The sequence below is a fragment of the Ruditapes philippinarum genome, unplaced genomic scaffold, assembly GCF_026571515.1.
Source record: "Ruditapes philippinarum isolate M1 unplaced genomic scaffold, ASM2657151v2 ctg1976_1_1_1_1, whole genome shotgun sequence".
Lineage (NCBI taxonomy): Eukaryota > Metazoa > Mollusca > Bivalvia > Venerida > Veneridae > Ruditapes > Ruditapes philippinarum.
The window spans coordinates 507-72,595 of record NW_026862719.1 but is presented as its reverse complement, the minus strand read 5'-3'; the positions used below and the strand labels follow the sequence as shown (position 1 = coordinate 72,595).

The following is a 72,089-nucleotide window of genomic DNA, read 5'->3' as shown; positions in this document are numbered from 1 at the left end:
GTTTTATTTATGTACTGATTTGTCATGTGCCCGATTTTCATGTACTGCAACTTCACAATAAGCTACAAAAAGTCGACATGCCTCGCCCGTCACCTCGACATATTTTTGGGCTGAAATGAACCCTGTGGCTTGATTATGTATGCATGATACATATTTAATATATTCATATACATATCATCTTCGGACAATGGCAGTATATTGTCAAAAATAAATGTAAAATTCATTAAACAACCTACTTTCGGTTTTGCAGCGACACGGGCTACCTCTCTTCATTAACACAGGTACCCACTCATTTTTGAACACATAGGTACCCTCAAACCACGACATATGCTTTTATTTGCGTTAATCGCTAAGTATATAATATTTTAATAAAAGTAAGAAATATTACATACATACGTTGTTGGAATAAAGTGAACATTTTATTTGGAAATAATAAAATGATACTGGTTCCGTAAGTAATAATTAAAACATTTTTACTGTTATTTTGACTGTTTTCATTTCAATGAACCTCTATTTTTAATTCTATGCCGTAGTGACGATATACATGTGCGTGTACGGAAAAAACATGATGCATAAATATTGATTTGTAGGAGGAGTAAACTTCAAGATCTCTGCACATGCGTATATTGCACTTTAGCGCTCTTCGAAACTTAGCTCCGCCCACTTGCGTTTTATAATATAAAACGTCCAGTTTATATAAAATCTGTTCTATTAAGATTTGAAACCTGAAAATTTGAAAAATCCTCGTCGGTGATTGGCTTTAAAAAAATGGCGAGTTATTACAATGTTTAAAAAGTAATAATATACATATACAATGGTTTCGGTAAGTATATGTCGATTCCAAGTATAGGTTAGAGTGCATATTGGGTGTTCTTCGTAAATAAGAAAGCTAAAAAGGAGCAGAGCTTGCGAAGCGACTGTAGCTTTCTAATTTACGAAGAACATCCAATATGCACTCTAACCGGCTTAGTGCTCCGCCCATTTTTTTCCGCCAAGAGGTAGCGGTACACATTTTCGGGTCACGTGTTTCCGCATTCTGTCTAGGTAAATCAGACAATATCACGGTGCATATCCATATCGGTACCCTCTTTGCGAAATATTCTCAAACGGTACCCTCTTTGAACATACACAGGTCATTCTCTGCTAAAAACAAACCAGCGATGGATAACAATGCAGTAAAAATTCATTGTAATAAGGAAAGGAGGTATGACACGTAGAAAAGATGTATACCACGGAACACTTGAATGTTTTATTTATGTGCTGATTTGTCATGTGCCCGATTTTCATGTACTGCAACTTCACAATAAGCTACAAAAAATCGCCCGTCACCTCGACATTTTTTTTCGGGCTGAAATGAACCTGTAGCTTGATTATATATGCATCATACATATTTATTATGTTCATATACATATCATCTTCGGACGGATGGCAGTATATTGTCAAATATAAATGTACAATTAATAAAAACACCCTACTTTCGGTTTTGCGGCGGCACGGGCTGTCGGCACGGGCTGTAATATTTACATAAAAAAGTAATGAATTTATATAGTTACAAACTGTGTTGGTATAAGTGAACTTTTTATTTGGAAATTATAAAATGATACTGGTTCCGTAAGTAATAAAACATTTTTACTGTTATTTTGCCTGTTTTCATTTCAAGGGACCTCTTTTTTTAATTATATGCCGTAGTGACGATATACATGTGCGTGTACGGAAAAAACATGATGCATAAATATTGATTAGTAGGCCTGGAGTAAACTTCAAGATCTCTGCACATGCGTATATTTCACTTTAGCGCTCTTCGAAACTTAGCTCCGCCCACTTGCGTTTTATAATATAAAACGTCCAGTTTATATAAAATCTGTTCTATTAAGATTTGAAACCTGAAAATTTGAAAAATCCTCGTCGGTGATTGGCTGAAAAAAATTGGCGAGCACTAATTGTATTTAGTTTCTGTTATAAGCCCAATGAAAATATAAATGTCAACAAGATATTTGCTGTTTAATTTTTATTGGTTTTGCTGTCAGAATGTAAAAATATACCTTAATTTTGGTTATAAATAACCAGATTCTATGCCTTTTTCATTTTTATTCATACAATTTGTATGGTAGGTTTCTTTCAAAATTGCATCCGAATGTCAAACAATTTAAGTAACATTTATTCGTTTCAGAGGCATAATGTGCTTTAAATAATCTCTACAGTGCAGATATGCGTGCGTACATGTGTGTTTTCATGTATCAATGTATTGTCGGACGCACGGATAAATGGATTAGTGGATTAATGGATGGATGGACGGACGGATGGACAGATAGACAGACGGATTGATAGATGGATGGAAAATACTCTAAGAAACGAGGGAAACAATACAATTGAAACAAAGTGGAATGTAATGTTAGATTTTTCCAAAAGAGAAGCATGAAAACAAGGAAGTTTGAAAACCAAAATTGATAGCCTAAAGCACAGTCATCTAGCTGTGTGATCATCGATTGGCTTTGCATAATTTAACAGATTGTGTTTTTTTTAATTAATAATGGAGAAATTGGAGTTTCTTGGTAATTAAAAGTTAAAGTTCTTTTCGGAAGTTTTTATATGAATTATGCTTATTTACTGTTTGGAAACGAAACAATATTTACCTTCTATGATGTCTTTCAAAAAGTAGTTTAAATGAAATAAATTACAAACACATATAACATACATATACTACATTAGCACTGTATGATTTATGCAGTAGCTTGTTGTTCATTTTATACAAATATTTCACCTCGCAAATGTTAAAAATGAATTATTATATAATCAATATTAATCACATGAAAGTCCTTCGATAAATTTGTCTTAATCAAATTGCCGACACCATTCTAGATAGTTGATGAACTTCAATGTAATTGGTATCCATTGTATTCAGAATCTTTCTAATGTATTACTAACATAAAACATCTCTTACGCTGCAGATAGAACATTAAAACAATGTCACGGACGAACGAAATGTTTCGTAATTAGATTAATGTCTAAGTTTAGAAAACCTTTTAAATGTCACATCACTATTTTGTATAAATAATTTGTATTTTATGGCCGCTAGGTTTGTTATATCCATTACCTAAGCGGATACATAACATTTCTACGCAGTAATTTGTCCGCTTCCTAATACAAATCACAAGTGCAATGGTTCTAGACATATACAATAATATTTGCATTATTTTCAACTTTAGATATGTTTATAAGAAAGCGCATGAATATAGATAATTTGTTTGACCTAAAATAAACGGTGACGTAAGTATCAATATTATACGTATTATAACAATGCCAATAAATGTCTCGAATCTGATTGGCTCACACGCTTAAATATTACGTTGTTTATACCGTGAAAAAACCGAAGCACGAACAAATAACAATGTATGACTAAATCGTACATGGTAAATAACGTGTGTGCAAAATGCGTTTATTATTATTATTATTATTATTATCATCATTATTATTATTATTATTATTATTACTATGTCTCGATTCAAATGTCATTAATTAAAAAAAATAGTTACAAATTGCAACTCATTGATGACTTTAAATAGATCTTTGAAATGTATTTTTGGCAGAGCGAACTGTGTTTTTGACGTTGTTTTTTTCCGTAAAGGCATGGAAAGAGTAAGTAACAATGTCCAATATAGAAATATGTAGCAATAACAGGACGAATATTTATATTGTCAATACATTGATTAACAAATGCTTTCTGTTTAAAGTACAATCACAAAGCCAGTGGTATGAAAACTGAGCATGTATCAGCAACTAGCCTTTTTACGGAATATATGTTAATGCATAATTTTCGTACAAGTATCCGTATTTTAAATCAAATCAACAAAAAGGGAAAAGAAACGATAATGCATAACTACCGTTAAAGTTAAATGTTTGCTCAAAGACGAGCAAATACATAATGAAGTGGATAAAAGATATAACTAGTATTATGAAATATTAGTTTTCGTGTTTACCAATTATTTTGACGAAGTTGTCAATTATAATATACTTCATCTATATGGAGGGCGTTCGTTGCCAAGTTACATATTATTTGCAGTGCACTGAAACAGTAAAAATGCTAGGCATACACGTTTGCATGTTCAAGAGTAATTTTCAAAAGGAACACTTTACACGCCTGGAATATTGGCAACAAACGAACTCTGTACATCCATAACTTTTCGAAAAGAAATGAGCCAAACATGTTCCCGTCAGCATTATTCGAGTATGTCTTAACACGAGAATGTTGCTGCCTTTATTTAATATCCCTTTCCACAATTATAACATAATAGGAAATTGTGTATGCAATGTACTTCTAGACAACAGGGCGTTTGAAATCAAAGGATTGTCTAGACATTTAAATAATGAAACTTAATTTATTGGCTTCAATGCACTTGTAATAAAAGTGGAGAAAAAGAGGGAAGTTGCAAGATAAAACCTTAAATAATTAACAAGCAATGCGTATTTTAAATAGATTTGCATTATTTAACAGGTTGAGCGTATGTGATTTATTAAAAGTTAATGATTTGTCGAAGCTTAAGCAGTATTTATTAAGTTTGTGTCAACATCGTGACTGTACTGTAGTTAATCCTTATAAATTAAAGATGCTCCTAATCTCGTCATACGGGTTGTTACAATAATTGATATGCTGTCAAATTGATCAAGTTAATGAAAAAACTTTAATAATTGACAGGCAATAAATTGCACCTGCGGTGATTAATAATACTCGTACCACTTTTTTTCCAGAATATTTATAGATTCATCTTGTGATGCAAAAATATGAATACATTTTAATATAGGCGATCTCTAAATTCTCAGTAAAATTGAACCGGAATACAGCCTTTACTTAGAGAAAAAAATTCATATTAATTTGAATGTTTTGTATAACGTTAGTAAATGTTACAAAACAGCATTGCTCTTTTACAATGATTGATGAATAACTTGAAATATTGAACTTGTAATTGTCATTAATAGAGTTCTTATTCATTTATTTATTCATTTATTTATTTTTTTTAATTCAGCATTCGTTGACTAATATTTTGCCGGCACCAAAGAAATAAAAAAAGAAAATATAATTGATTAATTGTATTTGATTAAGCTTTAGGCTTTAGTAAATATTATTTCTAATATGAGCAGTTCAATCAGCTCTCAAACAAAACAAGACTATATATAATAAAGGAATTTGAAGTGCGTGTAAACTATTGAGACCCATATATTAAGACAAAATCACTATTTCAAATATGCCAATAGATACAAAGCTCATGCTATGGTTTCTGTAAAATTGAAGTTGAAACTAAGATTGTATATTTGGTGCTAATAGGCTACCGGGTTATTCATATTATCTACGTGCATGCCATATCCAATCTTACAACTAATAATACAAAATGTAACCAATTTTTGTTCCTGTCGGTTTAAAATAATGACTTGTAAAATAGCATGCACCGTACTTTGAACATATTTTGTTTTGGTTCTTTGTATGTAATTTATAAAATATATAGATTATAAACATATAGTAAATAATCATTTTGGAAAGACTGGTGCTGTTTTTCATTGCTGCTGTTGCTATTGTTGATTGGTAACATTTCAATCTTCGGATATAATAATACTTTTCCAAAGGAACTCCCATTCATATTGTCAGCATTTTCGAAGTTGCATAAGCTTCCTTAAAATAAATGCATTGTTGTGACACATTTACAGATGTATATCATTTCTTATTGATGTATTCGATAAGGCAACTCGTTCTTACACAGTAAATTCTGTATCATGTAATATAAGACTTTTTGTGTCGTTACTATGTATGTATGTATAATTATACAAAAAAGTAGTATGTCTGTGTTTTTGGACGTATTTTCCTTTAGAATACTTATCAAGTAAATTATTATTACCAGTTTTGGTTTATGAATTTTCCTACGATAACACAATTTCTACCTTATTTATACATGTATTTGAAATTGTAATTCATATTAATATGTAAAATCTGAAAACATTAAAAATACACTTTATTCTTATGCTAATACTCAATGATATGTTTAATAAGTTTTTATTAACTTATACTATACAAATGTACTCATCTCAATTTTTTAAAGGTAACATACATTTATTATTTGTTTTGTAAAAATAATCATATTTATTGCCCAAACGTACGCTGACCTTAAGTTCTTAACTAATATTATTTTACATAACTACTTGGTCTTATAGATGGCGTTACACGAAACCCCTGACCTCACATACGATATTCAAACACTGTCATCATTTATACAAAAACAAAACATCTAAAAACCAAGGACGAACGGGCAATTACAATGACAAGAAAATGGATTTTTTAATATTAAACAAGCAGTGTTCCTAGAGTCTGACAAATATTTTTTCTGCCTCCATCTCTTTCTAATGGATTGCATCATAGATCTGCTAAGACAGATACTTCCATTTTCTGAACTTGTCTGATGAATTATATTTTTACGCAGTAGTCTGTCCCGCTCCTTCTAAAGTGATCTTAATACTTATACATGTATATCATAACACTCCTAAAATAGACATTAGCTGCAGTTGAGATATTTCGGACATAATCAATTGGTTTTATTCATTTATTTTGTAAATGGAATTAGATTGTTTGTGGTTTTAAATATATACCGTGCAAAAGTACAAACAGAAGAGACTGCCATAAACTGCTTCTTTAAGTTGTTTTGTTTAACAACAAATAAATTATCATTCTGATATCTAAGATACCTCAATATAATTTTACCTCACTTTATATGCTTTTAGGAACATTAAGCAACAGTAATAAACTTCACGATATAAACCCATCTCTTGATGTGTCACCATCTCTATCTCTGTCAAACCGCCATGATCAAACAGTTCTTCTTCGATGCCGAATTGGACACACACTAAAATTACCCACTCTTATCTCCTCACGAATGACAATGCCCCTTTCTTGGTATCTTGTAATGAAAATTTTACTGTCATGCATTTTCTTCTTGAATGTCATGATTTTTCACAGGCCCGTAATTGATTTTATTGTGTAAATTCACTCAAAGAATTCTTTAATACAATTCCAACAAAAAACATCATCGATTATTTGAAAGAGATAAACTTGTATTCTAGGATCTAATCGGCTCATTTTCATTGTCATTTACAAAGTTTAACAAAACAGTTTAAGCCTATTATAGCATTCGGCACGATATGGCCAGTTATGTGTTGACGTGCCGTAAAATCCAAACAAACAAAAAAGGAATACTTGTTATGTATTTAGTAGTTAACATAAATCATACATACTTACTTTAATTTAATGATATTGATATATTGCTTAAAGAATGAAAATTAACTTAAGTCAAAGATTTTGCATTCATTTTAAAGAATAGAATATTAATATTTTCTTTTCGTAGAATAATTTACATTTTATAATAAATTAAAGTAACAAATGAGAGAACTAAACAAAAATATAGAAGAAGAAAAAAGACATGATGTTTATTCATTAATTATATCTCATATCAAATGGCTTTGATAGGGAATATGTGAGTTATAATAAATGAGCATAGAATGGTATTTTGTGTTTGATAAGTATGTATATCAATGTTAAATATGTAATGCCCTATTTATTATATTTCAAATAACAAGTAAATGTTACTACTAATGTTTAACCTATTGATCTTACACAGTTATAAATTGCAAAAATGTCAAACCAATTGATTTCTGTTAAAACATTTTTGTTTTATTTTACTTTATAAACACACTTGACTTGAGTGTAAGTGTGAAAAGGTCTTAACAAACATTGAAAAAAATTAAGGATGATCGGATTTGTAGAAAGTTAGAAAATGGTACGAAAGAATGTACATGTAATGTATAAGCATCCAAATCCATGAACAATTATCGCATAATTTCGCGAGCATTTATCTTGTTGCATTTAGCTGTACATAATTAAAAGTTGTTTACTTTCTTTCACTGTTTAAGCGAATATGTATACGTCACAAATTGTTTGCGAATATCAAAAAGTGGACTTTTTGCGAAAATACGATTTTTTAATTTTAATACTGTTGTTGTGAAATCATTAATTAAGTAGATATGTGTTAAGATAATGGGTTTGACAAAATTTTACTTAATCACATAGTGAAACAGATAAGGAAATAAGTAATAAGTGTTCACGGAACAACCATCCGTGTTCGATTACCAAATTTTAAAAAAAGTAATGAGAAAAAAATAATTGTAATTGGTTGAAGAACTTTTCTATAAATTTAAAGGATTATAATAAATCCGATCACGACATCATCTTTTCTTTACAAACAGAACATTCTATTAAATTTTCTTTTAACGGTATTTAATGTATATTCAATAATAATGTTCAAATAGCCTGAATATCAAGGGTCCACTTTGATCTGTAGCACACTTTAAAAACAACAATATACTTTATGTAGTATTATTTGTACTTTTGATTGCTGGAATAAGCTAATTTCATAAAAATGCAATAAGTAAAGCGAATAATATTTGTAACGAATAAAATGTCATTTGAACGAAAAGTTGTTGGAATGAATTCTTCAGAACGAGAATCGCCATACTAATGAGAAATACTCGTAGATGTTCATTTGAAACAATAATAATCGCACTGATGAAAGGATACAAAGTATATAACAGTGACACCTAAATACCAAAATGAACACATGCAGTATGACGACTAAAACCGTGATTGCATGATAACAGTGAATGGGGATGTTTTCCAATTTGTAAGTGATAGGTTGATAGCGTGCAGATGTCACAACTGCTCTTCGTACATGCGATATTTCATTGCATAACTAATTATTTTATATTTTTAAATACTGTCTAAAGAGAATATTTTTTCCATGGATGACATGAGTTACAAGTATTATGTGAAACTACTTTTACTGTTGTTATACTTACTCTGCTTATTGTTCGATATTTCTTTATTATGATCACTTTATTTTCTTATCAATGAGGAGTGTAACGACGTGCACACAAATGACTGGTCTCTTGGTTTCTATCAAACATTTGGAAGATCAGGAGAGTATATTTCGATACTTTATATAGTGACGATATAATATGCGGGTGTTTCCCTAACAGTGATAATTACTTGAAAACAAAGACTTTTAAGAATTAAGTATCAAGATAATTTGACTGTGTAGAAAATGAGCAGTTGCGTGCTATTTCTAAGCTGAAACAAAGAAGGTTATAATTATGATGTATCGCATGTTAATGGTCAATTGTTAGATTTGTCCTCGATATTGTATAATTCGGTGCCAAAAGCCTTAGTGAGGTGACATTCATAATTCCTGCCGAAGAAATGTTTTCTTCAGCACTTGTGTCTGTATTTCTTGTCTCTGGTATTATTTTTTTTAAACGTCGTAAAAAATTTGTGTTCTAATTTTGTTATCCGTAACTTCGTAATACTCTTTCTACCGCCGTAATATATTTTCAAAACTTGTATATTTAGGAATATCACCGATGGTGAACATGATAGTAAAATCAATGTTTCAAGAATATAAATAATTCATAATGACAATGGTTTGACCTGAAATGAACTGCACTGTAAAAGTATGCCATATCTTCATAATTTACTGTTTCCATTGCCATATGGCATAATTACTGCCCTACGTTTTCAAAAACAAATTGATAATGTAAAAACACCAAAACATCAATAGACATTGTCTGGTCGAGTTTTATAATACTAAAAATGAGCCTTAGTGCCAATCAGTTAAGACATCTCATTGCGTAATTATCTATAGCAATGACACACATGGTTACAATACTATTGTATAGCGCAGCTCGGCTGCTACTTCTGCGCCGAAAAGAAGAAGTGATTAATTTTATTTCCATGTTTTTGTTATGAAACTATCCGCCTATATGACTGAAATACTGTTGAAAAAGGCGTAAAATGAAACAAACAAACAAACAAACAAAATGTTTTTGTTATGCTTTACAGAATAAAAAGAATTGTCCAAGTAGCTAACGCTTTAGAATTAAGTGAAATATCTGGCTTAGTAAAAGTGAATTTGCTTGCCGTATTTTTCTCGGTGATATGCTATAATGTATGGTGGGGCAATAACACTGAGAGATATTCTTGTTTGAGACTTTTAAGTCAAGTGCATACATGTATATTAGACTGTTAGCGTTCTCGGTATCCTTTAATAAAGCAAAATGAAATGTAAAACAAATATATACATAATATAAAATAAGAGGACCCTTTGATCACACAGTCTCTGTCACTTGTTCACGTGTTTTCTATGAAACAATAAAGGAGGATTTTGTAAATTACAAAAACATAGAACATACACAAAGAACATAAGCACTATTGATTTATGTATAATGATGTTCATTTTATATAATTATTTCACATGGGAAATGCATAAAATTTAATTATTTCATATTCAAAATTAATTACCGAAATTCGGTAAAATCGCCGACAATATTTAAGATAATGAACTTAAAAGTATTTGACATCAATTGCATTTCAAATCTCTCTAACGTATCACTTCATCAAACATTTCCCAAGCTGAAGAAAATCAAAACGAGGACAAGGACAAAAGAAATGTTTCAAAATTAAATTATCTTATTTCAGGAATCCTATCAAAAGTCAATCTGTTTTTCACCGTCGCTTTATTACTAATTATTAGTATTTTATGTCCGCTAATTAAGACATTTCCATTATCTAACATAACATTTCTCCACAGTTGTCTGTCCGCTTTCTTATAACAATCATTATTCAACTGTACTTGACATATCAATAAAATTTGCAGATTGAGATGATTATGGGAACGTGTGATATAATAGATAATTTGTTATGCCCTTAACTTTTACACAATTATTAATATAAAACTTTTTAGATAATTATATTTGATACCTGAACTATTTTTTACCTTATAGTTATGTAAAGCCAATTAAATATAAAATTTAACTGGTTTTTATATTTTTTTGTTAACATTTTACCTATGAACATACTTAAACGAGAAAAAAGAATTTTTTAATAATTTTCTTCATATTTATTAACATGTATTTTTGGCAAAGCAGTTAATGGTCACGACAATGTCGTCCAATTAGCGTCGATTAAATGTATTCTAAACTGTGAAAGTAAAACAAAGATAACCACTTAAATGCAGAATGAAAACGATGTTAAAGCAAAATCTTTTATAAAGATAATGCAGGCAAAAAATATGCAAATCGTCGGAACTATAATAAACTAGCAGTGTGTACATTTTTTGAAATAGAGTTGCATTATTTAACAGGCTTTGTATGATTTCTTGAAAACTTAATAGTGAATAGAGCTTTTTAATCTTGCCTAAGTGTTTACGACTAGATTTTGATATGCTTTGAAGCAGTGTGGAAAAATATAATAGACTAAGTTAAGAAACAATTTGTTTTGCCTGCCATAAATTATGATACAACTAAAATGTTCAATATTTCTATTGATTCTTTTTGTGATGCACAATTGTGATAATATTGTTTAATGACAATAAAGGCGATTTTTCCGGCAAAGGATTGGTTCTTGTACCTCAAGATGCCGTCATATTCTTCAAGACAAGCCTGACAATAAAAATATCCTTTATTTAGAAATTTTCTATTAATATGAAGGTATATACTGCTTATGACACTAGTAGACTTAACTTGATATCATTACTTATTTGCTATAATTTAGGTATTATATTATTGAAATTTCAATAAATGGACTTTAATAAATTAAGTTAATTTAGATTGAGCATTTTGTAAACAACATTAAATTCAATTCCAACATTATGTTTTAGTCAGTCTATTCAAATTAAGTTGTGGTCGTTTATTTATCATTGGTTACACCCCATTTATTGTTTTATTGTTTAGAACTGAATACTGCTTTAGCCAGTGCTAGGAAAGGAGAGTGGCGTTAGACTTTTCAATTGTTTCACATGGACATACTCAAAGAAACCAATATTGAAATTCCGTATTAGTCTCTTCTATTGCTTCCTAGAGATTCCCCTTTTCCAGATATTATTTCTTATTTGAACAATAAAATCAACTATCGATAAAAAACATTTATTTGAACAATAAAATCAACTATCGATAAAAAAACATAATCCATTTTTTGAATATGGTGTCTTTTTATTTTACCATTGAAATCCGTGTAAGGCAAATAACTATACAATTATGCAAATAGATAGACGAGATTCATGTTAAGTTTTCTATAAAATATACTTTGAAACTGAGATTGTCTATTCAAAGACAATCTTTGAAGCATGTACACTCCCGGATTATTCAATGCATTGTCAAATATTTTCAACATGCTTGTCATGTTTAATCTTACAACTAATTATACATATTGTCACAAACTTTTTATTTTTGTCCGTTTTAAACAATAATTTGTAAAATGGCTTGAAACGTGCTTTGAGGAGCCTTTGTTTTTGTTTATTTATAACCTTAAGGAAATATATAAAGTTGATTAGCGCTGTTTTCATTGTAGCAGCTGCATTGTTGTTGATCGGACTTTTTTTTAAAAAAAAAAATATTTTATTTATACTTGCATTTTAAATTGTAATACATATTACGTAAAATCTGAAAACATTAAAGTACACTTTATTCACATTTGATTTTATATTTTCAAAAGTTTTTTTGATAATTCATCATTTAATATATACAATTTGCAAAGATAACATACATTTATTTACACATTTATTGCCCGAAAGTACGCTTACCTAAAGTACTTAAACTAATATTATTTTCTAAAACACATTGTCCTGATAGACGGAATTAAACTAAACCCCTGCCTCAGTTAATGTAATCAAGTAATGTTACAAAAATTGTTGTACTACTGCATTATTTATACAAAAAAAAACATCTTAAAGTTTGTCAAATATCATAATGTTTTTCTCCATCTTTTTTTATTATTTATTACATCATAGTTCTGCTAAGACAGATACTTCCATTATTTGAATTCGTCTGATGAATCATATTTTTACGCAGTATTCTGTCCGCCTCCTTCTAAAGTGATCCTGGTATTTATACATGTATATGATAACAGTACAATAAGAAACATAAAACATTAGCTGCAATTGAGATATTTTGGAAATAAACAATTGGTCTCATGTACGTTTTGTGTTTTGTTTTGTTTTTGTTTTGTTTGTTTTTTTGTTTTTTGTTTTTTTGTGTGTGTGCTTTTTTTTTGTTGTTTCTTTATTTTTATTTTCTATTTTTATGGGGGGGGGGGGGGGTGGGGGTTGGGGAGAGATGTTGTTTTTTTCTGTCAAAGGAATATACTGGTATTGGCAGTGTATTATAAACCACGGCATAAACTGCTTCTTTAAGTTGTTTTGTTTCACAACAAATAAATTATCATTACGATGTCTTAATATCATTTTAAGTCACTTTATGTGCTTTCAAGAACATTTATCGCAGTAAAAGCATTACGTTGTCAGCATAAATCATCTCAGCGTCTACTGCACAATACTTGTTTGAAGTACATACTTACTTTAATTTCATGATATTTATATATTGTCAACAGAAGGAATAGAAAATGTTGTCAAAGACTTTGAATTTGAATCCATTTTAAAGAATAATTAATTTATAGGTGATTCATTTTATAATCTAAACAATAAATGAGACATTTCAATAGAAAATAGACGAAAAAAACAATCAAATACAATGTATATAACGTTTATTTATCAATTATGCACCACATGATTGCATGATGAGTAGGCTGTGAATGATAATAAATGAGCATAGAACGTATGATAAGAAATATTTTGTCTGTGATAATTGTGTAGACTATATCAATTTTAGATATATTTATGCCCAATTTACTAAATTTTAAAATGCTTCGTGAATGTGCCTTTCCTAATGTTCAACCTATCGCAGCTTACCAAGTTACAACTTGCAACAATATCAAAAGTATTCAGTTCTGTTCAACCATTTCTGTTACACGAAACTTTATAAGCAAACTTATTTAAGAAACAAAAATTTGCAACGATTAATGAGAATCGCAACAGTAGAAGGATAATAGAAAATGTTGAAATGTCGAAACATATAATCATACAAATATTTAATACAAAAAATAAGCTCACAATTTCGCAATGTTGTAACTCATTTTATCAAATTAAGATGTATTCCCCTTGAAAACTTCTTTGATGGTTTTACAATTGAAGACGTTGCTCATTAATGTTATGATTATTTCTTTTAAAAGAAAACTTCTGAGCATCCATTAAGATATTGTTAACTTATTGTTTAATACATTTAGAAGCCTATTGATAAACACAGTCGGAGAATCAACGAGATACTTGTTTAAATTAGTGCAAACTTTATATATCTACTTCTAAACGTTCATTTACATTATTTCCCTGGAGTATGAGTAAAATCTTTTAAGGTAATAAATAAGACAAACACAGCAATGTTAATCCAATTGGTTACATTATACAAACTGTATCATCATACATTAATTTTACTCCGCAAAGAAAAACAATTAATTTAAGAAATTTTCCATCAATTTGATTGGTGATAGTAAAAACGATTACGACTTCATCTTTTCTGTCGAACAGAATAAAATATGTATTATGTACATTACAAACTATTCAAAAAATAATGTTCCAAGTATGCTTAATATCAAGGTTCAATTTTAATGTATAGCATGCTTTTATGAAGATGTTTCATTGTGTAATATTGATTGCTACATGTTATTATTTTAATTACTGTCTAGTGGTAAACTGAATAATATATGTAACGAATAAATTTTAATTGAACGAAAAGTTGTTAGAATAAATTCTTCAAATCGAGAATCGTCATCCCCATTAGAAACATATGATGTTCATATGACACAAAATAATACACTGTTGAAATGATACAAATTGTTTAACAGTGACACCTTAATACCAAAATGAGCAAATGTCTTTGCAAAATGGTGCAGTAACCATGACTGCATGATAACAGTGAATGGGGATGTTTTCAATTTGTAAGTGATAGGCTGATAGCGTGCAGATGTCATCACCGGTCTTTGTGCATACGATAATAAATTTTATCAGTAATTATCTCATAACTTTCGTTAATGTCTATGGAGAATATCTTTTCCATTTGCAAGTATTGTGTGAAACTATTTTTATTACAGTTATTTTTATTATTACTTGTTGTTTGATAATTTCTAAAAAGCACTTAAAAAGTTTCTATTCTAAATGATGAATAATAATTCTATAAAGCAAAGGACTTGCCGTTGTTAAGAAGTGATATTTACAATTGTTGCCGATGAAACGCTGTCTTCTTCAATTTCGTATTTACTTCTTGACCGTATAATCAGGGTCTTTGTTATAGATTTTAAAGTTATCATTAAAGTTTTGTGTTCCATCCTTGAAATCATTATGGATGTGGCATGGTCAAACAATTTTGTAATGAATATTTAATGAGCCTTAGTGCCTATCAGTAAGGACATATACATAGTTACATAATAATCTGTACTAATGACACTTTTGTATACCGCAGTTGCCTATGTCTGTGCCGAATAGAAGAAGTAATGTGTCCGATTCCAATGTTCGTGTTTAAAAGACTGTACAGCAGCTTACGCTTTTGAATTATTGTCATATTATCGGACTCTCGGATTTCTTTTTCCGTGATGTGCTATAAGGAGGTTATAGCCAGTAACACTGATATAAATTATTTTGAGAGACTTTAAAGCCTAGATAATATATTGAATTGTGTTCGCAGTATCCATTTATAAAGAAAAATGAAATGTTCAATTAATGAGTACAATCCTATTAAAGTCCTTTGAGAAACGTGCTTTAAGCGTGTTTTACTTTAGTTTCTTTGCAGTTTTAGTAAATATATAGTTTAAGAGCTGATAGGCGATGTTACGCATTGTAGCAGCTGCATTGTTGTTGATATGTAACTTTTCATTTTTTAATCAATTCAACATTAATTTTCTTCGGATTTAATTAAACCTTTTCCCAAGGAACTCACATTCATCTTGTCCGCTTCATGATATTGTTAACTTAGTGTTGTGCTTGTGGTATTTTAGTTCTATATATTCGGCATCTTTCTTGTTGGGTGGTTCCAGTATTCCTCACTTGAATACTGTTCAATCATCATTAGGATATGAGGCCTGCTTTTTAAATTTGTCTTTTGACATTATATCTGTGATATGCAGGCTTCCCTTTAAAAAAAATCCATTTTATTTAGTTCCGCCCATTGTTTTCTCGTTTAGGGCACACGCATTTTTTTACTTGGGTACCATATGCCGCTTTTCATGGAATGGTTCTAACGTGTCACATTGAAGGTTTCATGATAACCGCCATATGAACACATATGCAGATGTTTCAACATTCTAAATTTTACAAGTTCATGTAAAATGTTGAATTCTTCTTAAGCCGGTGTTAGGGGGCGTGGATGGTAGTTTGCACGTAACAGTACCGTCCATGAACAGGCTCAATCAAACCGAGCCTGCAACATTTTTAATTTTGCCGCGTTTGGCTTTCTTTAGGGATTCTTGTTTCACTCTATTTTATTGTTTAACAGATTTATCAGCCTATGATAAACAAAGACAATGGAGAAGCAAATTGCTGCAAAATTTATATATTCACTTCTAAACGTTCATTTACATTATTTCCCTGGAGTATGAGTAAAATCTTTTGAAGTGATTAATAAGACAAACAAAGAAATGTTTTAAACCCAAATTGGTTTACATTATTATTAAATTTGCTTTTATGAATTAATTTATTTTGCTTTCCAAAGACAAAAATTTAATGATTGTTAATATCATCTTTGTTTTGAAAATAGAAAGGCTGAAAGTACATTTTATACTTATGTGAAAAAAACTTTTGTCCAAATCGTTCTTATAGTAAGGTTCAATTTTAACTTATAGCATGCTTTCCTAAAGACAAACTGTTTTATTATGTAATATTGATTGCTGCATGTCGTTTAAATAAATAGTGGCTGAAAGAGTGAATAATATATGTAAAATTTTAATTGAACGAAAATTTGTTGGAATCCATTCTTCAAATCGAGAATTGCCATACCTTAGACCCATCAGACACACATGATGTTCATTTTGTACAAAATAATACACTGTTGAAATGATAAAAAGTATATAACATTGACACTTAAATACCAAATGATCGTTTGCCAGATTTCTATGCAAACCGTGATTGCATGATAACGGTGAATGGGGATATTTTCCAATTTGCAAGTAAAAAGGCCTATAGCGTGCATATGTCACAAGTTCTCTTCGTGCATGCGATATTTCATTTCATCTCTAATTATTTCATAATTTTGTTATTGTCTAAAGATAATATTAATGCTATGGGTGACAGGTGTTGCAAGTATTGTGTGAAACTTCTTTTACTGTTGCTATTTTTATTCACCTTATTGTTTGATTATTCGTAATGGTCAATTTGATTTCTTATCAATGGGGAGTGTAATGTCTGATACACCAAAGGACTTAGCAATGAAATTGAATGTTTTTTGGTACTATTAAACGTCTAGAATATCAAGGAAGACATGTCGAAACTTTACATAATATGTACTGAGCTTTTTCAAGTCTCACAACATTCGTTTTTTAAACATAATTAACGTGACGATAAAATGTTGTGGTGTTTCTCCATTCATTATTAAGCGTTTGAGGGGAATGTAAAGGTAATATTAAAATATGTAGAAAATAAGCAGATGTGTTCTATCTCTCCACTCATGCAAAGAAGGTTGATGATAGCATCTATTTAAAACAAAAGAGTCATGTAGGTTTTGTATTCTAACTTTGTTATCTATGCTATTGTTTTTCTCCGTAAGAAATTTTGAATATTAAGTATTATCTTCCATGGTGAATATGACTCCAATATATTGAATATGACTCCAATATATTAAGAAGAAATAAGGATTTGGTGCGACCCCAATACTCGTGTTACGTTATAGGCCATTAAGTGAATTGTACAAGTAGCTTACGCATTAGAATAATGGCGTAGTTATCGTATGCAGTAAATTAAATTTGTTTGCCTTTTTTCTCGATGATACGCTATTAGGTAGTAAATGGTGTATAAAAATGATAGTTCGTTCGCGTTTTCTGTATCCTTTGTTAAGGAAATGTTCAATAAGTAAAAGCATTACTATTAAAGTCCAGAGTTCTTGATCACACATTTTCTATAAGAGGCTTAAGTGTCTTCTTCTAAACATTAAAGAAGGATTAAATGATGTTATTTATTCAATCCGATAGTAAACATTTATTTGTAATTAAAGGTTTAAGATGTGCCCATAAAGTTTATGTAGTTAGTTCATTTGCTGAAAAATATGTTGTCCGATTGAAAGAATCGAAAGCAAAAGCATTGATATTTTGTTACATTGTTCTAATATTTACAAAAAAAATGTACATAAACTATGTGTGTTCACGATTTCCTTTAGAATAAAATAATATTGACAAGATCGTGCGTTAATTTCTTAGTTACAAGTCTTTGAACCGCTCATATATGCACTGAAATACTCGAACAAATAATATAAGATAGACAAGTGAAGGAATTGTGTGTAATGCATTGTCAGATTTTGTAAAGATTTTTGCAAGAAAACAAGGAAGATAGTTAGTCTTAAACACATTAATCTAGCAGTGGATTGATAAAATAGCTTTGCATAATTTAACACATTGTCTGAACTGGTAATCAATGATGGAGAAAAAATTGAGACTCTAAGGTAACCCTGGGTTCTTTTCAGCATACTTTCTTTTAATGTGTTTTCGAAAAGCTCATATATCTCGCTCTGGTTTAGACACAACTGACTGCTCTTATTGGTATTTGATGCTTTAATATGACAAACTGAAGAAAATTCGGATTTGACCAACATAACAAGCCAATTGTTATCGAAAATTGGGGTTTAATGTCAGACATATTTGTCACTAATATCATCAACGATATAGACTTTATTTAGCTACGGTTGTCAAAGACATGTACAATAAATGTACATACATTTGATAATCGTTAAGTAAAAGTAGCATCGTTTGACTTTGTTCATATTAGTAGAAACGTTTTTATATTATTTTTGTAATACATTTTCTTTCCGAGATGATTTGTGCTTTTTCGGAGAGGTGATTACAGAACACTTTTATTATCGTAATTTGTTAGTTATAGGGCAATATCTGGTCATATCTGGTCTCACAAATTGAAAAACGCAGTGTCGCTGTTTCTGGATGATTTAAATGATAATGTTAAGAGCCGAGAACATGTTTTGCTTTTGTTTCTTTGTCGACTGAAAAAAACGATTATAAGTGCTTTTGTTTTCACTGTTGTAACTGTACTGCTGCTGCTTCTTGAAAACCATTTAACACTTTATCTTTTGATAACATCGTTCTTGTCTGAATGGAAGTGTGTGGAACAATCACCTTGCTTTCACATCAAGTAAATGTATTATCTCCATATATAATAGACGTACATCATCTCTTATTGTTAACATCGATTCACTCGTTTCATTACACACAATTCTATATTAGAAGTTTAGCATCGTCATCATATGTCTAACGGTCTATTACTTTTGAATTCAATTTCCTATATTTTATTGTCAAGTATTATAATTATTATATTTCTTTCTTTTGAAAATGTCAATTGTCCTCTATTTAATTGTCAACTTTTAACATTATTGTATTTTTTCAATTGAAAAGATGATAATAGTTCATTTCATCTTATTATGTCCATCCAAAGAATAATGTTTGGTTTGTAAATTATGCTTTTTTGCCGTATAAAATAAATCATTTACCTGCTTTCATAAATACAAATGGTAATTGAAATGAAATTAATCATAAATCATCAGCACTATTCGATTACGTAGATGTATAATTATTTCACATAACAAATGCATGAAATTGGATTGTTTCTAAATGAGTTTTAATAATCTTGAAATTCTTTCGTTGCGCATTAATTTAAAATATAAATTTGTCTTCAAAATTAATGAAATCACCGACAACATTTAGGTTGGTGATCTTTAATTGTAATTGCCATCCATTGCAATTGAAATATCTACTTAGTAACATAAACATCTCTTTAACTGAAGTTAGAAAATTAAAACAAGGACGAGATGAATGTTTTAAAATTAGATTATCTAAGTTCAGAAAATCTATCAAATGTCAATCTGCTTTTTCTCCATAGATTTATCGTTAATCATTTGTGGCGTGTCCGCTAAGTTTGATATTTCCATTATTTAAACGGATACGTGACATTTCTATGCAGTAGTAAAAACAATAACAATAATACTTAGCATACAATTATTTGCAAGATGAGATGATTATGAGGACGTGTGAATATACTATTATGTAATTTGTTATGACCATAACCTTTACATAAATAACAATATAAAACTTATGAACCTATTATCTGATCATTATGCAAAGTGGTACAAGCCAATTAAATTTCAAATTTAACTTGTGTTTATATCAATGAAAACTTTTTACCCTTGAACGTGTATGATGTACGTATGTGTAAGAGACATCAAATGTCGTAGAAAGTTGTTAATTAATTAATTAACTAATTGATTAATTACTTTTTGATAAAGCAAACAATGATTAACAACGTTGTTCAAAATAGCGTCGATGAAATCTACGGAGAATCCCCTTTGATACTAATATACAATTTGCTTACTAGAAATATGGAACTGAAAAGAAAATAACAGTTTAAATGCAAAATTAAAACGAATCTTAAGTGATTGTTTTATAAAATAATGCAGGAGAAGAACGAAATTGCGAATCGTCAAAACCATAATACACTATCAGTGGACTTTTTTACTAGATTTGCATTATTTAACAGGCTGTGTATAATTTCTTGAAACCTATTGATAGTTGATAGAGTTGTCCCAGTTGAAGAGATAATAACTTTGTGCCAACATTGTTTCTTTGCATTAAAAATGATAATGATGGCGTGCAACTTGCTTTGAGCGTGTTTTTGTTTTTATTTCTTTGCACCTTTAGTTAATATACATCACTAATTGGCGCTGTTTTCATTTATACAGCTCAATTGCTGTTGACCGATAAGTTTTCAATTTTAAATCAATTTAACCTTATTTTTTTTATTTATATTTAAGGAACTCTCATTCATATTGTAGCATATTGAACGTGACATTGACTTCCTCTGAGTAAATGCTTTGTCTTGATGTAATCATTGTAGCAGCCGCTCGTTCTTATACGGAAAATTCTGTATTATGTAATATAAGACGTTTTAGGTCATTAATATACATGAATAAAATACACAAGAGTAGTATGTCTGTGTTTCTGGACGTATGAACGTATCTACATATGTTCTATGATTTAATGAATGTTTTGCTTTTTGTTTAAATACTTCCCTTCTACTACAAAAGGCTTTCAAACTTAACATCATTCCTTCTAAATTTGATTTCCGAAACATTTCAACTGAGATTTTTTTTCATTCAGTGAAACCCTAAAGTTTTCTCACTCAAAGAAATGATATTTTAGGGTATATTTTATAAGGATTGAATAATTTTTCTTAACCCTTTTCTTGTTTGTCTTATCTTTTTTCCTGTACTATATTTGAATATTTATAATGGCAATGTGATAATTTGTGGACATTTGAATCTTGATATTAATCCATCAGAAGATTATGAAAATTACAGTAATAGTTATAACCCTCGAGCAAGACAATGTATTTTACAACTTTTGAACACTTGCAATTATGTAGACATCTGACGTGTTTTAAATGACAATAAAAGAAAAAACACTTGGTGAAGAAATCCGGAATTAGAAAATGATGCGGCACGAAAGCAAGCACGATTAGTTTTTTTGTTTTTTGTTTTTTTGTTCTTGAATTATTTGTTCTGACAGACGGCGTTACGAGAAGCAACTGACTATTGTTAAGGTAGTCAGCCACTGCTAAACGTTTGTTAACTTCTAAAATAATTATAACATAAAATACATTTTAAAGCCGACATACAACTAGCAATTACAATGACAAAACAGTATTTTCAATATTTAAACAGCGGTGCTCTGAAAGCCTGTCAAATATCAAACTGTTTTCCCTCCATCTCCTTTTAATAAATTGTATCATATTTTTGCTAAGACAGATATTGCCATTATCTGAACCGATAAAATTATAGTTTTACGCGGTAGTCTGTCCGCCTCCTTCTGAAATGATCCTATTATTTATGCATAATGGCAATGATATTAGAAACATAAAACATTAATTGCAGCTGAGATGTCTTGGACATAAGAAATATGTTATGACTTAAGATGAACTATTATATGATATTTCACTTACATAAGAATATTTAACGTTGTATCTCATATCACCCTATTAAGATCTGTCTGAACCCCAATTTCTAATATATATGCTAATATGTTCATAGAATAAGCTGGCTCGAATAAAATGATATCTAAATTCAGATTTAACTAACGTTGGCATTAGGCAATACATCAGGGGATTCGTGTCACATGCTGTACGATAAGTGACTATATCGGTACCTTCTTTGCGAAGTCGTCTGAAACGGTATCAAGTTTTGATTCAAATACCATATTCTGCTGAAAAACAAATCAGCGATGGTCATAAATCAAATTAAAGATCATATAAATGCGCTTTAGATGGTTTTTTAATATCTTAAAATGTCGTTTAAATGTGTTACTTTGTTGTATTTGTCAAAGCAATAAGAAAGTTCTGACAATGTGTACCATACAAGCTTGACAAAAGCGCTCATTTACGAGACACATTTAGCAGTAATAGAAAATATATATTTATAATGTGTGTTCAATACATTGACTAATAAATGTATACAATAAAATTGCAAAAGGAAGACAAAGATTTGGCAATTTTTTGCCATAAAAGTTTTCTTTTCGGGGTTTCTTACCTGTTAAACAGCATATAAATTATCGTTCTGATATCTTAATTGCACTTTATTTTCTGTAAAGCAAAATTGCAAACAGTACAAACAATGTATTGAGTAGTCGTTCTATTTCATTTTACTGAAAAGCACTGGAATGAATTAGTTAGTAAGTTTAATGATAGTTAAATATTGCTGAAAGAATCAGGAGAAACTTTTGTTAACGACTTTCAGGGAGAATCAATTTTATAGTTTCTCTATACGATGAGTGTTATAATATACTCAAAACAATTGATAGAGAGACATACAAAGTGGCAAAGTGTTTGTACAATAATTTGTGAACCACATAAAATGTCTGTGAACATTAAATGTGACTGTTGACAAGCTATTTTGGTCTCTGTGATAAACATATTTTTAGAAATGCTGCGTAAATATCCCACTTATATCTTACAAAGTTACACATTTCCACAGTGGAACACGTGTTCAAAAGTCGAAATCTTCCTCCATGATATAATTCGTTTATTAATAAATATAATCGCATATGGTGCATATGATTAAGTTTTCAATATTTAGAGCAAAAATATGGATATTGGCAATGGTTTGACCTGAAATTAACCACGATACAAGGAATTCCTCAGCTTCATATTTCACTATTTCCATCGCTTTTTGACATAACATTAACCACGCTATAATTCTATTAACAAACTATGCTCATTAAACACATTAAAATAAAGTTTGGTCAATAAAGGAGTATTATGGATATTTAATGAGCCTTAGTGCATATCTGTTAAGACATCTCCATGTCTAATTATCTATGGCAATGATAAACACGGCTGCAACTAATAAAGAGTACTGTATGAACTTCTGCGTTGACTATAAGAGGAAATTTGTTCGATTTTCCATGTTCGTTTTACGTTATAGATTTCAAAAATAATGATACAAGTAGTATACCTGTATGTTTTAAGAACTGTATAATCAGAGTTAACTGTTAATTGTTTGTACATGCGAAATAATTTTCGCCAGCATTTATTTTATTGTGTTACGTTTCGCAGAATCAGAGGGGTTAACTTGAAGTAACTTATTCAATCAAATCAAGATGTGTATTGCAATTGGACAATTTTTACAATTGACGACATTGTTCATAAATTTTATTTTCAAGAATCTAAACACTCATAAAAAGATTATGAAAATATTGTTTGGTATATTTAGAAGCATTGTGATATCCTTTAACAAAACAAAGTCAATAAAAAATCAAAGACATTCTGGTTTAAAAAATCGGATAATTTATATCATTTTTATGCCATTTACAGTATTTCCCTGGAGTTTATTAAGTTAAATGTTTTAAGACAAAGGAAATTTTGCATTATACATTATATTTAATAAAATCTAATTTTACTGAGGACAAAAAGAAAACACACCGACAAAGAAAATTGAATTGGCTTAAAAAAAATTTGACAATTTTAAAGGAAAATAAAATAACAATTGTCGATTATTACATCATATTTACTATCGACACATTACATATGTATTTGTATATTAAGGTATCCTTTTCCGCCCTTTATCTTCAAATTAGCAGAAGCATATTGAATACTGTATTTTCAAATATTTATGTTCCTACTTTTCTAAATCGCAATATTCAAATTAAAATTAAATTGGTAGCCTAGTTTCTTAAAAACAATTTGTTTTTAAATTATAATTATAAATTGGTATTGTTGATTGTAGATGCGTATTTAAATAAGTTAACGTCCCAAGTGTAATTTGAATGTATTGAAATGTTGTTGGAATAAACTCTTAATCTAGAATCACCATAACCATAAGAAAATGTGGTGTTCATTTGGAACAAAAACAGTCACACTTTTGAATTAATGCAACGTATATAACACTGAAACTTAAATACTAAATGACAACACATAAGATTTATTTTCAATGTTGGTGCTAAAACCGTGATTGCATGATAACGAAAATTGGGGATATTTTCCAATTTGTAAGTAGAAGGAGGATAGCATGAAGATGTCACAACTGCTCTTTATGCATGCGATGTTTCATTTCATTACCAATCATTATACTAATTGAACTCATATTTTGTTACCGTTTGAAGAGAATATTTATTCTAGGGATGACATGTGTCGTTGTTGTGTGAAACTATTTTTGTTGATGTTATATTAATTCAACTCTTTGTACGATTAGTTTGTACATTCACTTTTGCCCCTATCAATAAAAGAATGTTAAGTTTTACCTGCCAAAGGAGTCGCCAGCATTTGCTACTATTTGATATATGGTGTTATGTGACTTATGTCGATTCAGAGAAGTTATGTCTATACTTTATACTTTATATAAAACGTACGGGATTTGTTTATCACAGCATTTGATATCTTTAAAACACATATTAACAGTTACTGGAAATGTGAGTGAGGGGAAAATGTGGTAGTGTTTCCAGAACATTTAACATATTTGAGCACAATGACCGAAATCTCTTTCTAATAAATTAAGAGTAAGGGTAAAGTCTTCAATAAATCAAAGTAGTAGATTAAATGTGAAAGTAACTATAAGCAGACACATGCATACCCTATACAGTCTTAAAATGTGATACGAATCTTACACCTGATTTATCAATTGTTAAATGTTCCATGTGTAATATTTAATTATTTCGGTGCCAAAGGCTTTGTATGTGTTCCATGTTCGTCTTGTCAGGGTCCCTGATTGATTCAGATATTATAAACTTAATCATACTTTGATGTCTTCATCTTCCACATATTTTCTAGTTTGTAAATTTAAAAATATAATCACGCATGCAGAATATGATTAAGTCTTTTATATTTAAGGCAGAAATAAGGATATCGGCAATCCTTTTATAAAGCATAATGAATTGTTAATAAATAAGTGAATTCCTATTATGGTCTAGGGCTCTTTCATCACACATTCTCTATCATTTGGACACGTGTCTTCCATGAAACATTCAATGAAAGATTAAACTATGTTATTTACTCTATCCGCTAATAAAAATCATTTGAAATTAAAGGTTAAGAAGTGACCACAAAATTCATGTATTGCATTAATTTGCTGAAACACGTGAAGTCCGATCGTAAGAATTTAGTCTATTTCAGCGGAAGCATTGATATTTTGTATTTTTTATGTACTAGAAACATGTATGTATGCATGTTTACGATTTTCGATTAATAAGACTGACGGTATCGTGCCTGAAATTCTTATTTACTAGTCTTTGGAAACTCAAATACGGATAAACATGCTCAAAAAAATGATATAAGATGGACTGGTGAAGGACATTTGTGGAATGCATTGCCATATTTTGCAAAAACTGTTGCAAGAAAACAAGGAAGTTTGTTAGTCCAACACACATTAATCTAGCAAAGATTGAAAAAATACCCTTGCATAATTTAACACATTGTGTTTTCCGATAATTAATGATGGAAATTGAGCAACTTAGGGAACCTTAACTCATTTTCAGCATATTTGTTCTTCATTAAGTTAATGTAATTTCAAATAGCTCATAACTCCCGCTATAGATTAGATTGTTGGTGGTGGTAATTTGAGGTCATAATGTGTTACGACTAGCAATTAATACCACATGCGATAAAATACTGTGCTTTAAATTGCTTTATAGAAACTGTGCAAACATTGCATATTGGTAAACCATATTTTCTATACGCTTACAGATTTCTTTAAGTAAGTTTATCTCGCAACATCGTAAAAAGGTTCAAATTTATAAAGTAAATTTGTAAGTACAAAAAGTAAAACGTACATGTTTTTTCGCAAATCATAATGTATAATGAGACCTAAAATATAAAATAATAAACATGCGAACGAGTTTGCGGATTTGATCATAATCACATGTTAGTGTGTATTCTAAAATTGCTGTTTTACTGCAGACATATTTGTCACAATCATAAGATCACCGAAATAGACTTTATTTACCTACGGTTGTCAAAGACATAAATGTACATACATGTATATCTATAAATAACTCCATCTGACCTTTTTACATCAGTAGTCACGTTTGTTGAACTTTTGTAATACAAAGTACTCCTTCCGAGATGATTTTTTTCTTTTTGGCGAGGTGATAACAGAGCACTTTTGTAGTTTGTTAGTTTCAGGGCCATATCTTGTCTTTAATTTAAATACACATTGTCACTGTTACTTGAGGATATAATTGATAATTTCTAAAATTAAATGTAACATGCTGAGAACAGTTTTGTGATGCTATTCCTTTCACCGTTACTGCTGTACTGTTGTTGCTGCTTAACGACCATTCAGCACTTACTTTATCTTCGGAAACATCGTTCTTTTCCGTATGGATGTAATAACAGCTGCTATGTGTAATAATCACATTGGCTGCACATGATAGTTAACGTATTGTCTTCATATATAATAGATCAACATCATCTCTTATTGTTGAAATCGATTCACTCGTTGAAATACACACAATTTTAACAATGTGATATTAAATATAACAAATTTGTATCGTCATTATATGTCTAATGGTTTATTTCTTCTGAATTCCATGTTCCTCTATTTTGTTGTCAAGTATGAAAATTATTATATTTCTTACCTTTGAAAATGTCCTCTATTTTACATTTATTTTGTCATTATAATGGAGGTTGTTTAAACTAAATATATTGTCTTGACGTATGACAATTTTATATCATTTTTATTAATGTAATCAATGTAGCAGCTCGTTCTTCGATTGTGTATTATTTAATATCAGACGTTTGTGTCGTTATTATGCATGTATTTCCACGATAGTATTATGTCTGTGTTTTGGACGTGCTTAATTTCTTTGAAAATGCTTATGGAATTAATGATTATAACATGTTTCGGTAAAAAGATTAATGTATGATCGCACAACACGTGCATTGATAGAAAAATGTTCAATTGTTTCTCTATGAAGGTTGCAGTATGAGCATAATTTACTACCTGTAATATTTATTCGAAAAACGCACTTGTCATTAATATAATAATAATTTCTTTTACAGTATTTAAGATTGTACAAATATTGAAACAAAAATTGAGGTCTTACAGAATTTATTATGAACAACTTAACTGTTTGCATCAATAAGGATATCATAATGGTATCTATTACCCTTCCTATTATGTACAATACAGTTACGATATGGATTTAAATAATGTTTTGCTTGTGTTTAAATACTCCCCCTCTACTGAAAATGGCATTTCAATCTTAACACCATTCCTTCTAAATTTGATTTCCGTAACATTTGAACAGAGATTTATTTTAATTCAGTGCCCCCCACCCCAAGTTTCCTCACCCGAAAGAATGAGATTTTCGGGTATATTTATGACAACGTGATAATTTGCGGACATTTGAATCTTGATATTAATCCATCAGAAGATTATAAAAATTACAGTAATAGTAATCACCCTCGAGCAAGACAATGTATTTTACAACTTTTGAACACTTGCAATTATGTAGACATCTGACGTGTTTTAAATGGCAATAAAAGAAAATATACTTGGAAAAGACATCCGAAATTAGAAAATGATCAGACACGAAAGAAAGCCCGATTAGTTTTTTTTTTTGTTTGTTTGTTTTTTCCTTAAATTATTTGCTCTGACAGACGGCGTTACGAGAAGCAACTGACTATTGTTAAAGTAGTCAGCCACTGCTAAACGTTTGTTAACTACTACAATAATAATAACATAAAATATATTTTAAAGCCGACATACAACTAGCCATTACAATGACAAAACAGTATTTTCAATATTAAAACAGCGGTGCTCTGAAAGCCAGCCAAATATCAAACTGTTTTGTCTCAATCTTTTCCTAATGAATTGTATTAATATTTTGCTAAGACAGATATTTCCATTATCTGAACCGATAAAATTATATTTTTACACGGTAGTCTGTCCGCCTCCTTCTGAAATGATCCTATTATTTATGCATAATGGCAATGATATTAAAAACATAAAACATTAGTTGCAGCTGAGATGTCTTGTACATAAGAAATATGTTATGACCTAAGATGAACCTTTCTATGCTATTTGACTTACATAAGAATATTTAACGTTGTATCTAATATCACCCTATTGAGATCTGTCTGAACCCCATTTTCCTAATATATATGCTAATATGTTCATATAATAAGCTGGCTCTAATAAAATGATATCTTAATTCAGATTTAACTAACGTTGGCATAAGGCAATACATCTGGGGATTCGTGTCACATGCTGTACGATGAGTGACTATATCGCTACCTTCTTTGCAAAGTCGTCTGAAACTGTATCCAGTTTAGTTCAAAGAAAACAAATCACCGATGGTCATAAATCAAATTAAAGATCATACATATGCGCTTAAGATGGTTTTCATCTTGAAATGTTGTTTAAATGTGTTACTTTGTTGCATGTAATTTGTCAAAGCAACAAGAAAGTTCTGACAATGTATACCATACTAGCTTGACAAAGGCGCTCATTTACGAGACACATTTAGCAGCAATAGAAAATATTTATAATGTGCGTTTAATTCATTGACTAATAAATGTATACAACAAAATTAAGATTTGGCATATATTTGTCCTAAACGTTCTCTGTTCGGGGTTCTAACCTGTTAAAAACCATATGAAGTGTCATTCCGATTTCTTAATTTTAAATAAGTTTAATGATAATTGTATAATGCTAACAGAAATAAGAAGAAACATTTGTTCACGTCCTTAATGTGCAAATCTATTTTTCTCCATACGATGTGTGTCATATCAGAGTCAAAACCATTAATCTGGGGCAAAATCAAAATTACATTAATTATGGACCACATCTTAAAATGAATCAAAATAATTGAACATCAAATGTGAAAATTGACAACAATTTCTGTTGCTATTTTGGTCTCTGTGAGAAGTTAAAAATAAATCAAACGTTCCACTTACATGACACAACTTACTTCGTACAAATTAACATATTACAACATTGCAAAACGTATTTATTTACGAAACAAAAACTAATGGAGCACCAACAAGATGCTTGTTTAAATTGGTCCAACAATTATTACCTACATCATATCATTCATTTATATTCTATTTTATACCAAACATTTACATTATTACTACGATGTTTTACAGTATAAAATAAAACAAATGATTAATCAATTGGTAACGATAAATACATTATATTATTAAACTTTTAATTTATTGCGGAGCAGAGAACACTTCGTCAAAGAATATCCTATTTGTTTAAGAACTTTTAAACAGATTTGAAAGAAAAAAACAAAGAAAACAATTCGGTTATTTCGAAGTTTGAGCCCGAAAAACTTCTAGCCACTATACTGACATTTACACACAGATATCTTATTGAAGATTACTGACCGAATAACACGCGGTTTCACACAGATAAAGTAACATAATTCTGGAAACAAAGTGATCCCTCGGAAGCATTAATCACAACAAAATAACATAAGAATTGCAGACACACTTTGATCATTGAGGGGTGTGTCATTAAAGCCAAATGGAGAAACTTGAAATCAGAGCCGTCATTAAGTACCTCTTCAAGAAAGGGATGTCCCCTAAAGAAATCCATGAAGACTTCATGGATACACTTGGGAAGGAGACCTCTTTCCATAGCACAGTGTAAAATGGACTGCTGAATTTAAGAGGGACAGGGAGAGCATTGGATATGTTGAGCAGCCTGGCCAGCCAAAAGAGGCCGCCAATGATGAAACTGTCAAAGGTGTGTACGATCTGGTAATGTGCGACAGAAGGCGAGACCTGCGAAGCATTGCTAGGGAAGTGGGGCAAAAGCTTTGGTTCAGTTCAGGCAATTCTGACTGATGTATATGGCATGTCAAAGGTTTCCGCTAGATGTTCCCCGACAGTTGACTGACGACTAGAATCGGACAAGAATTGATATCAAATATCTTTTTTTCCCGCTATGAACCTGATTTTATCTACCGGATCGTAATTCAGGATGAAACATGGGTCCATCACATTGATCCAGAATCCAAAAAACAGAGCATGCAGTGGAAGCACCTTGGCTCACTCCCTCCGAAGAAATTCAAGAGGATGCCATCAGCAGGAAAGATGATGGCTTCATTTTTTTGGGGAGGTAGTCAGGGTATAATCATGATTGACTATCTTGAGCAGGGTTGTACCACCAACAATACGTACTATGCAGCCGAATTGAGACGTCTGCGTCAAGACATCGCACGTAAAAGGAGGAGCAAACTGATGGCTGCTGCAACTGACTGCGGCTTTGAAATTCTTCCGTACCCCCCATTTCTCCGGACTTGGCCCCCTCTGAATTCTACCTGTTTCCGAAACTGAAAACCATGGTTCGTGGAAGACGTTATGGAAGCAATGAAAATGTCATGGAGGTGGTCAATGAGTTCTTTGAGAATCAAAATTGAGTTCTATTTTGAAGGGTTAAACAAGTTGGAGCACAGGTGAGCTAAATGCGTTGACGAAGAGGGCGATCATATGAAAAGTAAGACGACCATTAGTTGGGTTCTCTGACTACCGGAAGTACATCGGGCCAAGAACTTTTTGATCAATCCTCCTACATAATGTTTTCTGACGACTCATAATATGATATTTATTTGTTTATACAGTATATTCAAATAATAATGGTCCTACTCTTCTAAATCGCAATAATAAAAATAACTTTGTAGCCTAGTTTTATGAAAACAATTTGTTTTCAAATTATATAGTATAATTTGGAAATGTTGATTATTTGTAGATGCTAGTTTAAACAAAATGCGAGTGATAAAGTGAAGTATAGATGAGCATAAAAGGATGAAACGTGTCAATTGTGGCACGTATTCATTATCCCTCATGTACAGACTCAATCAAACCGAGTCTGCAGTTCGCTTGTAATTTTGTTGTGATTAATGCTTCCGAGGGATCACTTTGTTTCCAGATTTTCATTTCAGTGCAATATATTTGGAGTAAACTCTTCAAATCGAGAATCATCAAAGTCATAAGAACATATGGTGTTCATTTGTAACAAAAATAAACGCAGTGTTGAAACAATACAAAGTATACAACCAGAGACACTTAAATATGTAAGATCTCATTGCAATATGGGTGCTAAAACTGGGATACTTGCATGATAACGGTATATTGTGGATGCTTTCCAATTTGTTAGTGAAAGGATGATAGCGTGCATATGTCGCAACTGCTCTTCATGTTTGGATTTTTAATTTCATTCCTAATTATTATACTAATTGAATTCACATTTTTGTTACTGTTCGATAGGAATATTTTTTCCATTGATGTGTTGTTTGAATTTTTTTGCTGATGTTATACTTTACATTCACTTTATTTCCCTATCAATATTTAAAAAGAGAATGTAAAGACTTTATACTAAAGGAGTCGCCAACATTTGGTACTATTTGATATATGGAGTTGTCCATGTTACTTATGTCGACACAGAGGAGTTATGTCGAAACTTTTTACATATTCCATGTCCGTCTAGTCAGGGTCCATGACATAGATATAATAAACTTCATCATAAGTTTGGTGTTTGCATTTTGTACATACATGTATTTCCTTCCTCCATGCTATAGTTCGTATATTAAGTAATATAATCGCGTATGGTGAATATGTTTGAATTTTTTTGCTGATGTTATACTTTACATTCACTTTATGTTTTCAATATTAAGAACAATATTATGGATATTAGCAATGGTTTGACACGAAATGAATCGCGGTAAAAGGAATACCTCCGTTGCATATTTTACTGTTTCCATCGCTTTATGACATAGTAACTGCCATATAATTTTATTTACTAAATATGCTAAATGTAAATACATTAGAATATAGTCTGGTCAATAAAAGAGTATTATGAATATTTAATGAGCCTTAGTGCATATCAGCTAAGTCATCTCCATGTGTAATTTTCTATGGCAATGATAAACACGGCTGCAACTAATATTGAGTACAGTACTGTATGAACTGCTGCGTTGACTGTAAGAGGAAATTTGTTCGATTTTCTATGCTCGTTTTACGCTATAAACTTCATAAATAATGATACAAGTAGTATATCTGTATGTATTAAGATCTTATTTATCAGAGTTAATTGTTGATTGTCTGTACATGCGAAATCGCCAACATTTATTTTATTGTGTTACTTTGCGCAGAATCAGAGGGATTATCTTTGAATTTATATCTAAGTAACTCATTCAATCAAATTAAGAAGTATTGCAATTGGACACTTTCTTTGGCATTATCATTGACGACATGGTACATAAATTTTATTTTTAAGGATCTAAACACTCATAAAAAGATAGTTAAAATATTGTTTGGTATATTTAGAAGCACTGTGATATCCTTTAACAAAACAAAGTCAATAAGAATCAGAGACATTCTTGTTTAAATAATTGGATAATTTATATCTCTATTTTATGCCATTCATTTACATTATTTCCCTGGAGTATATTCAGTAAAATGTTTTAAGACAAAAGAAATGTTTCATTATATACATAATATGTATTAAACTCTTATTTTATTGAGGACAAGAGAACACCTCGTCAAAGACAATGCAATTTGTTTGGAAAAAATTAGATAAATTTAGAGGAAAGCATAATAACATTTTTTTATTATTACAGCATGTTTACTCCCGCCACATTATATATGTATTTGTATATTAAGATATCCTTTTCCGCCGTTTTATCTCAAAGTTAGTAGAAGCATATTGAATACTGTATTTTCAAATAGTTATGTTCCTACTTTTCTAAATCGCAATATTCAAATTAAAATTAAATTGGTAGCCTAGTTTCATGAAAACAATTTGTTTTTAAATTGTATAACTTAATTTGGTAATGTTGATTGTAGATGCGTATGAAATAAAGTTATCGTCCTAGGTGTTATTTGAATGTATTGAAATGTTGTTGGAATAAACACTTAATCTAGAATCACCATAATCATAAGAAAATTTTGAAATGATGCAACGTATATAACAGTGAAACTTAAATACCAAATGTCCACATACAAGATTTATTTGCAATGTTGGTGCTATAACCGTACGTGCATGATAACGAAAATTGGGGATGTTTTCCAATTTGTTAGTGAAAGGTTGATAGCGTGCATTTGTCACAACTGCTCTCCGTGCATGCAATTGAATTTCATATTTTTGTTACTCTTTGAAGAAAATATTTATTCTAGGGATGACGTATGTCGTTGTTGTGTGAAACTAATTTTGCTGATGTTATATTCATTCAACTCGTTGTACGATACGTTTTTACATTTCACATTATGTCTTTATCAATAAGATATGAAGACTTATATACCAAAGGAGTCGCCAGCATTTGGTACTATTTGATATATAGAGTTATGTGACTAATGTCGATACAGAGGAGTTATGTCAATACTTTATAAAACGTACGGGAGTTCTTTTTATACCAATGAATTCGATATATTTAAAACACATATTAACAGTAGGGGGGTGGTGTTGTAATGTTTTCATATCATTAAAACATATTTGAGCACAAAGACCAAACTCTCTTTCTGTAAATTAAGATTAAGGGTAAAATCTTAACTTCAATGCACCAACAGTAAATTACTGTAAAGAAATAATGAGCAGAAGCATCATATCTCACAATCTATACAGCCTTAAAAGATTATACGATTCTTGCAGCTGATCAAATAATTGTTCTATGTCATGTTTTAAATATTTAATACGGCGCCAAATGGTTTGTATGCATTCCATGTCCGACCAGCCAAGGTCCCTGATACAGATATTAAACATCATCATAGTTTGCTTTTCTAACTTCGTAAGTTTCTTCTTCGATTTATTTTCTTCCTCCATAATATAGTTCGTATATTAAGTAATATAATCGCGCATGGTGAATGTGATTACGTCTTCAATATTTGAAGCAAAAATATGGATATTTGCAATGATTTGACCTGAAATGAACTGCGGTACAAAGAATGGTTCATAATTTACAATTTACATCGGTGCGTGACATATGTACTGCCCTTAATTATGCTAATCTAAGTTTATCAAAATATCAATAGATATGCCCTGGTCAATAAAAGAGTATTATGAATATTTATTGAGCCTTAGTGCATATCAGTTAAGACATCTCCATGCGTAATTATCGGTGTCAATGACATACACGGCTAAAATATAGTGTATACTGTATGAAGTGAAATTTGTATGGAATTCTGCGTCGACTATTAAACGCAATTTGTCCAGTTTCCAAGCTCGTTATATGTTATAAATATTATAAATAATGATACAACTAGCATATCTTTATGTCTAATCAAGGCTTTTTAATTAGAGTTAACAAAACGTTACTCACTAAAGACAGAAGACTAGTTGATTTTTAATATAAGTTATGATTACATATTGTTTGAAGACTAGTTTTAATGAATTTATTTAATGTATTCTTGCTCCCTGATTTGCATATAGGCAGATACGACCTATGTCATTTGGATATATTCGTGCTTTGATTGTATATCTAAGCAGCATGCTTCCAGATGACTCGAGATGAACCAAATATATCAAGCAAATCAAACCAGGAAAACGTACTAAGATTGTAAGAAAAGTAAAATGACTCAAGATTCAAGAAATAATTTATATGTGCAATTTATGACTGATTCTGCAGTATTTATCACCTGTCCAGATATTACAAGGACTGTTTTGTAAACTTTGACCTCTTTTACGTAATTTACGTGGATTGCAGGAGTCGTTTGCAATGTGTAAATAGTTACTTTCTTTGTTCACTCCAAAATATTTACTTTTTAAATACATCTTCAAAATTTTCATAAATATTCAGATAAATCTGGAGGCATGCTGCTTTAATTGTTAGCGCAATCGTGATCACGTTGTAACGCCAAATGATATTCAATACATTTAATGAAAATTTAATGAAAAATATAAACATTTCTTTATTAAAACAGTTTTTATTTCTGATACATAAATAAATCTGATTCATCTGCTATATTATATCGTATCATGATTTAATGCACGGAATTGTGCATATTTATTGAACAAATGTTGGTCTTCAAAATGAAAGAGATATTATTATAATAGCTACACAGGTGTTCTTATTGTATAAATGACGTAATACAGAATAGTTGTTTTCTAACACATTACACAGCCTTCAATGGTTTAAGGTCAAACTGTATGTATTTATAAACAAAAAAAGCTTCTATTACTTTTTGAGTGTTGTAGACTGTGTCAATAAAATAACATATTTCAATGCAGAGAATTATAAAAAATTACGCTCTGATAGGGACAAATAAATAGAGGATATTTGTTTGTTTGTGTGTAAGATGAAATTTTATTTCATCGAGTGGGCTTTAAAAACAGTATTCTCACGAGTGGCGTAGCCACGAGTGAGAATACTGTTTTTAAAGTTCACGAGATGAAATAAAATTACATCTTACACAACAAACAGACAAATTTTCTTTTTATTTTATGCTTAAAAACAAGTTAAAACGAAATTTCCATAATTTTAACGTTAATATTAAAATCTGTTTCCCCTATTGAGAGCCCCATTTAGACGGAATTTCTCATTAAAAACAAGAAGTCTTGAGCTGAAAAAAAGTCCGCCAATCAAGGTTAAATGACGGTGATATTTATTCATTTTATTAAAAAAATATGAATGATCGCTTGTTTTAATAATAAAAACAAACAATTCTTGTAGGAGAAAAAATCCAACCATCCATCCATATTTCTGTTACTTACTGCGAATTTATATTAGACCTGGCTTTGTAAAATGTAAGCGGCAGCCATTTTTTAAAGTTGAGTATTTCATGGGAGGAAAATAATTGTGTAAGATTCAGAGGGATATAATTTGGATTTGTTAGTCATACACCTTTTTAAAAGAAAGAAAACTTATTTGAGGATTGTAACAGACAAAAAATAAGTGTTGACAGAAGTGAAACATTCAGAAAGGGAGCTATGAAAATGGAAAACTTGGAAGCTTGCTAAGGAACGCTGGGTTGTTTTACTTATTCTACGAGTGATGGCTGTCAATGCTTTTCAATTTTTCATAAAGCATACGGCAGTTATTGCTCGTAGGATACTTTAATATGCCCAAATGTCATCAAGAGCAGTTTGCATGGGGAAGGAATGTATTTTTCAGACTGCAAAAACGAAACAAAAAAATTTAGAGACGAAATTTGGTGATTGGAATTTGAATGAATAGAAGTAAGTTTTCTCTCTTTATTACTTTTGACATTTAAGTTATTTATCTATTTCAGCTTTGCTATTTCTTTTAACAGCCTGACATTGTCAGAATTGTCAGTAAAAATAAAATTGAGGTACCACATGGGGAAAATCTTAAAAAAGTAGTTTCGTCATTGAAAAAAGTGAAATTATATTTTGATAATTTTCACTGTGAAATTATCAAATATAGTTTTCACGGATAAATCAGTAATCCACTGAAAAGCATAAAATAAAACATGTTATTATAATAGAAAACTATATCCGCATACCATTGCAGTAAATATATATTGCGTGAGAAACATGAAGATTCATTGTCTATATCACTTTATTTGTTTTCATTAACAACAATATGTTTGATTACAAAGTCATATATTAGAAACGTTTACTGATGTTTTTGTAACAAACTTGGGATGTTAAGACTTTAATTTAACAAGCGGGAAGAGACAGGTAATAAACAAAACATAACCGACTGGTATAAAAGGTATAACAAAGATTGGTACAATATGAGTTCTGTATCACGTGACCATAACTGTTTCCTTTTCCTGATCAAATAGTGTAAATACTCCTCAATATATTGTCCGGGTACTCCGACGCTGTTAAACAATAACAAAACAGATATATCGGTGTCTCACATCCAATATAAGTAAATAAATTTAAGATCTCCAGCTGACCTCAAAGAAACAAGTTTGGTTTTTCACAAGATTAGCTTGAATTGTGAAATCATCACGACGACGTGAGGGTATGCCATCTAGCAATTGCACTTCTGCAGTTCACCATTTCATCCCAGTGTAATCTTTCATCCCCATTTGAATCTTTCGAGATCTTTGTTTGTCCTAGAATTTCATCATTTCCCATTTTATTGTCATGACATACATGGAACTCCAGAGAAACGGAATTCAAGAAGTCTTTTGGCAGATTAAAGGTTAACGCCTCGTTCCACACGGGCGTGAGTACATTGTGCTTCGTTGATGTCTTCTTCTTTTTTGATTTCTTGCCGTTACCAAAGCTGAGCAAAACCTTTACATAGGGATCTGAAAATGTTAATATCATTGTAACTAATGCAAGGAAAGGTCGTTAAAGTATGTAACATTATAGAATTATATATAGAATTATAGAGTTATATTTTAAGAAATATCTCTTGTACGCACACGTTTACGGTAACGATTCGTATGCCTTTTCTTTTTTAAACAATAATCGTGCTTTCCTAGTCGCTACTTATTAGTAATACTCGTAATCATTGCATGATGATAAGGTGAAGGTCACATTAGCCAAATCCATAGATTTTGCAAATTGTGACATTGTATTCAAAATATAGTACTAATATGTTACAGGTTTGTAATATTAACATAATGCATTGATTTACAATTTGTATCATTTTGTATCATTATGTACTCTGTTCAAGTAAAAATAAATATGTTTTGTTTTGTTCATATGACAAAGCGCCGTTATAGTTTATTCATGTATTTATTACAGATAGCACGAATTTACACGTGATGTTTGTTTGACGTAACGTTGGTTTGGATAGGTCGGCTAGTACTCTTAATATCGTTATGCCATTAACGATTGTTTCTAATAAAAGAAGGTTAAATTTAGCGCCCCTTTTTATCACGTTATGAAGTAGTTATTGTTAATTAGATCAAAATCACCCGGAAAAAATCGACAGGTTAATATCACGTCCTATTGAACGTCTATCGCAACATGAAGAAATTGGTAGTTATATAAAAAGTCATTTTAATATATACTGCACGTTTGTATAGTAGTTGTTCATGGAAAATCGAAACTTATATAATGTACAAGCACGCCTGCTGTATTTATGATGTATTTTTCGTTTGTCGTAAAACAGTATGGTTCTGCTGTATTATAAATTCGTTACAAAGATGTCTTGCATGTTTTATGGCGATGTATAAATTGTAATTTGCAATATAATCATCGCCTATCATTAGTTTGGACTATACAAGCTGAATAAAACTGTAAGTTTGTAACGTCGCTTTTCATTGGATAATCGTGACGATTAAATGGATTTATATACACGGCTGCTGTCAATTTATGAAGAAATCTATTTTTTAAAAAAGAGAGTTTTCAGCATTATAAATTCGTTATAAATATTGTTGACAGGTTATATGGCCGTATATAAACGTTCTTTTTTGCAATATAACCGTTTATATAGAGCCATAAAACCTGTCAAAATTCTTTATAGCTAATAATAAACACGGCTGCTGTCGATATATAAAAAATATTACTTTTTGCTCTAAAAATGATGCTTGTTGTATTATAAATTTGTTTTAAATATTCCTGACAGGTTATTTGGCTGTATATAAACGGTGTTTTGCAATGTAATCCCCGCCTCTGATTTTATTTCCAAACAACCGTTTATATAGGGCCCTAAAACCTGTCAAAAGTTTTTATAACAAATAATATAACCAGTCGAACATCGACCCCACCAGCAAAATATTAAGACGAGGGAAATCTAAAAAGGTATATTATTAAGAAACAATCTTCTACATTTATTGACATTGGCATTCCGTATATCGTTTAGCAGAGAATATTGTCACAAAGCTCATTACTGAGTGACAATACGTCTGGCCCGGAGCCTCTTGTTGCTTTTTTAGGAAAATTGAGTTTATTATTCGACGAAATTAGATAATTAAGTTAGGTTGTCAGGCCAATAGTAATTACTATACTAATTTATTTTTTATTGGCAAAGCATGAAAACGTTCATAGGAACAATTCGACTTACCAGGTGACTGTATTAAATGGCGATAAAGTAATAAATGTTGTAGTTAATGACTATTTTCGTTTTATACATGAATTTATCGGATTGAATTATCTTTATATGGCCCAATACATGTATTATTTATACTCATATATTGAATTTGTTAAAGGTATGTACCTACCCATTGTTATTTTGCCTTCTTCAGTGTGTCGTAAGTTTCTGGCTTTCATTACCACAACTGTTAATCTTTCAGCACTAGACAAGTAGCCTAGAGAAAATATTAGGTCACCATTCTGAAGAAAAAGCAATTATTTTGATATGATCATTTTAAAGGGATGACATAGAAATATACAGTGAACGACAACGAGGTCAGATTTTCAACAAAAAGCAACTAGGACAGAGATATTAAGGAGACCAAAACAAGAATATCTTTACAAGATATGTTAACTTAAAGTATGCAGACATGACATTAAAACTAGGAGCATGCTAAACGCCCAATCCCATCTAATCACAACTTCGTTTATTGCTTAGATACTCTACGCTACGCAAGATAGTGAAGCGTCAGTAAGGATATGAGTTTAAAAAGATCTATCAATTCATCAACACATCGGTGCATCTTTGAGGTTTGCTTACATGTAAGAATAAAAGCTTTGAGGTACTTTCAAAACTTTGTCATATAAAAGCTATGGATTCCATGTAAGTTTTTTGACACGAAAGGACTGGAAATATGTTTCAAATTCGTGTATCATTTTTACATCTAACGTAGGACTGCAGTGAAATCTAATTTGCAAAATGGCAGATGATTCTATCACACATTCTATCAAGAATTTTCATTTGTATTGTGCAAAATGACCCAAAATGAAATTTAACCCCTTTCGAGCTAAGAATGGCACAAAAACAACATTTTATATTTAAGTTTGTGTTATAATCTTATCACCTTTTGTATATTTTTTTCAATTTAAAATACACCAGATGACCAAGCTTACAAAATCCAAATTTTTTGTCATCATTGGTGTATTACATTTTATATAAGTATGGCTAAAATTTAAAGGGACTCCACTGCGCTTTCTGAACATGAGAGAACAGGAAATCATTTTTTCAAGATTGGTGTTCCATTTGATGTAGGTCTAAACCTATAACTTGTGTGCAAAAATTCATATCTGTTTTTCCAGAATGGTTATTCTAATTGTGAAACAAGAGCACCGCTAGGCGGAGCATTATATGCCCGAATGTGTATTTTTTTTCTTTACTAAGGATGAAGCATTTCTAAGACATTATATAAATTAAATTAAGTATAACCTCCTTCAAATAGCAATCCTCCTATAAAGTTTGAATACTGTGGGCCAAATGGAACTTATGCTCTGGAAACTGTTTTTAGTTTTGAGGTTATAGCTACTATGACTGTGTGACCCCAAAATCAATAGGGGTGTTCTACCCAATATGGACAATCATCCTATGAAGTTTGAACACTGTGGGCCAAATGGAACTTAAGTTACGTTCCGGAAACTGTTTTCAGTTTTAAGGTAATAGTGACCTTGACCTTTGACCTTGTGACCCCAAAATCAATAGGGGTCTTCTACCCAATATGGACAATCATCCTGTGAAGTTTGAATACTGTGGGCCACATGGAACTTAAGTTATGCTCCAGAAACTGTTTTCATTTTTAAAGTAATAATGACCTTGACCTTTGACCTTGTGACCCCAAAATCGATAGGTTTCTTCTACCCAACGTGGACAATCATCCTATGAACTTTGAACACTGCCGGCCAAATGGAACTTAAGTTATGCTCTGGAAACTGTTTTCAGTTTTAAGGTCATAGTGACCTTTACTTTTGACTTTGTGACCCCAAAATCAATAGGGGTCTTCTACCCAATATGGACAATCATCCTATGAAGTTTGAACACTGTCTGCCAAATGGAACTTAAGTTATGCTCCGGAAACTGTTTTCAGTTTTAAGGTGATAGTGACCTTGACCTTTGACCTTGTGACCCCAAAATCAATAGGGGTCTTCTACCCAATATGGACAATCATCCTATGAAGTTTGAATGTTGTGGGCCAAATGAAACTTAAGTTATGCTCCGGAAACCAAATTGCTAACGGACGGACGGACAGACGGACGGACGGACGTACCAACTTTTGATGTTTATGAGGCAAATCAGCTCATAAACACCACCTGGACCAACGTCCATAAATAAGCTCATAAAAACAAAAAAATAGCTCTTAATTTGAATTTTATGAGTTTTTGTTTTTTATTTAACTACGGAATGAAGCTTATAAATATCAAATGTTTGCTCTGACAGACAGACGGACGCCAGGGGGTATAACATAATATGCCCGAAATTCTTTCGGGCATATAAAAAACATAAACTTGAAAAGGGTTGCTACACCCCCGCTAAAATTGGGCTGAGAATGGCTCCAAAATGTGATTCTTAGTTTATTTCTGAGTATATCTATTAATCATCAGCATCATAATTATCATCGTCATCATCATCATCATCATCAAATTCTCTGTATTTATTGCAGTAGCTGATCTGTGTGAAAAAGTCACAAAATCAAATTGTATGTTTTTAAGCTTTTAGACCTTAGTGGAGATCCTTTAAAAGAGTCAATATAAAGATACCTACCGTTGATATTCCTTTTTGTTCCCTTTTGGCAATAGGTTTCCAGTACGTTTGTCGCTGAGAAAAATCCACATTATCTAGGGGCAATTTAACTTGTCCAATGCAGTCATGTCGCGAAAACTGGTCATAGTCAAAAATGAGCAATTCGAGAGTCATGGTATGTAACATATCTGGGTCAATTTCAAAAATAAATTCTTCGTCAAAAACAGGATTCGTAGTTTTCCTATGAACTTTGCTTTTCAGCTGATTTCGTCTGTCGGGAAGAACGCATACTTTACAATATGGATCAGAAGTTCCACTAAAGTCACGTGATACAAGATTTTCTGCTTCAACAAGGTACACAGTGAGCAAGCTTGTTTCGTAGTTAAATTCGATACTAAAGTTAATACTTCCAAGAGGATCCTCCTCGATGCTTGCGACAGACTGTTGTCTTTGTAACGACTGTAATAAAAAAGTAGAAACTTGTAGTTTGACAAGTATGATAGACGATAATAAAAATAATATGAGCCGTGTCACGACAAAACCAACATAATGGATTTGCGACCAGCATGGATCCAGACCAGCCTGCGCATCCGCGCAGTGAAATCAGGATCCATGCTTTTTCGGCTTACCAACTATTACAACGTAGAGAACTGATAGCGAACAACATGGATCCTGATAAGACTGCGCAGATGTGCAGGCTTGTCTGGATACATCCTGGGTCGCAAAAAACCAAAATTATGTTGGTTTTGTTCATGACGGCGGCTTCAATAATTTATGGCCCTAATCAAAACACAGTTTTATCAGGACAGTCCTGCGTGATCAAAATTAAATTTTATGGTAGTTGACAAATGGTTCTAATATTTCTATATTCTTAATTATGTCTTTTTTTACCTAGTAATTAGCAAAAGAAGTTAATGTCACATCTCGATTTTTATTGCCAAAGCCCTACTTAATTACTCTAATTCATGGAAATCCTAATGAGAATGTTCCAAATTATGTCCAGTTCTTTGGTCACGCAATGTCACGTGCACTGTGACACTTTTAGGTATTATTGAAAATAAAGGAAGAGTGTCTTAACTTTTATGGCCTGGCGTATCGGCCTCAATTATTTATTTTGTAATTAAAGATTTAAGGTGGGAATAAAATGCCGGTGATTAAAAATGATAAAATTTTCTTTGAATAAAGGATAAAATGTCCACGATGAACTTCAACTGTTCTAAGAGAGTAATTATGTCCGAGTATACCTTCAAACAAATAAACCAAAGAACTTATTTTTTTTTATTATTTTTTTTTTGTGAATAAGGTAATAAGATTTTAACAAATACGTTTCAATAAAATATAGCTACCCTATGTCATATTTGCTCTTTCAGTTTTAATGTTAAGTATTTTACGTACCCTTCTATCGTAAAGTTTTGAATCTATTTTCCGAAAATCTATAGCGTCTTGCATTGATGCACGACGTTGCCTATTACCAGGTGGCATTGGAGAGGGCAGGCCATCAGTGCTTATGATAGGTGTTGATTGGAAGCTATACGTGAATTCACGGAGACCCCGTGGTCGTACCTGAACTGTTATCTGTGAAAAATAAAGAAGCCATCGTAAACATAAATAGAATGATACAGCAAATACTCAGATTGAAAGTTATTAAAGGGAATTGATCCACAATGGAAGGTCCATCATTTCATAGAAAGTAAGATAATAATGTTAAAATAATTGCAGACATAGTTTGATTGAGTCTGTACATGAAGGATAATGAACAAGCGCAACATTCCTCATGCCATCTAGCACCGGCTTGAGCGGTTCTCAATTTTCAACACTTAAAAGTGCTGGAATCAATGATCCCGAAGGACCAGAAAAAGATGTAACAACACTTAAATATATATTGATTAAACGTGTATATGTTCAGAGATAAATAGATAAAGCCTTTTCATTTGTAAGATCTCGATTCATAATGACCTGTTTTGCAAATATTAATATCCCCAAGTGCAATATATACTGTTACTATAAGTATTTCTTAAAATCATATTGCGGTAAACCACAAATATGATATCAGTGTTTGCTGTCTGCAAAGATTGACAATACCACATGCTACACGGGGGAATACCGCAATATCGTCATAAAATAATGCTTTTCCTAGAGACATTCATAAGGCAAGACATTCATTCTAAAAGCGACAAATTCTCATCTATGACTCCCAAACGTTACAGCACCCACATAAATTGGCATTTTAAAGATTATATTGTAAGATATATATGTACGTGAAGAATGGCACTTATTGATTTCAGATTTTCTATATATGAAATGCTTCGAAAAATGAAACGCGACTGATTCTATTTAAACGGCTTCATAGTAATGTACAATGGTCATTCATCATTTTCCCGCACTTAGGCCATAACTTGTTAAACATTTTAATATAAAAGATAATGAACACGCACGTGCAGTAGGCAAAATGATTTTGATACATTCACAATATTGTTCATTCAAATACATAAAATGTTTATAAATAATGTACATGTACAGTACAAGATAACAGAAGCTTTATTTGCCTATATATATTTTTTTTAATGGTGACAGTTTTAACTACTGAATTTCAATTATACCATAATTATGTAAATGTAGCCTCCATCTTATTTATTCTTTTATTTATAAATTTATTTATTTATTTATTTATTTATTTGCTCATAATAAATTGGTTTATTATTTTTTCTTCAGTCTTTGGAAATACCATTAGATTTAGTACATTGAAATTGTTACATTTCACAATTTCAATCATGCAGTGCCACAAGTAAATTTCCTCTATTAACAATGCATTCGATAGGTTGTATAAAATGAATATCAAAAATAAATACTTTCTTCTTTTTAAGATAATTTATTACTTGATTTCAGGTTATTATTTGATTTAATCGAAGTCAAGTTGATTTTAGACCAATACAACAAGAATTTAAATTGTTCACGGATAAAAAAGACATGGGGAAAAATATTAACATAGTAAATTAAATACTATGCAAAGCAAATAAAAAAATCAGTCATAAAATAAATTGTAAACAGGAACAACAACCATTTGAACAATTTAACATATTGCCAAATTTAAATAATCTTTTTTTTTTCGAAAGGCCACTATTTTTTTACACTGTTTACACTGTCACTACCATCAATGATATTAAATCAATTCCGACTACAAATCGGAAGTATTATACCAAACATCAAAAAAAATGTCTCATCTGTTTTCACTATTAGTATTTTTTTGTAACGTGGATGTCGTAACTTGCATTCATTTTAATCACAATGTGGCTAAAATGATCGCATTTTAAGGATCGCCAACCGTTATTTTAAAAGGGTACTAGTTTCCGCTACTTTATCAATTTTCATATAATTTTTTATATTTAAAAGAAATGTATACGGGGTTGGCCCTAGCGCAGATAAAACAAACCTTACGAAATAATATCAGCTAGACTAATCAAGCTATTTAAAATGCCAATGAGCTTATGCTTTTTCCTCCAGTTATTTATCAAGATTAGTTTCGTTTATCTGCTATAGCTAGAGTTTTTCCCTCATTTTTTTCTGAAAAATAAGGGACTTTAACGGAAAAGGTTTACGGGCCCCTCATTGGGGTTTAAAATCATAAATTTAAAAACAAGTTTTAATATGGCAAAGGTTGTATACTACAATTTCACATGGACTATAAAACAACGATACAGACAATATTATGTGACCTGACCTGAACAGAAGAACGTTATTGTTCTACCATTATGATTATTCGTGCATATCACATTTGTATATTAGATGAGATATCTGCTTTACTCAATATCCGAATTTATAATAAGTTGCAAAAGAAAGTGTGCTTGTGGTTAACAGGGTCATTTGTAAACTTATTAAAGCAAAATAAATGCATATTTGGTATTAAAAAATTGCAGAAATGTATTGACTTCATGATAATTTACATGTAATTTATATGTTATCATTATCAAGGACTTTGATTATTTATAAACAGCTGAGGGATGTATGATAAAAGTTGTAAACAAGTTTGTTTACATTTTTTTATTATGTTTTCTCCTATTGTTGTTGTTGTTTTTTATAAACGCAACAAATGCTGAATAATGGTCACGTTACGAGACAAACAAAAAGACAAAAAAGCGTTAAAACCACTATTCAAAGAATTATCATATTTAAACTCAAATTTAACAAGTGTGTGGTCAAAACACTTCTGAAGATATTGATTCCTTGTGTGTCACTATTTTAGCCATGTATGTATACAAAATTGCCCAAAGTAACCAAGTGCACACTTTCTTCTGCAACTGACTATTGAGAGACTGATTGGTACATAGAAATAAAAGTAAAAAAGTCAATAAAAGCGATTGATCTTTAAGTTATGACCCCAAGCAAGTGCATATCGGACAAGATATCTTCGTAATTAGTTGAGTAGAACATTACACTAAGTGAGGTAAACTGGTAAGATTTCATAAGAATCAAAGGAGTAGGAATCAAAGGAATAGATAATTGTATCATATATATCTAATTAGATGACCATTCCATATAAAGTAACGAATGCGTGTCAATAAAATTAACCACAAACACATACTAGCTTATTTATTCAGTATCTTCGGTTTGCTATCTTTGGTATAGTTTATTGACTGTAGTTCAGTTTATTGCCTTTAGTTCAGTTTTATCGTTGTTGTTTCTTTGTTGTTGTTGTTGTTTTTATTTATTTATTTATTTATGTTTTTTCTTTCTTTCTTTCATTCTTTCATTCTTTCTTTTTTTCTTTCTTTCTTTCTTTCTTTCTTTCTTTTTTTATTTATTCATTTATCGATCTATTTATTTTTTTATCTATTCATTTTTATTCATTTATTTTTATATTTTTATTTTGTTGTTTTCCCTTCATTTTAGTTGTCTTTTGCTCTATTTTTGTCTTTTGTTCAGATGTTTTGTATTTGGTGCATTGTTATTCTTTTGTGCAGTTTGAATGTCTATTACTTTTGTTTTCTTTTTATTATCTTAAATCACTTGATTTGTCTCTTGCTTAATTTAATCGTCAAAAACGCAATGTATATCAATGAAAAACCTATAGAAAAAGAAATTTTTTATGTTTCATCCTTGTTGTAAAAAAAACCCCTCTTACCAGCGACGATTTATTCTTTTGTACGACTGTCAAAACAGAGATGTCTCCACAGGAAATAGATGGAGGCAGAGAGTGACATACTATTCGGATAGCTATAATGCGTGACATTTTAACGGATGTGCCTAGAGTAATATAAGTTTTCATAATACATATAGAATGTCAATTTTGTCAATGTTACCGGCAATTGTTGTCTCCCTGGCAAAACAAATTGCCAGTTAAACAGTATAATGATTCATTTCACAACCCATATATTCTGATAAAATGCAAAGCTCTTTTTATTGTTGTACGAATGTATACACGACAAAAAAATTGCTTTAGTTGTGGACTTTGGTAACTGTTGTCGATTTTTAAAGCATAACGTAAAGATAATATCATCATTTTTGCAGTACATTCACATTTTTGACAGAAATTTTCAACCCAACGAAATATCATATCCGCTCGTAGGTCAAAATATAAAGGAAATAAATTACTCCTGCGAGATTTGAAAATACTTAACATTGTGTATTAAGAATTTTCGGTTTTCATTAATGAAACAAACCTATTTTTTTAAAATCAAGCAAAAAATAACGGAAATTTTGTAGAAATCGTATTTGAAATAAAAATTTGTTTCTTGAGCTTCATTTGAGCTAAGCTATGTCATGTAATTATGCTAGATTTTTAGCTACAGTTGAATATTATAACCCCCTTTTTAATTATGAATACTTTGCCTCAAGAATTGTCAAATTTTTTGAAAAAATACCTATAAATTATGTTTGCATTAATTTTCCTTCGCAGACATTTTTTGATCACTTTTTTAATAACCTAGTAGTCTATTAACCTTAAAATACAAGACGCATTAAACTTCTGGTCATTCACTTACATTATTTCCCTAGACTATGTAATGTCTTTATGTCTGTAATTAATAATTATAAAAAACAATGATTTAGCAATAAAAAACAAAACACTTTTTATAGTTATATTCAATTACTTCTAGAGGACACGCGATCCAAATGAATAGTCTCAAGACATTTATTTAAACTAACTTTTTTCTTTTTCTAGTCACTTATAAATAAAAACATGATGTAATTTTTTTTATTTTTTTTTTTATTTTTATTTTATTTGTCACTATTTTTATAAAAATGATAACTCATTTCAAATTACATCATTATCATCATTTTATCGACATCATTCTTCTTCCTGATTGGAAATTATTTATCGCATCCTCATCATTCCATTTTCACATCATCCACCATCATTATAATCATTATCGTAATCATGATTGTGATAAATTATCACCACCATCGTCATCATTAATATTATTTTCTATCATTGGTATTTTTATAATGATTATCTTCGACCCTATCATCATCAATTTTTATTACCTATATACCTGATCCCTTATTTTTTTTATTAAACTTTTTTCAATTTTAATCATCATCATTAAAATTTTTACAAAATTTTCTTATTTTAAAGATTTGTATTTATTTTTAAAAAATTTAGATTCCCAAAATTTTTAAATTTAAAAGCGGGCAAAGTTTTTTTTTATTTTCTTTTGTTCACTAGTTAAAAAATTTTGAACATGGTCTTGACCATTTACTTCTAATAAAAAAAACTTCAAAATAAAAAATGTGTTATTCAGTTGTTATTGTATAGATAGTTTTTTTCAACCCTAAAATTGTAACATCTGCATGGCAATGATATACCACTGTAAACTATTGACGGAACATTGTATAAAAAAGGGAAGTGAATAAAAGCCTTGCAATCAACTTATCTATGTTGGATTACCACAAAAAGAGTCGTTTTAGTCTTTTTTTATTGTGGTTCCTGACAGACTTTATGGACATTTTTTTATTTTTAAAAATATTCATCCAATAACACTTAAACTTACATTTATATTAGCAGTTTTTCCACCTTGTTTTTGATCTCATTCTGGCAGAGAGTCACAATTACTGTTGATACAAAGCTTATTTGTATCGAGAATCTCGAGCAAAACATTTTTTAAACAGTTATGACCTTTTTGGTCAATAGGGCAAAACTGTGTGATAGGGCTATTATTCAAAATTAATATCGGTGTTTTTTCCTAACATTCGTGTTGAAAAAGACCCTTAGCCCTCTTCCCTTTTTGGAAAAAAAAAAATTCTCGCTAAGAATTGCTAATTTGGAACAAATAAAAAAGCCTGGTGTAAGGCCAGATATTTCGCAAAACTGCATGATTTTAAAGAATTTTTTTTTATTGGACCTTTGTTATATATGGTGTAAATATTGGACTTAAATTTATTTAAAATGTTCTTTAAATTAGCCAAATTTCATAACTGAAGTATTATTTCAATAGCAGTTCGATCAGTAAATTAGAATTGCAAACACCATTGTAATCTTTCCAGCGCCAATTTAAGTGATTTTATTATTAGTATTGCTTCAAATACAATAAAAATGTTTGATTATTAGAGCTGCGAGCCAATACAAATAATCGCAACAATTCAATAAAAATCAACTTTGAGAAAAAAATGACTTTGATTATATTATGTAAAAAGGTTCACAATTCAAGTAATGGTTGACATAATATTATCATATGCAAGAATGAATGATTTTACAGTATTTAATACAAAATTCTACATCGTGACTAATGCAGTAAGAGCTTATTTTCATATTTTATAAATTCATTTGTCGTTTGCAATAAGTAAAATTAATTTCTCTCTTCACTTGAAATATTTTGTTTATTCATTTTCAACATGTATGAATCTGGAGGCTTGCTGCTTTAGTGACTAAAATCATCGTGGTATTTTATCAAACCACTCTACAAATACATATTGGCAAATGTGTCTGTGTCTATTTTAAAAGGTCGCCCACCCAAATGCACTTATATCGAAAATAGCAAGTACAAGTGATATTCAGAGACAATTAAGCGCTTATAAAAGTCATCTTCGGTAGATAATTTTGTAATTTTATGCAAGATTTATTGTGAGTTTCGAAGAAATTAGGTGTTGTCTCAGGGCACTAGACAACTTTTGGGGACAGGTACCCATACCCTCAGGAAGGGGAATTTTGCGTCATTTTAAGACAAAAAGGGGAATTTCAAGCCATATATGAGTTCTTTAAATTTAGGTTTTACACTAACTCTTAGCACAATTTCCTACCATTACTTACAATAGCTCGTATATTTATTACTATAGACCTAACAAATAAAACATATGACATGAAGTTTTTCTTGAGATAGGCTATCTCATTGTTTTCTTTATTGCTTTCTTATTGCACTTGACTGGCTCAGACATCAATCAGAGCTTCAGATATATGTTTTGGCCAAGGGTTTTATACCCCTCAAATTCTAAAGTGAGGGGTAAAATGCAAATTCTGAAAAACGTTAGGGTTATATTAAAATCTATAACAAGCATAATGCATTTTTGTTTATAATAAAAAAAATAAACTGACAGTTGTTTTTGTTGTTGTTGTTTTTTTTAAAAAAACTTGTACAACAAAAATTGAATCAGTGCAACAAGCTCTGGAAAGGCAGACTTTCCTAGGCAAGGGTATGTTGAATCCAAGTTCTGTAAAAACACAGGAAAATTATTTCCTATTATAGTCATAACTGTTTCTTTATTTTTAAAGATAAAAATGTATCACACTATTTTGCGATCTGCACTGGTCAGTTCTTAATCTATTTTCTACATATTTCTGCATGTTCTTTAGATTGAAACAATTATAACAATGAGAATTGAAATAAGAATTAAATAAAAATAAACAAGAAAGTTTAATGCCTTTTCTAAATAAGGTTTTGGTTTCAGAGAAAATTGTCTGTAATTGTAAAACTGGGTATGAAAATATTTGGTACGAAAATATTTGAGTACAAAACTGCAAGAGAAATACGTTTTTTCCAACAACAACTGACAGAAATTAAAATAGTTTTGTTTATTTACTAGCAGAATATAACAATGTATGTCTATTCTCTAAACAAATTGAATATAAGGTAAACTCCTACGATGATTATCTGCCACATTAATTTTGTCAATAATTTTACGAGAGTTACCTCCCTTGTACATTTCTCACTTCCTGCTACTTTCGGTTTTAACATACAGCGTTGTTGACAACTGTAATTTAGTTTTCAATCCATTGAAAGTTAAACAGAAATATATTCTATTTTTATGAAATCAAAACATCATTTTTTTTTGTTTAATATCAAACATTTATACTACAATTTTTTTAGGGGAATTTTCTGCTGAAATAGGGGAAAAAAGCATATGATTTTGAGAGGGGAATGGGGCCGATATTCGGCCCCAAAAATGGCCAAACGAGTGCCCTGTGTCTAGACATGCAGAAGTTATTTCTATGGTTCAAGTTTGCAACCAATATAGGGATACAAGATAATATGTTTTTTATTCGTCTTTTATTATTATCATTTTTATTTTTCTTTGTTTTAGATAAGTTTAGAATATAAAAAATATATACATGCATTAGCAATTTAGTGTGGCGAAAGTCTGAATCTAATTTTTACAATTATTGCGAATCTTGTTTGCTTCTTCGAATTAACCAGTACTTGTGTCATGTGAGGAAACGTGATTTGTTGCCCAAGAAGGGATCGAGCCCACGATCCCTTGGTGGATGTTAGTTTAGAATATTGACAAAGTACACTCATGGGCTGCATTTTAGGTAAACGTAGAAATTACACTTACAGAGTAGTTTCTTCCAAAAGTTGCTTCCATTATTCATTAATGAATGGCAGCAAAATATCGGATTATATTTTTAAATTAAAATTTCATTTTTGTGTGAAAGCGAATCCGAATTAAGAACGATTACTTATACAATATCTTGTATCAAATGTGGAATATTTTTTACATTAAGGATCACTACGACATAAATATAAACACTGAAAGTCCCCACTGTTTTCATTAATTGTAGTATCAAGAACTAACAAAGTCACGTTACTCCATACACAAAGACTGGTCTTAACAGACGGTTTTAACTGTATTCTAAATACAGTTAAACTTCGTTTGATTGAACTAGGAGAGCCTGGACATACATTTATTTGTTCGAGAGATCGGTAGTTCGAGCCAACCGAGGTGTATATCATATTTCACGTAGGACATGAATGTTTTCCAGCTTACATCGGTCGAATGATAAATATGTCAACATAATTGTTTGTTAGTACATCAGTCCGCTTGAATGTTAATGGAGACGGGATTGAATTAACACGTAAATAAGTATAGTCAGTGGGACATCCTTTTGATGGATAAATAATTGATTGAAGTCGGTGTTAAAGGAACAGTGTAATTGAAATATCAATAATAAATATGCTATTATTATTGTGATATAATTGTACGAGAAAACCTTCTCAAGGTGATATTCAGAACAACATTCAAACTGAACAATAAAGTGACCTTGTGTGTTATAAAATAAATGCGAAAATTATAACAATTATTTTAAAACAGAACGACCAACGATCATAATGTACCTGGCTCACACAGTCTTGGAGCAACAAATAATGGAAGATAAAAGCTTGATGTGTTATATTAAGAATATTGACGCGTTGTTTGTCTTTTGTTACCGGTCTCATTACAAAATAAGCAAAGGAGTGAAGTCCAAATTATGACATGCCAATTTCCATACTTGAATTTTGAGCGTATTCCAAATCCTAACTTAAATTGAAAAGTAAAATTAAAGTTTGTCACAGAAAACGCTGAAATGTGTTTAAATGGGCCACAGTGATGCTCCAAAATCGATGTATCGTTACGCCCTAGGGAAGTGGACGACAAATAATTCCATTTCGGTGTCTTCTAATACTACAAAAATATTTATGAAACAGCAGGTTTTTGCCGTCAATTTTCTACAATTGTCAGGGGGAAAACATTGCTATAATCAAATCTGTCTCTTACTGAGAAACATTACCGGACTATTTTAAGAGAGAAAATAGGCCTCCAGATACTCGTCGACACGAAAGATCAAGAATTTGTCACCAAATATTGCAAAAAGCAAGCAACTAGAACTGAAACAATTGAACCGCGGTGGAAAACGTATAAATATCTTAATAGCGTCTTTCTATATTTGTTTAAGTAAGGCTGGGTGATCAAGTGCTAAATTGCTGTCGTAATTAAACGGTTAGTTCGATTTGAAACTTTTGGCGACTCTCCGGTGATACTTTAAACTTTTGTGAATGGTGGCATTTTATGATGATAATATAACTTTGTGTGTTGATTTGGTGTTGCTTTTTAATTAAATCAAACAAAAGTCTTCTATAATTGTATCTTTTATTTTTATCTATTTTGTTGATGTCGTTTTCTTATTTGTTCGTTTATAACATAATAAACATTTTAATAATGAGCGGAAACTTTACTTAAAGAACTTTGATATTTAATGCTGAGAATTTTGTTAGAACAAAAAGAATAAGTACCAAATATTAGCCTCGCTTAACATGTTTGTCAAGATTGTTCATAAAAAGGAAAGAAAGCATTTGGGAAATATATAAATCTTGTTGTTGACAAAATTGTTTTTGAGACAGAAAACTGTACTTTATTTATATTGATTAATGAATAACTCGGTAAATTATCAACAAGTGTATGTATACTCAAAACAGAATGACATATACCAAATTTTGATTTAATTTAGTAAACGAACTATTTTGTAAACGTATTATGCAAGTGAACACAGTTGAATTATAATTTTTTGTTTTGTTTGCCAAGTTTATTCTTTTTTTACTTAAAACAGCTTGTTATCAACTCTCAGAATTGAAAAGAGATTCACTCGGGCACATTCATAAGACGACAAGTTATGAAAACGGTAATCATGTAACGTACGCAGAACTAAATTAAAATATCGTTATTCCGTACAATTCTTAGCATGATTTGGGAAACTTAGATTTTTAATAAACGTTTATTTTAAGGTCATTTTGTTATTCTGGAAAAAAGTGAGCGAATGATTTAAACTTTTGCACACATGGTGTTAGTAAAGATTAACAGCAAACGTGGTATAACAATCTCAAAAAAGGTAACGTACATGTACTGTCATGTAAGACAAAAACTCATTGAAGTCTGTACTTCTTTAAATGAATTAAACAGAATAAAGGAACTCAACTGAGGTCCAAAAGCGTAAAAAACATTTAAAAACCTTAAATACATGTATATCAAACGGGGCAGTTTAAACAGAAAGATGTGTACACACACAAAAAATAACTAAGAAATATACTCAGAAATAAAGTGAAAATCGTACTTTTGTGCCCGATTTGAGTGAAAACATTTTTTAGCTTTGGGTCATTTTTCGCAATTACGATACTTATAATTCTGGAATGAACGGAGTGAGCAAATGATCTGAAATTTTGCACTAGACCTACATGAAATGGAAAATTTATCTTGAAAACTTATTTCTATTTCTAAAAAATCTCAGTGGAGTCCCTTTTAAGAGCACGATATCGTCGTCTGGCAACCTCAATTCCATAATCTGAGCTGCTCGTTTACCAAAGGACCCGGATGCATTAATCAGGTGATCTGTAAGAACTGTCATGCTGTAAATTATGCACTGGTAGGGTTTTTCCATACCTTCGTTTAGTAATTCAATCAGGAAATTGGGAAGATGTTAAAAGTGTCGGCGCGTCTCAATGCCTATCCCCGCGCCAATCTCACAGATACTTTCTCTGTTTTTACTATATGACATTTGTTTGTTGTATTTTCTCTTATTTTGTAATGTTTTTAGGATTGTGCACTGTTTTTTTTTTTGTAATTATATGACATACACTTTGTAAACATAACTAAAAAATGATTTAATGATTTAAATATTTATTTGACTTTATATGAAATACAAGACCATTAAAAGTTCGTGTCCTTTAGTGTAAATATAATCAACTAAAACACAAATTAAGTTGTTTGAACTTCAATCAATTAGTGTGTTAACAATGTATGGAAGTGAGTGGTACATATACATGCCTTAATGTTTAAGATTAAAATAAATTATGCGAATTTTAAAACCATTTAAGATTTTGTTATTTGTTGTACTGATATCATGATATATATATATGCGTAGTTTAAATGAAATATTTTCCATGCGTCACAGGCGATATTTAAACAGCATACATGTTTAATGTGTTTGGTTTTACGGAGTCCAACACAATTTAGAACCTATGACGCCGAAAAGCATACTTGTCATAAAAAGGTTACTATATACGTATTAATTTTATTATACATCAAATATGAAATAAAGTGTTTTTTTTATTTCGTTTATTTAATGAAACACATATGCAGTAAAATTATTAAGGACTATTTGAAGTTAAAGAATGTTCATAAACACATTTTTTTTCATCATTATTTGGCTTATTATTGAAGATCATATGTTCTATGGAGAAAAAAAAGAAGAAAACTAACCTTCTTCACTTTCTGCCTGCGTCGTCGTCGGAACAAGACTCTGCGCTCTTTTCCTGTCTAATACCGCCGGCGGAACCCAGAATTTCTCTTCCGCCGGATCATGCACAGGTGAACTGGGGCTAGATCCCATTCGCTTTCTAGAACAAACTATCCACTCCGTTTTATTTTCACACTCTTTCGAACCATTTTCACCCGAGGACTTCAGCCTCGTGGTTAATTTTTTCAAACTTTTAATGACCTCCACGATTGGTTGTATCGGTTTCGAATCTTTAAAATAAATCCGTTTGCTCGATTTCTTATTTCGTGTAACACCAATAATTCCGCGTCTCGTACTACCACTACTTCCCGCGCTTTCTGATGTCCCCGCAGACGACTGTCGCTGTTGTTCTTCCAATAGATATTTCTCATACCATGTCAGTCTCGAGCGACGATAGCAGTAAACGTAAACACACACTAAAAGCAATAACACTGTAGCAATCGGTGCAGCGATATAAACCACTATTAAGTAATCCGCGTACTTCTTATTTTCCAATTCCATATTGGATATCAAAAAAAGCTGTCTAATCAGAGTTACATAGGCGATTGGGTCAATTATTATGGCAGGAACTGATTGCGCTCGATACGAGAAGCTGTCATGTATGATAAACATTTACATGATTTTGTTTAGAAAATAACAGAAGCGATCGAATGTGATATGTATTTCATTATAATTCGCGGAATGATATGAATTCCCCTAATGTATCTTTTGTGTCAACGTGGTAAAAACTGGCTAATCGTTATTCTGAAATGAAAAGAGAGGAAATTCTCAGATATGTTTTACACGTTTCGCAGAAAATTAATAAAATATGTTTTGTATATTTCAAGCATGTTGAATGGTTTTGACAACTATATTAAAAAAATGAAAATTAGAGAATCCCATTTCTAGTTAAAACTTTCAAGCATATTATTTATCAGTGCTTACAGAACGCTGCAAACTTAGGCCTAAATAAATATAAACATTGGAAAAATAAATAATGAAATAATACGTCAAGCACAGGAATTAAGATTTAATAAAATAACTTTAAATCCTTAATTTCCTACCAATGATATCAAAGCAAACAAAGAATATCGACATTTTATTTATTATAATTCGTATCTTAATAAACCGTCAGACCTCGTTGGTAAGGTACAAGATACAGTTAACCTTTTGCTAGGACCACATATATTGGTATAAATGAATATTTTAAGTATAAAATTGAAATTGTTATCAAGACTGATTTCTAAGAACTAAATATTTATCTTAATATACAAAGATAATTGTGTACAATATGTGCATATGTGAATATGAATAGATTTGTTCGTATTATCAGTCTTTCATCCCTAATATTTAATATTTCAATGAATTTGTATAAACAACCGTATAATAATACACATCTAAATATAAGGTACATATAGTCTGAATGTATCTATAGAACTGCATGGGTCATCAGTAGTTTAACTCTGTTTAAAGATATTCTATGCTCTTCTTTGGGTAAACCTCTTGTATTGCAGAATTTATCTAAACCAAATAAATTCTTACTGAATATGCTTATCAAAATTTGGACGAGAGAATTTGAAAAGCTACATTCCCTATCACAAGTCAACTTAGTCAAGTTGATCAGGTTCTTTCTTAAAAACTACCATTTTTATGACATTATGTATTTATGTATTCATAAGTATTTACTTAAAGAGTCTAGAGTTTGAAACGTCATATACCTTCTGTGCGTATACTCAAAAATTGTTTACTTAACTTTTTTTTAAGTAGTAGTAATTATCAATTCTGTCAAATATAAAATTTGAGCATAACATATTTTTGATATTTTATTAATATTTATTCATCTATGAGGTTGTTTTCTTTTGTAGTTGTGTTTCTTTTTATTTATTTATTTGTTGTTATCTTGCTTTCTTTTTTATATACATTTAGTTGTTGGTATCTTGCTTTATTTCTGAAGGGGTGGAAATGTGTTCAAGGACATCATGGTGTTTGTTATTGAAATTCTCTTATTGTGTAGATTAAGTATACAACATCGGTCACCATTTGTTTACTATATATTAGTAAGATATGTTTTTGTCAGGACATTTTGCAGAGAAAAAAGTCACCACGTTTTTTTCTATCTTACAAATAAGAAGTCATGAGACAACATGCGGTGCTTCATTAACAAACTACGTCATTACGTTACAATCATGTTATTAACAGAAAGTAGACAATTGTTATTTATACATAAGTAAATAACAACAAATAACAACAAACACATCATGTGTAGAGAGACAAGAGGTATTTATATCATATTCCCCTGCTATTAAGAAAATATGGAACGTCTAAGTTTATATGATCGTATACATTTTACATGAAAGGCACATTATGCCTCAGAAATCCGTATTTTTTGTAGTAAACATGCGTAAAATAATTTTTTAATACGGTGAAATCAAAGGCCAGACTTTGGCCTGCCCGGTTGTAGACCACACGTGTATATTTAAAAGGGGAAAAAATGAAATAATAAAAAAAAACAATTTAAAAAAAATAAACGAGATTTTTTTAACTGACTTCACTGTTCATAGGTTTTGCCTACTTTCATATTAATGGATTAAGAGCATGTGGAATGTTTAACAACTGAAGAAGTAACGCTAAACGTGCAGTAATGGTTTGTTATGGTAGCAAAATGTAAACAAAGTAATATTTTGACTTCTATTCAAAACACTTCTTCATTATAATTATACCAATTGCGAACATGATAACAGAATCAGGAAAATATAGTTTATGTACTTTATGACAAATGAGTATTTTTTTTTGAAAACTGTAAAAAGGAGAAACAAAAATGAAAGAATAACGGGCCTTTAAAGGAAATACATTTACGATATTCCCGTAAGAACTTGGCAGTGTACATCATTCTTGTACCTCGTAATATTGAAAGAGCGCCAATATGACAGGGATTATCATCACAAAATCTTGTCCGCTTAGCGCTTGCCAAATTGATAAAGGAACCGGAAATTAACAATGTAAGCCGAATTTATGCGGGATTTTGATGGATGTACTTTCTTAATTAATACATATACTATTCTATTATATAAAAAGGTCATAGCACCACAAAGCTTTATCACGATATAATCTGCTTTTGTTTGAAGAAATGATACTCCCTTTTTAATATAGTTTACGTTTTTTTTATATTGAAATGCCACAATGATATTCTATAAATCCCGTTTTATTAAAACTTCGTTTTAATGCTTCTGCGTGTGTATGCGCATGCGTAAATGGGTTCTTTGGGAAATCATAGTTTGTAATTATTAAATAATAAATCAGGCTACGATTGATAGTATTATAAATATGTTTATTTATTTTTTGTTATAATTTCATTTCATCATTAAGCTATTCATATTACTGTTTATATTTAAATGTTACAGTAGATACTATGTTTCATTATACTCGTACATATGTACGTAAAGCAAATAGTATTAATTAATTTGCTATACGGTAAAAGCCTGTAGCTGAAATAAGCCCCCAGAGTGTCAAGTGATTCATCATAATTTCTACATATCCATGCAAGCACACAACAATTTCGACCAAATGTCGCTACAATTCCCAGATGGCGCACCATCGCGGATTGTGAATCTGTCACGAAATCTCGCCTTAAGCTGAAAAATTATTATTCATAATTCATTTACACGCTTCTGTTAATTAGGCACTTATATTATATTGGTCATCCGTTGTTGTCCAATAAATGAGCCGCGTCACGACAAAACCAACATAATGGGTTTGCGACCAGCATGGATCCAGACCAGCCTGCTCATCCGCGCAGTCTGATCAGGATCCATGCTGTTTGCTTACCAAGCCTATTACAAATAGAGAAACTGATAGCGAACAGCATGGATCCTGATCAGACTGCGCGGATGCGCAGGCTGGTCTGGATCCATGCTGGTCGCAAACGCATTGCGTTGGTTTTGTCATGACGCGGCTCAATTGTCGTTCCATTAAGTACCTGCTGTCGCGCGTTCTCCCAAACCGCCTCGTATAACGGCAATGACGGCTCATTTAATATGTCTAGCGTAGAAATTTTGCGGAGGTCTAGAGGCTTCTTACAGCGCTAGTGTTAATGTTTTTTATCAGCAAGTTCGATTAAGCATAATTGGTCTAAAAAAACAGCTGAAAAACGCTATATGTTCAAAAGGAATAAGTGTTCATAATATTTTGAAATAATAGTAAATGAATATTTTAAAGGCACAATATGCCTCAGAAATCCATATTACTTTTATTTTTTAGAAATGTCAAACATGTGTTTTAAATGTTTATATAATTGATTAAGTTAGATGTTTTTCGACTAAAAAATGTAGCGCTAAAAATGCAGTTCTGTGTCGTTAAGGTAGCCAAATGTAAACAAAGTAGCAGTAACACTTCAATACAAAATTCTTATTTACTAGAATTATACCAATTGCCAAAAGAACTAAAGATGCAAAAGATAATCCATGCATATAGCAAATGAGTATATTTTTAAACTGTAACAAGATACCAAAAATGAAAAATCTTTTCATAAATAAAAATGATAGCATCTCTAAGGTATAATATGTCTTTAATACATATTTAATTTGTTACATTACCAGTCTGATCCAAAACATTAAATTTTGAAGTATTCAAAATCATCTCTTGTTCGAATCATACAAAACATGAACAGTTTTCTTAATATTTTATAAGGAATCTAGTTATCAATTAAAGTTCAAATGTAAACTTTTTTATATTCTTACATAACTGTGTTGTTATTTGTAAGAAAACCTTTACAGTATGGCACGTTACTTAGAACTTCTAAAATACAGTAAGCGTGTTATAAAGGGACGATAGCCTGACACACAAACTGATTTGTTATGACACAGTTACTTCCCTTTGTTTTGTCCCGAATGGATTCCAATATTACGTCGTGTCACACATTTCCAAAGCTAGACGCGATATTTAATTCGTTCACTTCATATTCTATCAGACGTATTGACAGATAATTGCAAAATCGTTTCTTTGAATTTCCGCTCATCATTTAAATAATTGATTGGTATTTTTTTTAAAGTAGGCTAGGAACAAATCGATTTCCATTTTTTTTCCACGAGAACATACGCAAATTTGTAAACATCTTTCATCCTTTGATCTAGTTGTTGATAATTAAACATGTATCAAGGTGTCGTCTGCTCTTCATATAATGAACTAATGGAGACCCAGTGGTTAAACAATGAAAGTCTTGAAAATCCCTTTACGACCAAAATGCATACAATCTTATAAATCGGTTAAAATGATAGAATTTAAGAATCTAAGGAATGCTGGCCGCGCATTGACTGAATATGCAATCGTGAATCTGGCGGTTGTGGGAGAGGAGTGTATAAGGGTGCCCTAGTCATTAAAAATAATATATAATGAAGGTCCGGATTTCAACTTAAGTTTTTAAATCAGCGAAAAATATAAGTCATGACACTTCTCAAGCACGTTATAAGAAATTATGTTTTTGTTGAAATAATGAATTTAGATAAAAACAGATGCGTATCGCCAGAAGAAAGTAGCTCAGAATTTTAAATAAGTTGTGGTATAATTAACAAAATGTGACCAATGTGGTATTTTACCTGACAATGTGGTATTTTACATTATATTAAAAATATTAAATCTATTCTCGATGTATATTGTTTCTACACTGTGATAGAACACTAAATGTAATTAGCTTTTGAAAATCAAAGTGCTGCAGCACTGAATGCGACGGACATGCAACTGGAGAGACATTAAGGCTTTTTTTTAGAAAAACAACAAAAACAAAACACAAAATATATAACAGAGAAAATTTGTTCTATACAAGTTCGAGATTTGTAGAGCAATATATTTTGTGTCCCAAATTGATATAATTCAGATTTTCTACTTTCAAGCATTTATAAATACAGAATGAAATTTATGCCTAAAACTCTGGTCAAACTTGTAAATCAGTGTCCTTATCGATTTATTCCAAGAAATGATATGTAAATAGAAGAAAAAACTGTCAACGAAATATTTCTAAAATAAAACCATGCAAATAAACTTCAAGCATAATACATTATACATGTGAGAATGCTATTTAGAATTGCTTCGTGTTATCATAGTGGGCATATAGACAATGAAATATAAGTCATTTGTATTTTTTTTTCTCTTGGATATGTCTCATTAAAAATATTTTTGGTTAAAATCATCAGCAATTAATAGTGTACTTTTTTTATATTTTTTTTTTATTTACAAGAGGCCAGAGCACATCGTTTTTATTTTAATTTAAATGTCACTTAAGCACTACAGTGTTTAGTTGTCTTTTTCAATTTCACACTAAATTCCATTTTCAACTTGTTTGCTTCTTACAATTCTATAGAATTTCTAAAAGTATTGCATGTAATCCGCTGGTTTATTACATCCCTAATCGCCTGTCCAAAAATCAGCACAGGTAAAGCAGAATCTATTTTTAGAATAGCGAAGGTTAACTCATATCGTGACCTAGAAAAATATGTAAACAAACCACAAGAATCGGAAGTAGAACTGATATTATAACTTCCTTCAATAAAGATTACCATGAAAGACTACATGGTGGTAAAGTGTTGAAAAACTCTCTTGTTACATGCATTTTCAAAAATAGATATTTATACTAACCATTGTACTGTATCTAATTTATTAATAACTGCTGAATATTCAGCTAAACCCGCGGTATGAGTCACGAAAATAGTTCTTCTTTTATTAATGCGCGAGTTATTCTAGAGTCACGAAAAACTTTTGATTTGTTAATAATAATGTTTTGTATAATGTAGAAATATTTATTTCCTACTAATAATTTCTTGGAACTCAGAGCTTACACCTTTATTATAGTATAATTTGCTGTCCTACTTTTTCGACAGCGGTAAATCGTTTCGGCAGTAATTTGCATATTGCGCAATAATACTACGGGACTACAACGTTTTTATCAATCATATACGTTCACATTTTAACTTGGATAACTTAATTTGAAATTGAAAAGGCTAAATATGGAAGATATTAAGATATCCCGACAAAGTATGGGAGTTTTAAAGGATCAAATTCATGTACTATTTCTTGGGCTGTTAATCGGTTGAGGACACCTTGCGCGATTGTAGCCGACGAAATCCCATGTGTAGATGACTTAGCTCTGAACGCGCCTGAGGGCGCGTCCGTCGCAATAAAAATGAAGTATTTTTAGGCGTATGGGTCCTCAATATCACTTTAATAATGCTAATTAATATCAACCATTAGACAATTTGACTTTGATAGATTCATTTCGTTAATAAAATTATTGTTAGAATATATATCACGTATTACCATAGCGTGAGGACATATGAGCCGCGTCACGACAAAACCGACATAATGGGTTTGCGACCAGCATGGATCCAGACCAGCCTGCGCAACCGCGCAGTCTGATCAGGATCCATGCTGTTCGCTATCAGTTCCTTCAATTGTTATAGGGTCTGGTCTGGATCTATGCTGGTCGCAAACCCATTATGTTGGTTTTGTCGTGACTCGGCTCATGTATCATTAATTATTATATTAACAATGCCCTAAGGCATATTCCTTCTGTTCCACATAGATATCATTCATGTACATTGTAATGCCATTTAAATGCTATTTTTAAGATACAGTAACTATACATTTTATTTATATATATGATTTACGTACCATTTATGTTATGCAAAATGTAAACGTTTTTCGCAATTATTCTATGCCAACATTTAACATTTGTATCATAGTTTGGAGACCTTTCTGTTGAAAATGTGTCAGGGTTAAATCGTATACATATACATGCACAGTGCGTTAACTGGAGTGCGGGTATTAGTTACCCGCACTCCAGAGCATGTCCATTGATTGGCTCATTTTTGCTGGGGTTTACATATTGTGACGGCAGAGAAAGGGAAAGCGAAAGAAATGTCATATTCAGATGTTCGTTCATTGGTTCATTTTTGCCGGGGTTTCATATTGTGGCAACAGGGAACGTGCTTTTATGTTTGACTATGATACAAAAGAGAAAGAACACCAAAACACTCGGCAATCTGATTAATACTCGGGGACTACGCCCCCTCGTACAAATCAGATAGCCTCGTGTTTCGGTGCTCTTTCTATTACTTAATGTTGGATTGACTCATGTCATATCATTTCATGCCATATTTCGCATACTATACAATTTTGTTTATATATTGAATTTCCATAAATCATTAAGATACCTTTAACGTATTTCAGATTCAATTTTGGCATATTGAAGGCCGCAATCTTACTATTAAAATACGATATTTATAATCACACATTTGGATTTTAGGCCATGCTATTTTTATTTAATCATTATAAAATGCATTAGCTCCCTCGTTTCAAAAATGGATGCTATCGAAAGCAAAATCTTTATAATTACCAAAATACACATATTATGCCCACGTATTTCTCGACGGAAGTTCAAAGAATTACTAGATTCTCTTCAATATCGCATACAAATGCATGATTGAACAGTATTGTAATCATTATGTAGATCTAGACAAAACACTTGATTCATTTTAGAGGAAATTGATAAAAAACATCAGTATATTTGCAACAAAGGAACATTACGTTTTAAATTTATATTGTACAGTCATATAGGTGATGTAAAATGTGTCTAATATATAAACAAAAATGACGCTAAGTGATTTAACCTTTACACTAACAAAATACTATACTAGACAAAAACCAAGGCAGTTGAGAATACAAAAAAAAATGTTAAAATTTGCAAGCATAAACAATTGTCATTATAAACAAATGCAAATATCAACAATTTGCCATCACTATAGACTATTTGCCATTATAAACAATTTGTCATTATCTACAATTTGTCATTTTAAAGATTTTTGTCATAGTAAAAAAATGAAATTAAAAAAAAACAAAACAAATGTGTTACAATAAATTGATTACTGTCTATATGAAAATTAGTTAACAGGGACTCATTAAAAACATAATAACTATGCCAAATAAGACTTGTTGATACAAAAAAAAATCATTGGTGAAATGATATTCTTCGTGGATTTGTAAGAAGAAAAGTTAAACAAACAATAGATGGTTAAAGTATTTTTATATATTGTGATTGTTCTGTGCAAAATGAATTGCCATGTACGTATTGCTGTTTTTACAAATGTTTACTGTTCATATACCTTATGTTTTTATCATGTATGATGCACTGAGAGATAAATAAAGAATTTGAATTTGTAATTTCGATATCATTTTACATCCATAATTATAATTCAATATAAAAATGGAAGTTACACAGTCTCGGGTTAGACACGATTTTGAAGAACTTTTCTACGGAATCCTATTTCGTCCACAATATTTCGCTAGTAACACGCGATAATTATCGCCTCTATAGGGCGAAGTTTAGTACATAATTTCGCATGTCTTTAATTTCGCTAGTCTCTAACGCGATAATTATCGCCCTTTCAAAAGACCAGAGACACTTATACTAGCGAAATTTAACAATTTCGCCTCGATAATTATCGTCTTAATTTTCGTATGTTGTGTGTTTCTCACGCGATAATTATCGCTTTGAAGAGCGCTAATTATCGCATAAGAGACTAGCGAAATGTAATACATGCGAAATTCAGTACAAAATTTCGCCCTTCGAAATTATGGCGGGAAAAAACACGTGCTAACGGTGTTACGGTAAGACAGTGCTGTGTCTTCACCGGTAAGAAATGGCAGAAACTGAAGAATCGGATATTTTTGTCACGGACGGTCTGACAAATTCGGAAATTCAGACACTTCTGAAACATACAAAGGGATACATGTAAGGTATATACTTTTATTTTCAAATTTTTCATATGAAGTGAGGCATCATACAATCAATCCTATGGCAGAAAGTTTTTCAACCAGTGATGTGATTATATGAAATTAGGAAACATCAGACCGCTCACAATATTTTGTCCATTGTATATACATGTCCTATATTCGTTAACTTTGTTAACGAATTGTGGTATTGTTAGGAATGTTTCTTACATAAAGTACCAGTTATATCTTGTTAAAAGAGAGTGGAATATGTGTGACTGTGTCAAGTAATTGTTAAACCAACTAAAAAAATAGTGGTAGGATATTTTGTTCCGGAAGTTTTGATCTGGTTTACACGCAAAACCCATGAGTAATAAATAGTAATGACATTTTTGTTACAGCCTTTTGGAGAAATAACCACAAGGTTGTGAATTCTATGTAATTTTTAATTTTTTTAAATCTAAAAAAGATATAGATACAGTTTTTTACCCTTTATACTAAATTGATGAATTTGTTTATTTGTTAGCCTGTCAAACTGTTGAACTGATACCATGATAAATAATTCTGCTTAATAATTTATCATGATTGTTAAAATGTATGTGTCTGATCAAAGAATACTTTAATGCAATATTGACTGTATAATTTCAAATATATACATCCTGAGAAACTAATAAAATTCAATGAAATGGTATAATATCATAAAGAAATCGAAGTATTCTCAGATTTTGAATATCAATGAAAGAAGTCTATCTGTGCATGACTTATGTATGTACATATTTTATAAGAAATGGTACAAAAATTGCTGGCATACATAGAATGTATTTTCAAACAATCTTTTAGATTTTATAACATTGCATTTTGTGTACAGTGCATATTATTTTTATCACATGACTTATATCAATATAGATCATGTATCATCTGTTTTTGTGCAAATATCCTTTTCAACAGCTTAAGAACTGTAAGAAGAATGTTAGAACGACAAAACCTTTACAGAAGACAGACATTGGACACTAACTTAGTTCGTGCCGCTCTTTTGGTAAATGTTACATTATTTACTATACTGTATATAAATTTGCATAGATGAAAATGCACACTAATGATATATTCAAAGATACAGGGTAATCTATGAATCAGTTACATGAAAATCTACCTTGCCCTGTACCTTCAAAGACAATTTATAAGATCATGAAATGTGTGCAATGTCTACTTATAATAATATTGTTGCATTTATGGGTTATAATAGGGCCGCATTTTATTAGCCCATGTACTTGTATCCCGCTATATCACACTTTGAATAGTAATTGTAGTGTTATACGTCCATGAACACTAACAGTCGAATATGTTGTTTAGATTTTCTAAACCGCTCATATTTATGAATGCGCAATTTTAGGTAAAAAAGTAAAAATAAATATTTAAAACAAATAAAGGTATGGGTATAATAATGGTGATCGATACATTGTTTTTAGAAATGAATATTACATGTTATAATTAGTGTATTGGCTTTAAGATCCACTGTAGATGACTTATATTATCAAATATCAACTGAAAATAAAGATATCACCAACATTTTAAAAATGAAAGTGTATATTTAAGCATTTATCTTTGTTATGGTAACTATGTAGACATATTAAATTTCTTTACATAAATTTGAAGAAATAAATTTTAGACCAGAAAATGTGACGATTTTTTTTGTATTTCAGTTTGAAAATCAAGGAAGTGGTCAGCGACTTTGATGCAGAAAAATGCGTCAAAATGCTTTTTATTTATAATGGTTATTAGAGAGATGTAGATTTTTCTGTTATGCAACATGTACCAACAGGGGCTGTAACTACCCTAACGGTATCATTGCTATTTCAACCTGGGACCTAAAATTTAGAACCCAGTTTCAATATTTTCAAAGTTTATAAGAAAAAAAGCTTTTTATTTCACTCCAGTCGCCAATCCTGACTTCCGGAACAGGAGGCAAATTACATACATATTCATAGTGGTAATTGTTTAGTCTAAGAACAATAAACATTATACATAGTAAATAAAGGAGCTGATGAATGTCATAGTTTATAAATTAATCGTGAATTAAAATCATTAACGTTCACATACTAACCTTGTGTTATTTTCATGAATATCCTTGATATCCAATAACTTTTCATGCCCCCGAAGTACGGTATATCGAAAACGCTACGTATGTCTGTCTGTGTGTCTCCACATACACAACATTCATGTCCTGACTGTATTTTTGTCATGCATTGCGGGATTTTAAAATTACTTAGCACAAATATCTACTACATCAAGATGATGTGTCGCGTTAAAGGCACAATCATGTCACTACCATAAAGGTCAAGGTCAGACTTAAGAGGTTGAATGTACACTACTTACACAACATTCATGTCTAGACTGTATCTTTGTCATGTATAAAAGAACTTTAGAATGAATTGGCACAAATGACAACCACATCACAATAAGTGATTAACAGTACACACAGTTTTGTCCAAACTAACTGTGTAATGCATGGAAGGATTTGATTTTAAAATAACTCTGCACAAATACCAATGACAACCACATCATGACAATTTGTCACGTTTAACGCCAATGTCACATCCTTAAAGATCAAGGTCACACATAGGTTGAAGGTACACATTTGTGTCCTGACTGCAACATTGTCAGGCCTTGAAGGATTTTGAAATAATGCAGCATAAATGTTTAACCACATCAAGACATCACGTCCAAGACCCATACCCAAGTTTGAAAGTTTGCTGTGAATAGTAATTCATTTTGTAAGATCAACATTAAGCAATAAGTTATGCTTATTATGCCCCTCTGCCCCCTTCAAAGAAGTGGGTGTATATTACTCGGCATCTGTCTGTCTGTTGGTGTGTAGACCTTATGGCTTGCGATCAGTAACTAAAGAACGCTAAGGCCTAGGAACTTCAAACTATGTATGGGATTGTTCATGACCAGAAGATGACCCCTAATGTTTTTGGGGGTTTTAGGTCAAAAGTCAAATTGACTCTGAATGTCAAAATGGTTTCCAATTGATAATTCAACAACTCCTAGGATTTTGAGCTTCAAACTACACAGGTGCATTGGTCTTGGTCTGTAGATGACTTGCCTGATACAAGGATCAAGGTCATATTCCAATGAATAACTTGACAATCCATGTTGCTTTTGGTCAGAAGAAAACCTCAATGAGGTCAAGAGGTCAGGATCACACTGACCATATAAGTAATAACGGTTTCTGATTAATATCTCAATATCTCTTGGGCCCTTTACTTCAATCTTCACAGATGCATTGATATTGGCCAGTAGATAACACTATCGGTTCAAAGGTCAACATCACATTTGCCAGCTAGCTTACGGAACATCGATGATTCGACTCAGCTGACTGTTCGTGTCTGAATTAATTCACAGAAGGGCGCCTTAGGCCTTTCAGCAGTATAAAAGCTGGAAAGTCGCCACATCACCAATAATATGTTGGTGCAATGTAAAATCCAATCAGACAAATAAAATGGAGTAAACACATTAAAAACTCTCGCCATGCAACAATTGCTAAAATGTTTTTTTCATCTTTATATGATATAATTTTTTTCCCTGAAAAATACCTATAAGAAGAACTGAATGAATATATACTTACTTGTAGAGAGAGTACAAAGGACATAAAAAACTATGCAAAGATGTAGTAGAAATTATGACCTAACCACTTTGATTATGACTGCTAGTTGACAATTCTTGCCCTGTTGGAGCATAGCACTTCACTTTTGAACTCAGTTGCTAAGACCATTTAAAGGGTATAAATGAAATGTTTTTATAAAATTTATCAACAGTGAAATTAAAATGGTTTCATTATTATATTGTTGATTCCCGAAAAACTTGTAACATAGAATGTCTCTGTTATTTAATACACATGAATATTGTACGTAAACAGAATAAAATGTTCTGAATATTGAAATCCCACCATGTTTACCATATCCTTATGTTAGCAATAAAGGCCATCATGATTCTTTGCAATCACTCAACATGTTAAAAGAGAAATATATTTTTCTTGACATTTGATGTCATTCATCTGTTTTATTCCCCCCAAAAAATGACTGCAGGTTTTACCAACTTAATCATTGATTGCAGGGAATGTCTGCGGTGCTGCTTTACACATATTCAACAAAATAAGTTAAATCAGATAAGAAGTGATTGGAACAACCATAGAGTTAGATCGTCGGCTGACTATACAGTTGAAGGAAAACCAAATTTAATTTATTCTCATCCGGTAATATAACTATTGTCTGTGTACTGTTATTAAAGACAGACAAATCAGAGTACTTTAAAGTACTTATGGATTTAGAACTAAACATTTATTTGTAAGGAAGGATCTACTGGTTTGAATAATCATTTGATATAGCTTTCTGGTCAATTCACTCACAGTTACTTTGTTATGCTACTTTACTGTACTGTTTAGGGAAATAGACTTCTGTCGGCATTTAGTTTCTGTATAAACAGATGATTTGTATACATTTGAAAAAATTATAACAAGTATTGTAGTATTTTTCACATTAAGTACAAATTGCCTTTCTTTTTTATTCAAGACAGTCTGATTGCTTTATTAATTAGCATCAAACATCTAAAGTATGTTATGTTGCGTTAATGCTTAAGAATGTAGTTGTTTTGCTCAATAAATTGTATAAGAAAGCGATAGTACCTTCTAGAAATGCCACAAGTCAAATGCCTTGACAAACACTCGTTTACACAAATAATTCAAATTCAAATTTCTCATTAGTTGATGGCTTAGTGTATTTCACCAATCTAACATGTTCCTCTATCTTTCATACTTTATGCTTTTTGACAATATGACGGTCTAACAAATATACTTAACAGTAAGTGATATTGTTTTTGATAATTATAACTGATACTAGGTCAACATACTTACACCTCACCAAAACTGTTGGTATTCATCATTCAATTTCATATCAATAGAAAGACAAGACATTTTTCTAGACTTAAGTAGTAAATAATAATAAAATACAAAATGTGTATGTTTATTTTTTCTCTATTTCAGGTCCTTCCGATTCGTCCGATCCGGAAAACATGGAAGCTACAGTTTCTAACTACCCAATCTATGAACAAAATGCTGAACAGTTCAAACAGTTACTGGCAAGCAATGGCAAAGAAATGCCACCTACATGTAATGAAGCATTAAGTTAATAACAGTTGCTGAAACTTCGTGTTTAAAGGACATACTATGATTGTATTATCACAAACCGTTTAGGCCATTAATGTATAATAATATATCACCATTTACATGCTGAGGACTTTGATTATATTCCAACAGCCTTATTGTGTAAGAAGAATACCACAGTAAATGAGCAAACTTATTCTTTTTATGCCCCCGGGCATATAGTAATTGAACCGTCCGTCTGTCCGAACGAGGTTAGCCTAGCAAGAACGGCAAGTCGGATTTTTCTTAAGTTCTACCTGTACCAATGGCTTCATAATTTACACACTTACTAATCCATACAAATTATATGATCTGGGCAAGGTACATAAATATGGTTTTCATTTGCACCAAGTTATGGCCCTTTTCAGCACTTAGAAAATGAATAATGGTTAGCTTAAACCGGCAAGTTCGAAATATCTTATGTTCTATCTGAACTAATGGCTTTATAATTTTCACATTTACTTATCAATACAATGTACATGATATTGCCAAGTTATATAAATGTGCCATCCATTTTCCCAGTTATTTCCCTTTTTATCACTTTGAAAAAGGGCCTTGTATGGTTAACCTATTCCGCCAAGTTGGATTTATCAAAAAATTTCACCTAATTACTTAATTTATTTAATGATATCTTTCATATTTAATAGGTGGATACCTTTAACGGTCTTCTAATTTTTTGTGGCGTTCGGCGTCTCTAGGTCAAGGTCAAGGTCACTAGTGTAAAAAAATATATCTAATATGTCTGCTCATACAGCCTTTATTTTTAAGTTAATGTCTTTCATGTTTATAATAGTCATGCCAAGGCAGGTCCTCTCCCTTTTCCTTTAGTAAGGGGTCATTTGGGTCAAGGTCACCAATGTCAAAAATAGATTTGTTTACACTTTAACAGGTGTATTAACCTTATTCTATCGACAGATGTCTTGTATATTTTGTAGGAACATAAAATTGAGGTATTCTCATTTGGATTGAGGTAGGGGTCAGTTGGGTCAAGGTCACAGGTTCTAAAAAATAGATATTAACACTTTTGCTCATACAGCCTTTATTTATTGACAGATTTGTATTATAATTGGTAGGAAGATAACTTACATGGTATTCTTCCTTTGGAAGGAGTTAGGGGTCAGTTGGGTCAAGGTCAACAGTGCTAAAAATAGATTTTTACACTTTGCCCATACAACCTTTATATATTGACAGATTTATTTCATATTTGGTAGGGAAATAAGTTGCATGATTTTCTTCCTTTGGATGGAGTTAGGTTCAGTTGGGTTAAGGTCACCAGTGCTAAAAAAAGATTTTTTTACACTTTTGCCCATACAGCCTTTATTTTAAATATTGTTATTGACAATAATCTGAGCCGGGGGCACTTGTGTTTAAAAAACACGTTCTTGTTTATTATAGAAATTTTAAAAAAGATATGTAATTTTAGAATTTGACTAAAAACCCAAGACAATATAAAATACTTGAAAATGCTGTCATATTGTTACAAAGTTCAGAAATCTCTACAA

General features: G+C 30.9%; 1 protein-coding gene across 1 annotated transcript; it reads right to left on the bottom strand.

Annotated features, from left to right (window-relative positions):
* Window positions 1-37,168: 37,168 nt before the first annotated feature.
* On the bottom strand, window positions 37,169-56,361 carry LOC132720000 (synaptotagmin-1-like). Its single transcript, XM_060703974.1, has 6 exons — window positions 55,616-56,361; window positions 45,775-45,791; window positions 43,574-43,741; window positions 42,200-42,637; window positions 39,756-39,867; window positions 37,169-37,892 (listed from the first exon to the last, which is right to left on the bottom strand). The coding sequence occupies exons 1-6, from the start codon at window positions 56,262-56,264 to the stop codon at window positions 37,585-37,587; spliced, it is 1,692 nt and encodes a 563-aa protein (XP_060559957.1). The 5' UTR covers window positions 56,265-56,361; the 3' UTR covers window positions 37,169-37,584.
* Window positions 56,362-72,089: the final 15,728 nt, after the last annotated feature.

Excerpts from the sequence above, each read along its gene's own strand:
- LOC132720000 (XM_060703974.1), bottom strand. The coding sequence starts at position 56,264 with ATGTTTATCATACATGACAGCTTCTCGTATCGAGCGCAATCAGTTCCT. Across the intron at positions 39,868-42,199 it reads AACAAAAAGGAATATCAACG|AATGGTGACCTAATATTTTC; the intron begins GTAGGTATCTTT and ends CTTTTTCTTCAG. Across the intron at positions 37,893-39,755 it reads AGAAGGCAAAATAACAATGG|ATCCCTATGTAAAGGTTTTG; the intron begins GTAGGTACATAC and ends TAACATTTTCAG.